Source organism: Fundulus heteroclitus, unplaced genomic scaffold, assembly GCF_011125445.2.
Source record: "Fundulus heteroclitus isolate FHET01 unplaced genomic scaffold, MU-UCD_Fhet_4.1 scaffold_28, whole genome shotgun sequence".
Taxonomy (NCBI): domain Eukaryota; kingdom Metazoa; phylum Chordata; class Actinopteri; order Cyprinodontiformes; family Fundulidae; genus Fundulus; species Fundulus heteroclitus.
Window position 1 is genome coordinate 1,543,742 of NW_023396689.1, and position 72,089 is coordinate 1,615,830.

The 72,089-nt window shown below is 41.9% G+C and overlaps 2 protein-coding genes and 2 long non-coding RNA genes across 5 annotated transcripts; 3 read left to right on the forward strand and 1 right to left on the reverse strand.

Moving 5' to 3' along the window:
* Positions 1-13,442: 13,442 nt before the first annotated feature.
* LOC110368377 lies at positions 13,443-19,896 on the forward strand. The gene is made up of 10 exons (XM_036130060.1): positions 13,443-13,576; positions 15,519-15,529; positions 15,639-15,698; positions 15,776-15,811; positions 16,049-16,152; positions 16,598-16,870; positions 16,965-17,058; positions 17,310-17,377; positions 17,464-18,270; positions 18,467-19,896. The coding sequence occupies exons 1-10, from the start codon at positions 13,443-13,445 to the stop codon at positions 19,358-19,360; spliced, it is 2,481 nt and encodes an 826-aa protein (XP_035985953.1). The 3' UTR covers positions 19,361-19,896.
* Positions 19,897-24,600: 4,704 nt separating this feature from the next.
* On the forward strand, positions 24,601-27,247 carry LOC118559383. Of its 2 annotated transcripts, none has more exons than XR_004928813.1 (4): positions 24,601-26,129; positions 26,232-26,295; positions 26,383-26,490; positions 26,580-27,247. It is a non-coding gene; the product is annotated as an uncharacterized LOC118559383 (long non-coding RNA). The 2 variants fall into 2 exon arrangements; XR_004928814.1 differs by having other exon boundaries at positions 26,232-26,291.
* Positions 27,248-60,628: 33,381 nt separating this feature from the next.
* Positions 60,629-64,516, reverse strand: LOC118559372. Its single transcript, XM_036130061.1, has 6 exons — positions 64,497-64,516; positions 63,895-64,022; positions 63,628-63,755; positions 63,189-63,255; positions 61,030-61,175; positions 60,629-60,769 (listed from the first exon to the last, which is right to left on the reverse strand). Exons 1-6 carry the CDS (start codon positions 64,508-64,510, stop codon positions 60,629-60,631), a joined length of 624 nt encoding a protein of 207 aa, XP_035985954.1. The 5' UTR covers positions 64,511-64,516.
* Positions 64,517-66,866: 2,350 nt separating this feature from the next.
* LOC105939595 lies at positions 66,867-67,862 on the forward strand. The gene is made up of 3 exons (XR_004928850.1): positions 66,867-67,029; positions 67,107-67,169; positions 67,428-67,862. It is a non-coding gene; the product is annotated as an uncharacterized LOC105939595 (long non-coding RNA).
* Positions 67,863-72,089: the final 4,227 nt, after the last annotated feature.

Below are 72,089 nucleotides of genomic sequence, written 5' to 3' on the forward strand. Positions count from 1 at the left end.
GCTTCTCCCGGCACCGTCTAGCGATCACCACCTCCCCTCCGCCGCTATTTAAGTAGAACAATGACCAGTGCAAAATTAGGTTCTATTTACCGAAGATGAAGTGTAGACTGCACATTCTGTTGTAGTATGATGGCTCCCACAGTCCATTGAGATTGTCTGCCTGCATCCTTTTCATGGATATTATTAATTTCTTTCTTCTTTCCTCGTCCTTTGGTAAATGACAGAAACGTACATCCGACGATTTGGAATGCCTCTGTGTGCAACCGGGAGCACAACAAGTCGTAGACATTGTTTAGATTCCAAAAATAAACTAACTAAAAGTACGCTCTAAACACCGGTTTTAGTAGACGGGAACAGTTCTGCTTTTGCCTACCCGCGGGACCCGGATGTAGCGCGGACGTCACGCATGACGTCACACGTGAACTGGTCTATAGTGCATCGTGACAAACAGAGCGTTGGGACTTGCTCAACAGCGGGTCCGCTGAGTGACATCACAAAATGGGAGGTGACGTTCCAGAATAGTACTAAGATGGGTTCCTCCACATAAACATGATTAAAAGAAAATTATTCTTAACTAAAAAAAACATATAATTTATTGCACAGTATGTAGTAGTTTTATATTTAAAGTACTTTCAGCAGTTTGATTTCTGATTTTGACCGGACTTCTCCTTTAAGCAGAAACGTGCCTCTACTCAGCGCTGGTTCTCAGACCAGTGTGATGCGTTCGCGAGCGTCAGAAAGCTATGGTGCATTCAGGAGAATAAGACATTTCTAATTTACAAGGAAAGGCACATAAAACCAAACACAGCCCGAACCGTAGGGTCTACCCCCACAAACTATATATCAAAACGTGCGTCTCGATGCCGTGAAGTGTGCTATTTGTACTTCACTCCATTTCCAGTTACCATGGCAACGAAATTAGCGAAAAACCACTATTGCCTGTTTAAAGTTTGTTCTGTTTTTTTCAGTTAATAAATATGTTTATGTCAATGTCAGAAGTGCCTTTTTGGGGCTAAAGACAAAATAACCAAAGCTGTTGATCTGTGATCGACAGTACTCCATTGCAAAAAGTTATATATTACAATATACATGCTAAATTATGGGAAAACCACAAGGAAAGCAACTTAAAAAATCCAAATAAACAACAAATGTAACAAAACAGAAAAAGCAGTGCAAGCCTCTAAGTAAACTAGGAGTTTATTTCACAAGTGCACAATGATAGAAAAAGGCTTCTTTTAAAAATGTTGCCAACTTTGGAACAGTGCTTGTAATGGTTTCATTCTAGGGCCCCACAATTCCTAGCAATGCAAGGGAGAACCACCCATGCAGATAAAGACAGCAAACATTGAAAATGGAAACATAAGCTTGTTGTTGCTAAGTATCTGGTTGCTACAACTTCCAGAAGGTGTAGGTTTTGTTTGTGTCACATTAACATATTTAAATATTATGTTGAGCACACCTTTTTGTTATATGTTACCCATAAACACATTGAATCTGGTACAGAAATGTCCAGTGCTGAAATGGCTGCAGACTTTCCGGGCTGGGCTCTGTAGTCACCACAGGTGCTGTCCAGTGCCTAATCCAATGAGACTCTGAGTGCTAATGGAGGTAAGGCCCTGTCTTAAGTTTTGACCCGTGGCAAAAGGTTAAATACTAAAATATTGGAAAATCTTGGGGTATTTGTCTTACCTTCCACAGTGTCAGCACACTGATTCAATTGGTTTTAGTGTCTTCCCTGTGTTGTTTTCTGATGTTTCTTTAATGACAACAGTTTACATAGAAGACAGACATTTTGCCTTTCTGCACACAAATCTTTTTTCAAACACTTGTATCAAACCTCTGCTTAAGAAGAACCTCTAAAAACATTTGATTTAAAATCCCCAAGCAATAAAAGCCTACAACCAAGGATAATTTTTAAACAACCAAAGATATTTGAAATAAGCAGCATCCGATCTGAACAGCTTACAATTTCCTTTCCACCACATACAGAGAGAGGCACATTTATAATTCTTACAAGCTCTTAACAGATATACCTTACACCCTACAAAAGCTCAGCCTAACCAACACTCAGAAGCTTTGCCTTTAACGGTTACGCACACCACCAGGCGGGCGCCTTCTTCAACTTCTTCAGAAGTTGAACGTTTCTAGTTATTATTATTATTATTATTATTATAGTACCGTTAATACAGCCCGAACCGTAGGGTCTACCCCCACATACTATATATCGAAACGTTGGTCTCGACGCCGCGATCAGGGCTTTTTGTACTTGACGCCGTTTCGACTTACATTTGGAACAAAATTCGCAAAAAAACACTTCTTAACACAATTGACCTCTCAATAAAGCTTGGCTGAGCACGACACTGGTGTTTTGGTCGAGTGGGTTAGGTGTCGGGCTGCAAAGCAGAAGATCGAAAGTTCGAATCCAAGCTGTGCCAATTTTAGAGAATTACATTTTCACCCAATATTTCATTTCCCTTTGGCTTTAAAAAACGATTTTTCAATTTAAATCAATACAGTTCACCTCATGCCTTTAACTTTTTTATTCACATATTTTATTTTTTCATGCTACATTGAAGTATTTAATCATGTTTTAATAACACCAATTTTCCATGCTGCTTCGATGCAGACCTTCTCCTGTTGGCTGTTGGCTCATTAGCAGCCTCATTTGTTGTGGTCTCTTGTCATTCACACAGAACAATAAACCGTGCCAGCCGACATGAGTTTTACAAACGGCAAAGCTTTGTCTTAAGCAGTAACGTGCCTCTACTCCGCGCTGCGTTCTCAGACCAGTGTGATGCGTTCCCGAGCGTCAGAAAGCTGCATTTAGGAGCATGGGACATTTCTAATTTACAATAATATATATTTTTTTACAAGTAACAATTAAATAACTTGAACAGCTGGTATAAATGAATGATGATAAAGGAATTTATTTAACATGTTTTGGGACAGTTTGTATTCAGACGTTTTAAGAAAACATTAAAGTATTTTATGTATTGTTTATTAATTTATTTTATATTATACTTAATCTCCTCCTTTTCCTGTATAATCCTGCCTCAAGCATTTCGCTGGCTCTCCTTATTATTGTAAACTTTGTAATGTAACGAGAGTTCAGGGACATCCTACAATCAGGCTTAGGCTACTGGAGGACATCAGGGCCAGTTTTTCTCACTCTACTGATTTCTACTGTTCTCCAGTTTTGCATTGCATTGCATTGAAATGAAAGTCACATTTCCTGCCACAGTTGTTTGCTGCTTCTCCACCGAAGCCAGGCCTGCAAGCTCTCCACCATCAGCCATCACTTATCAGTTACCCTCCTTCACTGCCTTGAATTTTAGTCATACTCAAAAACTGCTAGTTGAAAGAATAATTAATTTCATTATTATTTTCTGTTTAAATATCCAGTCATATTCACTGAATTAGAACATCTTTTTAGAATGTTTTTTAGTCTGAAAATGACAAGTACCTTTTGAAATTAACCTTAATGCAGGTACCAAACTTGTCCTTAAACCACAATAATTGTATTTATTTTACTACTATAATGTACTATTTTAATCTTAAATCTTATTTTTATTAGTTGGGATGGCTGCCAGCACAACACTGTATTATGTCCTCGTGACAGAAATCATCGCTAGAAAAATGCATTATCATCATTCAACAATGATTACTGAAAAAGACGTACTTCGTTCCTGCAGTTCCTATACTGTCCACAAGTGGCGCTGTGTGAGCAGACAACAAGCAGTACTCTTTGAGTTCCGGGTCAGAGGTGAACTCCTCCGTCTTGTGGCTGCTATTGCTTGCTGTGCTGTGCTGTGCTGCCGTTTTTCCTAAATTACTGAAGGATATTGTTGAATCAAGTCCAATTTACCCAGACGAAGGGTGTTCCATTGGGTGTTTTCCTTGCAACTACGTGACGGTGAGTCGTTTATTTAATGTCGGTTTTATATTATGGTAGAAATGCGGTGGCAAGGCTACACGGCACTGAGGGATGGAAGAGCTGCGTGAAGCTGACACCCCACCCACAGAAAAAACTCTGTTAAATAGACGGAATGGTTAGTGCTTCGTTTGTGCAGGTATATTTTCAGATTAAAGTCCCACTGATACCGTTTTAGTGACTGAGTGCTGCAAATTTGCCACCTTTAAGATGGCGGACGCTCTGACGCATCGCAGCATAGGCAGAATACGCCCATGTAGCCTCTCTCTGATTGGCTGACACGGAATTAAAACCGGATCTACGCCATCATTCTGCGTCTTTAAAAGCATCAACCATGTTGCAAACCGCCATAATACACCAGAAGAAGAAGAAGAACATTCTGCGTCTTTGGATTTAAGCCGCTTAGGTAAGTTCTTACGTCAGTGGTGTTCTCTATGAAATCTGTTGTTTCACTTGTTTTTATAGAAGTACGATATAACTAAAACCGCGTAGATAGAGAACGCACATAGCAACCAGCTGTTACACGCGCTACAGAACCAGCGAAATGACCGACTTTGCAGCCATTAAACTTTCCCAAGTCGATGTCCCAGGCGCACGTTTTACAGTCGCACAGTCGAAGAACACACCAACCTTCAGCTCAAACGATGGCTTGAGTGTCGAGGGCTTAAAAAGACCGGCCGAGTTGATCGAACGGTAAGCTTTGTTTGTTTTTTTTTCCTGCGCGGTAGCAGGCTAACATGGTAGCGCCTGCTACCATGAAAGCCTATATGCTATCATGGTAGCAGGCGCTTCATTTTTAACATGTCGGCCTCCAATCGTGCCTATCCGTGGCTAAAATACATGCTAGGCCTATTTTAGGCCTTTTATAGAGGGAACATGTAAAAGTAAAACCCACTGAGCTATATAATACACTGGAGTGCTGATTTTGCCGAAAAACTGAAGTCACTGGCCGCCATCTTGCTACTCCCTACTCTCACAGAATCCCATAGGATTTGGTTGCAACAACAAGCAGTTTTCTGGCTGAGTGAAAACTCAGGTAATTCTACAGTCAGTGGATGTACTAACACTATCAACTACTAGGAAATTAGGTGCTGAAATATTTTACATGTTATTCATATTAAATATATGTATGTGTATATATAAGTATGTGTATATATGTATATATATATATACACATATGTAAATATATGTTTTTGTATATTGTTATTTATATTTTCATAAATGTTAAACATATATTTAAATAAATAAAATGCAAAATATTTCAGCACATGACTTTCTCAGTACTTGATATTTTTAGAACATAACATAAAACTATATGGCATCTGACATTTTAAAAGTTTTAAGCTCCCCCTGAACATGAGAAAATCCTCGTTATTCGATGCTGTAGCGCACATATTCCCTAGTTACTGGGGGGAAATGGGGAGTACCAAGATGGCGGCTGGTGGCTTTAAAGCGACTCGTTCAAACAGACGGTGATTAGCACTCCAGTGTATAATATAGCTCAGTGGTAAAACCTAGGTGCTTGGTTTTAAATACTATTTGTATTCATATATTTTGAGTATATGACCCATTCTATGAGAATGGTGTTGTGCAATTATACACTGTTTAAAGTTATTTAATGTTTCATAAATAACTCTGTCAAGTATTGTCTGGTGATGAGCAGCTCTAAAGCTTACTTACTCGCAGCTTTAACATAGAACATAAACCACATTCATACAGTATAATTTTTTTTTTTTAATAAAATATAATAATAATCAATCTAAACAACTGGATAACTTAGCAACCATGGTAACTAAAATCTCAACCTCGCCACAATCTCACAACCCCGTTATAATCAAACCCATAACGGGGTTGAGATTTTTGCACAAAATGGCCGCTGCTCAATGTAGCGAATGCAAGAAGAAGAGCACATGGGATGCATGAAATTCAGAATACGCATATGTTGTTAAAATAACAAAGGTTTTCATGAGTAGTACTTTTCTATATTCTTTTTATGTAACGGTGTTGAGTCATTTAGTTTGGCAACCACAATATCACAAGATAAATTTTCAAATTTACGAAAAATATGGGAGCAACTTGCCTGTCTCTGTGGTCCAGTTGAAATTTTCTAATTTACGAAAAATATGGGAGCAACTTGCCTGTCTCTGTGGTCGAGTTGTCCAAAAGACTTCAGTGTTGTCACTTCCTGATGAATGTACAGTTGCGGATCATACCATTCTGTTTTTGAAGGCGAGATCATTTGTGACTCGGGGACAGAAGTGATGTGATCTTTAATTAATATTTAATGATTCATTTTGATTTAAAAAAACAATACCAGCAGAAGAGTATAAGTAGATATTGAGATTGATGTAAACATTTCTTGACTTTAAAAAAAAATGTGTTGGTATTTCCAAAGTAAACCTTCATCATGGCCATGAGGGACATCACAAAAGAGGGGGGTTGAATGAAAAAAAGTTAATAATTTCTCATAAAATAAATAATTTAAATCAGGTTTTTACACTGCATTGAAGAATGCATTCAATGTATATGTAAAGCTGTTTGAATATAACATTTACTGACCCAATAGATGAAATGCACCTTAAGAGATCAGAGGGACTCTAAATGACCCATTTCTATAGAATGACTCATACACTTTACTATGGTTTTGAGAAGTTGTTCAACTAGAATCAAGTCCTGCTTTGTCAGAATTGCACAGCAGTCAAACAAGCACATACAAATGACTTCATGCTCATTTTACAAATTTCTCTTAATAATGTATTTAGTATTCTGGCATTTCAAATGCAATATATTGATCCCAAAGGGATCTGAAATTCTGGAGTAACTCAATATGTTCAAATTATTTTAGATGATGATGGCTGTGGCCAGAAAACATTTTACGTAACAATCTGTTTAACAATTACTTTGAAGAAGCGGGTTGCTGCTTATACTGGTTGTCTCAGTTTGGAATCCTAACCTGCTCCCCTTTGCCTGGTGTGTCTTCCCTCTTTTAATTCTCTATTCCTGTCTAATAAAGTGTCAAATAACGGCTGCAAGTGCCCAGAGAAAATTGAAGTTTGAAGAAGTATCTCACTGAACTTAATCTGTTTTTGAAACACAATCTCCTACTCAGGGTTATCAATAAAGCAACAGGGCATGTTAAAAAATGCTGTGGGTCAAGTTCTAGAATTTTACACCAGTTTAGGTCCCTTTTCAGACCAATTGTTTCACATTTCAATTGTAATGGTCAAAGTCAGATTAAACTATATTCAAGCTCCCACTTTTTTAATAATATGTTTGCACTTTTCAATATTTCCATAGTTTACAATGTCATTTTTTGCTTTATTTTAGCTTATGCTTTAGAACATTGCCTTTTTATTTTAAATTACTTTAAACTGCTTCCACACTTTAGGCCTTTGTTCACTAAGTTAAATGTTTTTTTTTATTGCTTTAGATATGAAAAGCTCCTTTTTAATTTGTTTTTCTTAACCCTTCATTAAATTTGTTTTTACAAATTTCTAAGATATACTGAGGCTAGCACCAGGAACTTAGTCTTGTTTAAAGGCCGTCTGCAACCTTATCCGCATACTTAATATTTCTATTTTGAATTGATTTTTTTTTAAAAGCATCCTTAAACCAAACTCTGCTTTTCTTATTACAGCCTTTCACCTGTGCCAGACTGCGATTTGGACATTTTCCACTGCTACCTGCTGTGAAACTCACCTGCATCAAGAGCTCATAAATACACATACCTCTTAATTCTAAATTTATTTAGACAAAAACATAATCTACACATTTACACAACACAATTATTTTAACACAAAAACATACACACACACTGCTAAATTTGATTAACTTCTATCTTTCTATCAAGCAAAATATTTGTACTACATTTGACTTTATTTTTGCTTCTGATTTTAATAACAACTTTTTCCCCCCAGTTCTCTTTTGCTGTGATTTGACAGAATGCCACGAAGAGGGCGTCGGTCGGAGGCAGCCAAGATCAGATGGAGAAGGATGGACCCTGAGCCAGATTGTAGGAGCCATAAATGTATTATGTTTATTTGTCACATGGTGAATGGTTGCTATGGTGATGTGTAGCGTGCATGTCATGTGACACATTTGGTGAAGGGGGCTGGTTGCTTCAAAATAGGCGTGCTTACCTGTACCAGGGTTTTGACAGGAGAGAGGGGAGCGGGGTAGCCGTAATTTTTGTTGACCGTTTTGCCGTGCTAAGATGAACTACAGATCATGTAACACCATATAGACCTGTTTCTAACTGAGTGTAAACAACGTTAAAAGCCGCTGAATAATAAATTATTCACTATAATCCTGGATTCAGTGCGCTTCTCTTCTCAAGCGACGGCAGCGCGTCAGACAAACAGGACCCTACCTTTCCCTCTCAAGCGACTAGGCTGATTCTTTTTGGAGTCGCAACATTTTGTCAACAAAAAAAGGCACTATAATGAGAGCCATCGCTCGCAATCCAGGAATCCACAAATAAACCAAGACAACGCAAAGTAAGTGCGGCCGCGCCCGCAACGCCGGACAAAGCGCCACACCCAAAACGCCATATGATGAAGAACAGGTAAGCCATACCTGTTTCTTGCTTGTTATGGATAAAGAATCCGTGTGCATTAACACTGGAGGGTGTGTTCATGGCTTTCTGAATGAATGAATGCATGTCGGAAAAGGATGTCATGCGCTGATGGCTCTGCGCGCACTTTGATTGCTGTCTGTTTATAGTGGATTAAGCGACGATTTGGAGTTTCAAAGGAATATATTATGATGACGCCTTGTTGAAAGAAAATGCTGTGTTTTCACGTACTGGAAATTTATGTGAAAATATTTGATGCAAAGTTTTCACTGAAAAAGAAAAAAAACTGAATCAAAATAAGTCAAAATGAGTCACACTAATGGTGGTACCTTGCGTTTTGAAACGGAGTTTGAGGAAAAAAGAGAAATCAAACTTACTGAAAAGGCTTTGATGTATAAGGTTGAAAAACTCCAAAATGAACGCAAAAGGTTTGTCAATAAAATGAAAGGATTGACACCAGAAATGAAACAGTTGATGAAACAAAAGAAAAATGTGTCTCAAGTAAAAGAATTTCTGGAGAGATTGGATGAACTTTGTGGATGTGCGAAAGCTGCTCATGAAGAATTGTTGTCACTATTGCCAGAGGATGAAGTTAATAAACAAGTTGAATGGTTATCAAATATAATGAAGTACACTGAAACGTTTCAGAATAAAACAAAGCAATGGATAAAAGAAACGGAAAAACACTGCAGTAATTCACAGGAACAACAAGAATCATCTGAAAGGAATGAGTCTGTGTTTTTGGTGGAACAAACAGAAACAAATGAACGTTTAAGTGTTTGTGATGTCCATGAAGATGATGTAAAACCAAGTGACAGTATTTCCAACGTTGAATCACACAAAACTTCTCACATGAGCTCTACAACATCCTCTGCACGCTTAAGAGCTGAAGCTGATCTCGCTGCTTTAGCTACAAGACAGAAGTTATTGGAGGAAAAGCATGCCATAGAAGAGGAAGAACTTCGCAAAAGGAAAGCAAGACTACAGCTGGAAGAAGAGGAGGAACAGCTGCGCAAACGAAAAGAAAAACTGCAACTGGATACTGAAATTGCTGAAAAGATGGCAAGATTAAACATTCTGAAAACACAAAGCATAAGTGGAAAAAGGTCATCAAAGATTTCAGATGGAATGAATTCTTATTTGAAAGGGGGAAATTTTCAACAACTTAATGTGGATGCAGAAGAGTTTCATCCATTAGCAACTGCAAAACAAAAAATAACAAAGAAGGATGAAGAACCAGTTAACATTCAATCTGTTAATCGACAAGTAATCACAAATTTAAATAAAGATGCATTACAATTGGGAACCAATGAGGATGTTCTTGGCATTATGAGGAAACAAAACGAAATAACAACTTTGTTAATTCAACAACAGTGCCTCGCAGCTCTTCCAAAGAAAGAAATCCCAATATTTGATGGTGACCCATTAAAATATTTTACATTCATGAGGGCTTTTAAGAACGGAGTGGAAAGAAACACAACAAACAACTCTGATCGTTTGTACTTCCTGGAACAGCATACTAAAGGTCTTGCTAAAGAACTGGTGAGGAGCTGTCAATACATGAATCCAGACCATGGATATTTGAAAGCCAAAACTTTATTAAAGGAGCAGTTTGGTAATGAGCAAAAGGTTGTCTATTGCTATATGAACAAAGCCCTCTCATGGCCTACTATAAAGTCAGAGGATGTGAATGCCCTGCAGGATTACAGTCTGTTCCTCAGAGGCTGTTGTAATGCAATGGAGGATGTGCAGTATCTTAATGACTTGGACATGCCTTCTAATATGCTGAATATCATAAAGAAGTTGCCATATAAACTTAGAGACAGATGGAGGAGTCAAGCTTGTGATCTGCAGGAACAACAAAGAAGAAGACCACAGTTCAGTGATATTGTAGATTTCCTTGAAAAGCAAGTCAGGATTCTGACAGATCCTGTTTTTGGCAATATACAAGATTCTCCTACAATAACGAATAAAGGAACATACAAACCAAAGTTACAGTCACGATCCAAAGGAGACAGCTTTGCAACCACTGTCGGACCTGTGGAGAACAAACCTCAGCTTGTGAAGAGAGAGAAAGAAATTGGAACAACTGGAATGAACACATGCATTCTCTGTGGAGCAGGACATGCACTGATCATGTGTGGACAGTTGGGGAGGATGGCACATGAGAAGAAGATAAACTTCTTAAAGGAAAATGGTATATGCTTCAGCTGTTTGTGTATAGGACACATGAGTAAGCATTGCCGCAAGAGGATTTCCTGTTCAAAATGTAGCCTGAAACACCCCACTGTACTCCACAAAGAAAAGGATTCAGAGCAAGCTGAGAGGGATGCAGAGGTCTGTGGTAACACGCTGGTGTCAAGTGGCCTTACAGGGGCTGGAGACCATGATTGTAAGCTACCGATCGTCCCCGTCCAAATAAAATCTAAAAAAGGAAGCCATATTGTCACCACATATGCATTTTTGGACCAAGGTAGCACAGCAGTTTTTTGTACAGAGAGTCTGATGAATAAACTGCATCTGACTGGGAGGAAAGGACACATTCTTCTGCGCACTATGGGCCAACAGAGGGTTGTGAGCAGCAACACACTGTTAGGGCTGGAGGTGGCTGCACTGTACGGAGATACGTTTATTGAGTTGCCTAAAGTGTACACACAGGAGTCCATGCCAGTGAATAAAGGAAATATTCCTACTGAAAGGGATATTAAAAAATGGCCTCATTTGAAAAATATTCACTTACCTCAGATTGATGCAGGAATTGAGCTCCTGATTGGGACCAACGTGCCAAAGGCCCTGGAGCCTTTAGAGGTGGTGTGTAGTATAAATGGAGGACCGTTTGCTACGAGGACTATGCTGGGATGGACTGTAAATGGACCACTGGGAGGCAACAGTGATGAATCTGTAGACAGTAATCAGCCACAAATAACTGTCAACAGGGTCTCTGTTGTGAATCTAGATGAGCTTTGGCAGCTACAGTTCAAAAATGACTTCCCAGAGAGCAGGTTAGATGAAGAGCTAGCCATGTCAAGAGAAGATCAACGGTTTCTAGAATTGGTCACCAATTCAGTAAAACATCTAAATGGCCATTATGAGATCAGCCTACCACTGAAACAAAGTACCATCTGCATGCCAAATAACAGAAAACTTGTTGAGCAGCGTTTACAACATCTTAAACGGAGGATGCAGAGGGACTCAACATTCTATAATGAGTATAACATCTTCATAAACAATCTGCTGGACAAAGGCTATGCAGAGAAGGTACCTGAAGAGGAGATAAACCGTGCTGATGGAAAAGTTTGGTATATTCCACACCATGGAGTTTATCATCCTACAAAGGCCAAAATCAGAGTTGTGTTTGACTGTGGAGTAAGTTACCAGGGAACATCTCTGAATGCTCAACTCCTTCAAGGCCCTGATCTTACTAGCTCTCTAATTGGAGTGGTGACTCGCTACAGAAAGGAACCTGTGGTGATAATGGCTGACATTGAGTCCATGTTTTACCAGGTGCGAGTTACTCCTGATGACACTGATTTGCTCAGGTTCCTCTGGTGGCAAGATGGAGAACTTGATAAGCAACCGGCTGAGTACAGGATGAGGGTGCATGTATTTGGGGCTGCATCATCTCCCAGCTGTGCTAACTATGCCCTCAGAAGATGTGCAGAAGACTATGGGCATCACTACAGTGAGGAAGCAGTACACAAGCTACATCATTGTTTTTATGTTGATGATTGCCTTGTGTCTGTGGCCACTGAGAGAGAAGCAGTGTCACTGTACCAGGAACTGGTTTCTTTGTGCTCTAAAGGAGGATTTTCTCTCACTAAGTGGATGAGTAATCGACCAAGTGTGCTTGATATGATCCCTGTGAGTCTTAGGACAAAATGCATTGAACAATTGGACCTGGAGTTGGATTCTCTGCCTATGGAAAGAGTGCTAGGCTTTGAATGGTCTATTAAGTCTGACTCATTTAAGTTCAAAGTCAAGCTTAAGGACAGACCACTTACCAGAAGAGGAATACTTTCAACCATCGCTTCCATCTATGATCCTCTTGGAATGCTGAGCCCAGTGATTTTGACAGCCAAGAAAATCCTGAGAGATCTGGGCAGCAGAGAGATCGGCTGGGATGAGACTATACCCGACTCAGTCGCAAAGAAGTGGATAAAATTAATACAACAACTTTCTCAGTTGGACAAGTTTGAGGTTAGTAGATGTTTGAAACCATCTCATTTCGGAGAAGTCTGTACAGCCCAGCTGCACCATTTCTGTGACGCCAGTGATAGTGGATACGGAACAGTTACTTACCTGGTGTCAAAGAACAAGAATTGTGATCTACACTCTGCTTTTGTAATGGGAAAATCTCGAGTTGCTCCCTTGAAAACTGTAACCATTCCTAGGATGGAGCTTATAGCTGCGACTATGGCAAGCCGTATGGATGTAGTCTGGAGAACAGAACTGCAGATGGAGCTGCAGGAATCTGTATTTTGGACAGACAGTGAATCGGTCCTCAAGTACATCAGGAATGAGACCTCACGTTATAAAGTATTTGTGGCTAACCGGGTCTCCCAAATCCTAACGGTTTCATGTGCTGCACAATGGAGATATGTGGACACTGCCCATAATCCAGCAGACATAGCATCTAGAGGGGTGAAAGTTGAGCCATTCATTAAACATCCTACATGGTTGTCAGGACCTAATTTTTTGCTACGGCCTGAGAGTGAGTGGCCTGTCAGTCCACAAAATATCAGCCAGCTTTCCCCTGAAGATCCTGAGGTGAAGAGAACAGCAATAGTGAATGCTGTACAAGCAGAAGAGGAACCAGTATTTTGCTTGATCCAGTATTTTTCATCCTGGACACGTTTGAAAAGATCTGTGGGATGGATCCTAAGAATAAAAGACTGGCTTCTGTCCTGTGTGAAGAAGAGGGGACAGTTATGTCTGACCATGGCACACTCTGACCTCACAGGAGAGCAAAAGGAGTCCTATGTGAACAAGGAAATGAACAAGTTTAAAAGAACCACTGTACCCAAACTACTCACAGCGGAAGACATGGACCAGGCTGAAACGGCTATCATCAAGTACTGTCAGCATAAACAATTTCCTGAGGAGCTGGCCAGTCTGGAGAAAGGACAGCCCATTAAGATCTCCAGTCATCTTCGAAAGCTTTGCCCACAACTGCAAGATGGAATCCTGAGAGTTGGGGGTCGACTGAGTAGATTGTCTATGCCTGTGGAAGTGAAACATCCTGTGATACTGGCCAAAGATCTACATGTTTCAGAGCTTCTATTAAGACATATACATGAGCAAGTGGGACACGGAGGCCGTAACCATATGTTGTCTAAGTTAAGAGAGAGATACTGGATAACTGGGGTAACTACAGCCATAAGGAAGGTGCTGTCAAAGTGCGTTATCTGTCGCCGCCTGAATGCCATGCCAGTTCACCAGCAGATGGCAGATTTGCCCGGCGAAAGAATTATCCCTGATGAACCACCATTTACTCGTGTGGGAGTAGATTACTTTGGGCCCTTTGAGGTAAAGAGCAGAAGAAGCATTGTGAAGAGATATGGTGTGATTTTTACCTGTCTAGCTATCAGAGCTGTGCATATTGAAGTTGCAACCTCGCTGGACACTGACTCTTTCATCAATGCATTGAGACGCTTTATTGCAAGAAGAGGTCAAGTCCAAGAGCTTCGTTCTGACAATGGCACCAACTTTGTAGGAGCAGAGCGAGAACTAAGGACAGCTATTGAACAGTGGAACAGTGATCAGATTATGGATTTTATGCTGCAGAAAGGAATAAAATGGAACTTTAATCCACCTGCTGGCTCGCACCATGGAGGACCATGGGAACGGTTAATAAGATCCATCCGCAAGGTACTTAATTCAACCTTAAGAGTGCAAAATCTTGATGAGGAGGGCTTGCATACAGTGCTTTGTGAAGCTGAAGCCATCATCAACAGCCAACCAATCACAAAGGCTTCCATGGATGTTGATGATTTAGAAGCACTAACTCCTAATCACCTGTTATTGTTGAAAACCTCTCCATCCTTACCACCAGGAGTGTTCCAGCCAACAGACATATATGCGCGCAAGAGGTGGAAACAGGTGCAATATATGTCTGATCTCTTTTGGAAAAGATGGGTCAAAGAATATTTACCCCAGCTACAGGAGCGCCAAAAATGGACAGGAGCAAGGAGGAACCTCTGTGTAGGAGACCTCGTTCTCATCATGGACAGCACAGCGCCGCGGAACTCATGGCTGATGGGACGAGTTGTTCAAACCTTCCCGGACAGAAGAGGATTTGTTCGACAGGTTCAAATAAAAACTCGGACTAGCTGCCTGGACCGACCTATTACAAAGGTCTGTTTGTTGCAGGAGGCTGAGACTGGTTGAGAACTAGCCTCAGTAGAGATCGAGGATTCTTTCAACTTGGGTTTTGACTCATGACTTAAAAATGAAGAAACAAGAGTCCAGCATGGATTATATTATCTTTATTGATGGACATTAATTTGCAGGCTTTAAAATCGTGAGTTATTATTGCTAATGCATTTATGCCTCCTATTTGTGGAATTGTTGTTTGTTAATTATTGAGTAATAATTAAAGGGGCTGGTGTGTAGGAGCCATAAATGTATTATGTTTATTTGTCACATGGTGAATGGTTGCTATGGTGATGTGTAGCGTGCATGTCATGTGACACATTTGGTGAAGGGGGCTGGTTGCTTCAAAATAGGCGTGCTTACCTGTACCAGGGTTTTGACAGGAGAGAGGGGAGCGGGGTAGCCGTAATTTTTGTTGACCGTTTTGCCGTGCTAAGATGAACTACAGATCATGTAACACCATATAGACCTGTTTCTAACTGAGTGTAAACAACGTTAAAAGCCGCTGAATAATAAATTATTCACTATAATCCTGGATTCAGTGCGCTTCTCTTCTCAAGCGACGGCAGCGCGTCAGACAAACAGGACCCTACCTTTCCCTCTCAAGTGACTAGGCTGATTCTTTTTGGAGTCGCAACACAGATATTGCCAAGGTATATCAATTATACATTGCAGTATTATCTTTTTTTGTTCTCTTACTATTTCAGTAAATGTTGGTAGTTTTGGCCTTAGGCATGATTGCAAATCTTTCTCTGTCTATAGCCCACGACACCCCAACCCACCCCGCAGGCCTGGTCCCCCACTCAGTCTCCAGAGAAGAAGGTATAACTGTCATTTTTGTTTTCAATGTCTTATTGTTGAATTAATTCTTTACTTATGTTACTCATTTCTGTCTTTAGAAACCCCTACTGATGGCGTTCGGGCCCCCAGACCAGGTATGGCCATGAAAAATGTTTGGTAATTTATTTGCAGCAAACAAATCCAGTTTACTTTATAGTTGATCTAAACATTTATTTAAAAACATTTCTTTCATAGACATGTCCCATGGTGTGCCAGGAGGAACGTCGTGAGCCATCGACCCCCCTCCGGTCTCGTATGTAGAGAACATTGTAGAATTTCTTTAATTCTCAAAGACCTGAAGGTTTGATCTTAACATATGTGTCTCTAAACAGGTCAAGGGACAGGGTATCGGCATCGTGTCATGCAGTGGGGCTATTCACGCGTATCCAGGCGTAGGCGTAAGTTCGTGCTCCTAGCCGAGGCTCCAGAGAAAAAGGTATTATATATATATATATATATATATATATATATATATATATATATTTTTTTTTTTAATTTTGATTTGAGGTATTGTTCAGGATTTGGGGGGAAGATGAATGGGAGATTGACCTTTGCATTTGTGCTGACTGCTGTGAAATGGGTGCTTTATTGGTCCGTTGTGGTGAAAATAGAGCTGAGCCAAAATGCTAAGATCTTGATTTAACTGTTCTATGTTCCTGCCCTCATCTATTGTCATGAGCTTTGGGTTGTGACAGAAACCCCTGGGAACGTCTTGGGATTCCCCTGGAGCACATGACCCAAGTAGCTGGGGACAGGGCCATCTTGGCCTCCCTACTGAAGCTGCTTCCCCCATGACCTGTCCTCCGATAGCCATATCATAAACTAATCTTAATGTTGAATCAATATCCATTAAACCCTTTTTTTTTTCTTTTTTTTATTAGTTTGCTCTATTGGTTGGCGATTCCAATTTGCAAGCTATTGTGGATGGGTTTGTCACCATGCCAAAGAGTACTTTCTCCTTAGGGGTGCTGTCTTCTCCTGGAGCATCTGCAGACGAGTTGCGACGTGAGGTACTGGATACGGTTCTGCCTCGGACCCCAGACGTCATCTGTCTTCTGGCGCCCAGCAACAACTTGAGTTCTAGCACGACCTACCAGGAGGCGGGACGGGACTTCGACTCTTTGTTGCATACCATAAGCAACCTCTGTGCTAATGTAAGTTTATTACCCACTACATTTATTTCTAGTCAATTACATCTGAAAATATGACATGTTAATTTGCTTCTTCTGTTTTGTTTGAAATTAAAAGGTGGTTGTTTTGGACTTCCCACCACGGCTCATCGTCGAGGAGAGGGAGCAGGCACTCCTGCGACAGGAGTACAGCCGTGTAGCAACCAAGAGAAGTAAGTGTTGTAAACAATCTGTGTTTACACTAAAACTTTTGTCATATCCATTATATGTTACCAAGTATAGCATTGTTATCTGGGGGAAAAAAGAATAAACATTTTTTATTTCTTTTTTGGGAGGGACTGGGTACTTAAGTGGTTTTGTAAAACATAACTTTTATACTGAATTTACCCAAAAAACACTTTCAACAATACAATGTTAGCCTGGTTGACATTAGGAATAACAATGTTTTTCTTTTTCTGTCTAGGTGTTCGGTACCTACCGGTCACTGAGCACTTCCCTCTCAGCCATCTGGACATGTGGAGTAGGGATGGTGTAAGTTATATTTTTTATTTTTAAACAACAACATTGGACTTACACTTCCTGTCTGTAATAAAATATTTTATATAACTGCGTTTCAGGTTCATCTGAGTGACGCACCTGGGATGGAGGTTCTTGCTAAGTTGCTGTGGGCTGCTGTCTCCACACAACTTCAGTTAAGTGCGCCTGTGTCTGAGTCTCTAGCTCTGTCTGCTTTTCCACCTCTATCGGCTTGTCCCCCTGTGTCGTTGCCTGCTTGTCCGCCCGTGTCGTTGCCTGCTTGTCCGCCCGTGTCGTTGCCTGCTTGTCCCCCCGTGTCGTTGCCTGCTTGTCCCCCCGTGTCGTTGCCTGCTTGTCCGCCCGTGTCGTTGCCTGCTTGTCCCCCCGTGTCGTTGCCTGCTTGTCCGCCCGTGTCGTTGCCTGCTTGTCCCCCCGTGTCGTTGCCTGCTTGTCCGCCCGTGTCGTTGCCTGCTTGTCCGCCCGTGTCGTTGCCTGCTTGTCCCCCCGTGTCGTTGCCTGCTTGTCCGCCCGTGTCGTTGCCTGCTTGTCCGCCCGTGTCGTTGCCTGCTTGTCCGCCCGTGTCGTTGCCTGCTTGTCCCCCCGTGTCGTTGCCTGCTTGTCCCCCCGTGTCGTTGCCTGCTTGTCCGCCCGTGTCGTTGCCTGCTTGTCCCCCCGTGTCGTTGCCTGCTTGTCCCCCCGTCTCAGTGTCTGATTTTCCACCTCTGTCTGTCTCACCTTCATGCACCGTCCCTGCGTCACCCTCTTCTGTCTCTGTTATGCGCCCTGTGCCTGCTTCTCCCCATGTCTCGGCCAGACATCCCTTCCCCAGGCTTGTTGTGGACGGCAAGGGGCCTGGTCAGAGTGCTTCACACCCCTTCCACGGAACTGTCGTCGGTGGTGGCCAGAAGGTACTCCATACATACTTAATTTCTTTTTTCGTAAAGTCTCTTAAGTTGTGATTTCTTGTGAATTGGCCCTATATAGATGAACTGTATTAAATTACACACATTGCACAATCTTTTTATCTTTTGTATTCTTGGTGTGTTGTCATAACGGTGAATAATAACACAAGTACTGAATTTGTTAAATTTTCTTTTGTTACAGGCTTCTGTGTTGGAACCCTGTGTCAGAGGTCCACCTGTCCTGTCTGTGAGGGCTACACATTCCCAAGCCGACAAAAGATATGATAAGTTTTCACGCAATCACCAGTGCACATGCATGGCTCTAACATTTTTAGCTTACCACAATGAGGGGTTAGAGTTTAACACAATGTTACTAGACAGAGTGATCATGAAAGGTGATAAACTTTATGTTGCCACTAAACGACAGCTATTGATGAATAGAACTTTTGAAGATAACCACTTAACGTTTGAAGAGATGCCTAGGAATGTAATGACAGAGAGAAACCTTTATGAAGTACACACAACAGGTTTAAGGGTTGGTCGAGTCTTTGCTCCTTCTGAAAGCCCTCAAAGGTCTCGGCAAATGGCTTTGTCTCTTGGTGAAGAACTGCGGTCAGAAAATGTCACCCATGCATTTCTTCTGGTGACTCCAGAATGCATTGCAATTTTCAGGGACAGAGATGGCAGGTTTGGAGTTTTTGATTCCCACTCAAGAAACTTTGCAGGTCTGCCCCAACCCTATGGCACTGCAATAATGATGACTTTCAGCAACCGAACTACCATGCTGAAACATCTGCAACGGCTGTTTCAAAACCGTGGCCCGAATGCCACCTATGAGTTTGTACCAGTGGGTTTTGTCAGGAATAATGGTAATAATGACCTTCCTCAGGACTTGACATTTCAAAATGTTTCACTTCGCCCCACACATGCAAATCCAACTGTCAGAAAACCAGAGAGTGCTTTGAATGAAGACAAAATGCCTCCATGGTTGAAAGAAATGGACAACGTTTTTGAGGAAGTTAGTCCAACAGCCAAAGCAAGTCAACCTGTTGGAAAACCAAAGATTTTGATGAAGAGGAAATGTCTCCATGGTTGAGAGAAATGACAAATGTAGTAGAAGAAATTGCTCCAAAAGTCCCTCAGATGACAAAAGTTGAAAAAGCCAAGAGAAGAAAAATTAAGAACAGGCTCAAATCACAGCAGAAACAAAACACTACTACAAAAATTAGAGAAAGTGCATCTGAAAAATCATACATAAGAACTCGATACAGAGATGATCCAGTCTTCAGAAGCCAGCAAAAAGCATACATAAGAACTCGATACAGAGATGATCCAGTCTTCAGAAGCCAGCAAAAAGCATACATAAGAACTCGATACAAAGATGATCCAGTCTTCAGAAGCCAGCAAAAAGCATGCATTAGAACTCGATACAGAGATGATCCAGTCTTCAGAAGCCAGCAAACAGCATACATAAGAACTCGATACAGAGATGATCCAGTCTTCAGAAGCCAGCAAAAAGCATGCATAAGAACTCGATACAGAGATGATCCAGTCTTCAGAAGCCAGCAAACAGCATACATAAGAACTCGATACAGAGATGATCCAGTCTTCAGAAGCCAGCAAAAATCATACATAAGGGCTCGATTCAGAGATGATCCAGTCTTCAGAAGCCAGCAAAAATCATACATAAGGACTCGATTCAGAGATGATCCAGTCTTCAGAAACCAGCAAAAAATGAAAATGCGGGAATCAATGAAGGAAAAGTACCATAAACAGCCTGATTATCGTGTCCAAAAAATTAAAAATAGTGCTTCCAACAAGAAAATAAAGATGTCAAACAACATTCTTTCCAGAACCCAGATACTACATCATGCTCTGCGATTCAGAAGAAAGTACAAAAGAAATGTCATCTTATACCACAAAACTCCACAGCCCCTGATGACTCAAGAAATAAAAGCTGCAATACAAAAGTTTCACGATAAAATTCGCCATGGACCCACATATGTCTGCACGGTGTGTCACAGAGCTCTTTTCCCAGGTCAAGTAAAGCATTGTAACAGAGGTAAGTATACAAAGAACAGGGAAGTGGTGACTGAGTGCTTAACAGGAACATATGTTCACATCTGGGGATCTGCATGCTCTGCCCCATGTTCTGTACCTAAGGAGAGGATGCAAGAATGGATCTGCTTCACATGTGACAACCACCTATTCAGAGGAGGGATGCCACCAATTGCTGTTGCAAATGGCTTGCATCTGTCACCCATTCCCCCAGAGCTTGCTGAGCTGAATGTGCTAGAAAGGCAGATTATTGCAAAAATTATCCCATTTGCAAAGATCGTGTCATTGCCAAAAGGACAGCAAAAAGCAGTGCATGGAGCAGTTGTATGTGTTCCTTCTGATATGGAAACAACTGTAAACAGTCTCCCACGGCCCAACACAGAAGCCCAGCTCTTACAGGTCAAGCTGAAAAGAAAAATAACATTCAAAGGTCATCAGTACTTTTACACTGTTAACATGAAGAATGTTCTGGCTGGTCTGACAACACTTAAACAGACCCATCCCGATTACAGGGATGTTACAATAAATCAAAGTGCTGCCTGTGATTTTCAACAGGATGAGCCAACCCAGGAGTCGATCCCTGAATCTGACACTGATTCAAGTGCAGCAACAGACCAACAACCTGAGCACATAGGAGAAGAGCATCAAGCGCTTCGACCTGGTTTAATCTTAGACACCTGCATGCAACCCCCGGACCTGGGACAAGAAGTATTATCTTATGGAGACGGAATTTTCAGCATTGCTCCTGCCCAAGGAAACAAACCTGTATCCTTCTTCAGTGTTCCCAGACTTGAATCCATGGCTTACCCAGTCCAATTCCCCACTGGAAGAAACACCTTGGATGAAGTCAGACGAGTCAAGCTGTCTCCAAGTATGTATTTCAATGTACGTCTTTTCTCAGTAGACACTAGGTTTGCGGCAGACCAGAGTTATCTCTTCTTTGCTCAGTTTATCACTGAGACCCACATGGCCAACAGCAGCATGTCTATTCAAACACGAAAAGGAAAACCGACGACCAAAGATGGACGGCACATTTCCAATAAAATGCTCCAGAATAAAGAAGAGGTGGAAACGCTGATCCACAATAAAGAGGCCACTCGTTTCATGCAACCGTTAAGAGGCACTCCAGCTTATTGGGAAAAAGGCCTCCGTGATTTGCACGCCATGGTTCGGCAGCTTGGAAAACCTACCTTCTTTGTGACCTTCTCCGCTGCTGAAATGAGATGGCCACAGTTCATTGAGGCCATCAAAGCTCAGCATGGACAACAGGTAGAGTTTTCAGAACTTGACTGGAATGCAAAGTGCGATATTCTTAGAAGCAATCCGGTCACTGTCATGCGAATGTTTGATAAGAGAGTGGACGCACTCTTTACAGACCTCATTCTTTCCCCAGCGCAGCCCATTGGACCTGTTGAGGATTACTTTTATCGTGTGGAGTTTCAGGCTAGGGGTTCACCTCATATACATGCGGTGATATGGATTAAGGATGCACCCAAGATGGAAGATCCGTCATGTTGCGATCAGGTCATAAATTTCATCGACCGCTACATATGCTGTCAATTGCCCGATGAAACCGCAGACCCTGAGCTCCATAAAATTGTCAAGGAGGTTCAAATGCACAGCAGAAACCATTCTAAATCGTGCAAGAAACGAAACATTGAATGCCGATTTGGATTTCCCAAACTACCCATGGAAAAAACCACAATTACCGTTCCTCAGTTTGATGTGGATTTGGAAGATGACGAGAAAAACACAGAGCAAGTGTCAGAAAAGAAAGTTGAGAATAACTCCAAAAAATCCACATACAGACTTGTCTCTAAACTACAAACTGAAGCTAAAAAGAAGCTGAAGCCAGTAAGGGATTTACTGATGGACGAAAAATCATCTTTCAAGGATTTGTCGCAGCTACTCCAGGCTTGTAACATGACCAGCCAGGAATACAGATACTATGTTGATGCTCTCACTTCTGGCATGGTGGTAATGATGAAGCGTAGCCTTGAGAACATTTGGGTCAACGCTTACAACCCCATTCTCCTCCGTGCATGGAATGCCAACATGGACATTCAGTATGTGCTTGATGAGTACAGCTGCATCGAGTACATGATGTCCTACATAGCCAAGCCAGAGCATGAAATGTCACAGTTTCTAAAGGCTGTCATTGATGATCTGAAGAACTCAAATGTCAACCAACAGGATGAGATGAAGAAGATCATGCAGGCTTATTCAAAACAACGAGAGGTCAGTGCTCAGGAGTCTGTAGCCCGCACCTGCAGTCTACCTCTTAAGAAGTCGTCACGTAGTGTCATTTTCATTCAAACAGCTGAAGATGCTATGAAAATGAGTCTTCCAATGAGCAGACTCAAGAACATGGGCCCAGATGAGAAGGATATCTGGATGAAAGGATTGCCAGACAAATACATCAACAGACCTCAAACTGTGGAATTTGAAAACATGTGTCTGGCTGTATTTGTATCTGAATACAGGGTCCTGTACGGTAGGCAAATTAAAGGACCCAATGCAATTCCTCTCTTAAACGAAGCCGGCTACATCCAGAAAAGAACAGTGGGGAAGCCAGCCGTCATTAGATTCACTCGTTTCTCCGAAACAAAACAGCCAGAAAAGTTTTACAGGCGGCTCCTGAAGTTGTACTTCCCACACAGGAGTGACGAGGATCTCAACAGTCATGAACACCCTTCATATGAAGCATTTTACAACAATGGACATCACCGTAGGTGGCGTGTGAAACAATGGGTGGACTTTAATCAGAACAGGTATGAAGGACATGGGAAAAAAATTGACAAGATCATGGAAAAAATAGAAAGGCAAGGACCAGTCCGGAATGCTTGGAACACTTTTGCACCTGAGGTCGAAGTGGACCGTTTGGAATGTGTTGCACAGCGACCAGTGGTGGAAGAAGACGACGAGCAGGACCCTCTTCCAGATTACCAAATGAATGTATCCCTGCCAGCTGTTGAAGTACCAAGCCTAAGCCCTGACTTTGTGAGACAAATGTTCCGCAGTTTAAATCAGACTCAGTCATCCATATTCTATGCAATTCACCATTGGTGCCTGCAGCGTGTCTGGGGTCAGAACCCTGAACCCTTCTTTTATTTCTTGATAGGAGGAGCCGGTTGTGGTAAATCACATGTCATCAAATGTGTTTACCAGGAGGCAACTAAGCTTTTGCATCAGCTTCCTAGACTTCGTGATGTCGGTGACATGTCTCAACCCACTGTGCTCCTGACCGCTTTCACTGGGACTGCGGCATACAACATTTCAGGCAAAACTTTGCATTCCATCTTGAAGCTCCCCAAAAGCTTGAAGCCACCTTACAAGGGACTTGGAAATTCCATGGATGAGGTCAGAGCAGTTCTTTCCAATGTGGAAATCTTGATTATTGATGAAATCTCTATGGTCTCTAAAGAACTATTGGCGTATGTTTACTGGAGATTTCAGCAGATCAAAGGAAACACAAGGCCGTTTGGTGGGATTTGTGTTCTTGCGGTGGGAGACTTTTACCAACTGCCCCCCTTGGGAGCTTCAAAACCTCTTTGTGTCATGGAGGATGGTGTACTTGATCTCTGGAATGAGAATTTCTGCCTGGTAAGTCTTACAGAGATCATGCGACAGAAGGATGACAAACTCTTTGCTGAGCTACTTAATCGGCTTCGTGTCAAAAGGAAAGCTGATGATCTCAGCGAGGAGGACAGATCTTTGCTGAAGCAGTGTGTTGCAGATCCCAAGGATTGTCCGTTGGATGTGTTGCACATTTTTGCAACCAACAAACAGGTAGATGCACACAACGCTGCAGTGGTTGCCTCATTAGGTACAGCTATTGTTGATGTTCACGCAGAGGAATACAGGAGAGAAACAAAAACTGGAAACATGATTAGTTTGGGCAGTTGCATTAGAGGCAACAGTCGAGATTTGTGCGACCACATCCAAGCTGGATTGGGTATTAGAGTCATGATAACAAGGAACCTGGATGTAGAGGATGGCCTGGTGAATGGAACCTTTGGAACGATAGTCGACATTGTTACCCACACCAATGACGAAATGATAACTGTGAAACTGATCGGACTGAGACTGGACAATTCCATGGCTGGACGTACCAAAAGAATGCGTGGTAAACCAGACGACTTGGTCTACATTGAGAGATTTGAGGAACAAAGCAGCGTAAGAGGAGTCATACGACGGCAGTTTCCACTTGAATTGGCCTTTGGGTGTACAGCACACAAAGTACAGGGGATGACCATGCAGTCGGCAGTTGTTTCTTTAAAACGTATGTTTGCAGCTGGTATGGCATATGTGGGATTAAGTCGTACAACTTCTTTGGAAGGGCTTAAAATCATCGATTTTGATGAGAAAAAGATCTACGCTGATGAAAGAATCACAGCAGCCATGGATACGATGAGGCGAGCATCGTTCTCCAACACCAGCCCCCTCCTGCATTTCCCATCAAGTCCTCTGCGCACTACATTGAAAATCATCCACCACAACATTGAAGGTCTTGTATGTCACTATGACGACATGAAGCACCATCATGAACTGGGATTGGCCGATATTCTCTGTCTTACAGAAAGTCATTTGTTTGGATCTTCTTATCCAGCTTCTTTGCAAATGGAGGGTTATTGTTTGTTTGCACGCAACAGACACGTCTCCTACTCTAGCAGAGCCGACATTGCTACCAAGGAAGGGGGGGGAGTAGCAACTTACTGCAGGAGCATTCTCCAACCTGAGGAACGCAGATACTTTCACAATGTTACAGATCTTGAGTACAATGTCATTAGATTGGACGCTCCGATATCAGTCCTTGTTGCCACGGTTTACAGGCCACCCAGTTATGATCTTGCCAGCTTCTTGAAAAACATTCAGAGCTTCTTGGATGGTCTTTATTCTATTGATATTCAGCCCGTTGTTGTATTGGGAGACTTCAATGAGGATCTTCTCTCTCCAGGAAAAAAAGCAATCAAGGACTTGTTTGAAAGCAAAGGATTCACTCAGCTTATCTCATCTCCAACAACAAAAAAGCACACCCTGATTGATCACATTTACATATCTCGCCCAGAATATTGTGTCCAGTCAGGTGTGTTGCAGACATATTACAGTTACCACAACCCGGTATACTGTATTTTGTCTTCTTTCTCAGCTGCTGCCTCTCCTTCACTTTTTGACATGTAACATGCGATTGGGCAGGACTGTGTTGCTTTGTTCTTGATTTAATAGTCGCCAATCGCATAGCACAGCTGACTGTTACAACCCTCTTAATAATTTCTGAGTCTAACCATGAGCCTACACTTTCTGCAAAGAAATGACTGCTCTGAATATGTTTTATGGCACAATTTGTTTTTCTTTCTTACCAGTGCTCCCATTAGACTTTCCTTTGGTGGTGGTGGTTGTTATTGATCATGAGCCACTACTTGTACAGAATGTACAAGTAGTAGTCTGGAACCGTGTTCCAGAATGGCCATTTTTGGCTACATTTTAAATCTGGGAATGCGTAATTATTTTATTTTTACTTGCCACCCTGTGCATGCTTCATTCTCTTCCCCTGTCTCTGCTTTCCACGCTGTGCATGCTTCAGCCTCTTGTTGCTATCTCTGCTACCGCCCTGTGCCTGCTTGGAAATGATGTTGCACCTGAAGTTTACAGCTTTGTATGTCAGGTTTTGAGTGGCATTAACCCCTTTTTTCCCCAAGTTTTTCTCTGTTTTGCAGGTTATGCAATGTGACACACATAAGTTTGTGCTTGAAGAACGTCAAAATTAACCTGGTAGACCTGGAAGGCAACCCACCATTAGCAGCAAGGTATCCAATTTACACATGGCCAAACCTAACACATATTTTATTACAATTTTTTCATCACTCCATCATTCTGCCATTTCAACAGTATCATGATTGTGTTTTTAGGTGATATTAAGTACTGAGGTGTGTCAGGAGGACGTCTGTCTCAATATTCAATGCTTTGATGTAGGTATGTACTTAAAATGTATGTAGTTACAATCTGTACAATGCTTATGTTAAAATCTCAAACTTTCTTGTATATCATGGTTTCTGTTAGAATTTGCACTGAACTGAGTATTGCCGTGGACTGAAGGAGTAACCAGATAGCCCTGTGATTGGTCATAGTCTTCAGTTGGACTTGTCAACCCACGCTGTAGACAAGAAGGTACATTTGTATTCTGTTAAAATCACAAATGTCACTGATAACATAAAAAGCCTTATGTAAGCTTTTGTGGTTTGTTATTTCAATTTCAGCAGTTTGGAAGGAAGACGCCAGAGAACTGATTTTTTTTTTCTTTTCTTTTTCACTTTGCAACAAAGGAGCAGTTGCCACGTGCTCAAAATGTCCTGACAGCTTTTTGCCGTACTAACATACAGACTCTTTTTATTTCATGAAAGTTTTTGATTTTTCTCTTTTCCACTGACTTCCATTGTCATGTTGGATTTTATGTTATACTGTGATGTTGCATTAAGTTGATTGTTATAGTTTTATGATTAAGAATGGAAACTCTCTACTACAGACACACACCAAGATCTACAGTTCTCGCAATCTTTTTGCTTTATGTAGACAACCAGGTTCTGATGAGTATCACAGAACCATAAATTACTCAGTAACGCTAATTTTTAGATTCAATACAGGGTGTCTTCTCGCTCAGATTGGCCCACAGCGGGATTCCCCTTGACTTGGCTGCATTAGTTTTTTTTACCATTTCTTAGACGAGGTGGTGTTTTTCTGGTGGAGACCCAGCCTGAATTGGCATATCTTACAGACAATGCCCATTACACATGATATATGTATTTTAGTTCACTTTGTTTGATTTCTCATTGTCCTACAGCATGTTATAGTTGTAATTTTAACAATTATTGCCTGTTTAAAGTTGGTTCTGTTTTTTTAGTTAATAAATATGTTTATTGTCAGCATACTTATGTCTGTTTATTTGTATACATGACAATGGTAACTAACACAAGGTTTAACATGCAAATGGTATAAACATACAAACATGTTTAGAGAAAGTTGAGTAAAAGGAAAACATTTAGTCTTAAACAGTGCACCAGCAACAGCAAGAACTACATTCTTTGTGAGAATTGCCAAGAAAAATCTATTCAATAAATTGGGGAAAGCTTCCCAATAGAAGACTAAAGACATAGTTGGTGGATAAAGACCACCTACGTACCAGGTATGAACTTATAATGTGTAGTACTCTGTGTCAAGACCCTCCAAACCAGAGTCAATGTCAAAAGTGCCTTTTTGGGGCTAAAAACGAAATAACCAGAGCTGTTGACCTGTGATCGACAGTACTCCATTGCAAAAAATTAAATCTTATAATGTACGTGCTAAATTGTAGGGAAAGCACAAGGAAAGCAACCTTAAAAATCTAAATAAACAACAAATGTAACAAAACAGAAAAAGCAGTGCAAGCATCTAATTAAACTAGGAGTTTATTTCACAAATGCACAATGATAGAAAAAGGCTTCTTTTAAAAATGTTGCTAACTTTGGAACAGTGCTTGTAATGGGTTTCATTCTAGGGCTCCACAATTCCTAGCAATCCAAGGGAGAACCTCACATGCAGATAAAGTTAGCAAACATTGAAAATGGAAACATGAGCTTGTTGTTTGCTAAATATTTGGTTGCTACAACTTCCAGAAGGTGTAGGTTTTGTTTGTCACGTGAACATATTTAAATATGTTGAGCACACCTTTTTGTCATGTGTCACCCATAAACACATTCAATCTGGTGCGGAACTGTCCAGTGCTGAAATGGCTGCATACTTTCCTGTCTGGGCTCTGTAGTCACCACAGATACTGTCCAGTGCCTAATCCAATGAAACTCTGCTTTAGAGTTTCAAGTGCTAATGAAGGTAGGGCCCTGCCTTAAGTTTTGACCCGTGACAAAAGGTTAAATACTACAATATTGGAAAATCTTGGGGTATTTGTCTTACCTTCCACAGTGTCAGCACACTGATTCAATTGGTTTTATTGCCTTTCCTGTGTTGTTTTCTGATTTTTCTTTAATGACAACAGTTTACATAGAAGACAGACATTTTGCCTGCATGCACACAAATCTTTTTTCAAACACTTGTATCAAACCTCTGCTTAAGAACAACCTCTAAAAACATTTGATTTAAAATCCCCAAGCAATAAAAGCCTACAACCAAGGATAATTTTTAAACAACCAAACATATTTGAAACAAGCAGCATCCGATCTGAACAGCTTACATTTTCCTTTCCACCACATACAGAGAGACACATTTATAATTCTTACAAGCTCTTAACAGATATACCTTACACCCTACCAAAGCTCAGCCTAACCAACACTCAGAAGCTTTGCCTTTAACGGTTATGCACACCACCAGGCGGGCGCCTTCTTCAACTTCTTCAGAAGTTGAACGTTTCTAGTTATTATCATTATTATAGTTCCGTTAATACAGCCCGAACCGTAGGCTGTACCCCCACAAACTATATATCAAAACGTGCGTCTCGACTCCGCGATCATGGCTTTTTGTACTTGACGTCGTTTTGACTTACAGTTGGAACAGAATTTGCAAAAAACACTTCTTAACACAATTGACCTCTCAATAATGCTCGGCTGAGCACGACACTGGTGTTTTGGTCGAGTGGGTTAGGTGTCGGGCTGCAAAGCAGAAGATCGTAGGTTCGACTCCAAGCTGTGCCAATTTCAGAGAATTACATTTTCACCCAATATTTCATTTCCCTTTGGCTTTAAAAAACGATTTTTTCATTTAAATCATTAGCCAGATTAATTTATTCAGCATATATCTTAAATATACCAAATACAATATTTCATTTACCTTTGGCTTTAAAAAACGATTTTTTCATTTAAATCAATAGCCAGATTAATTTATCCAGCATATATCTTAAATATACCAAATACAATATTTCATTTCCCTTTGGCTTTAATAAACGATTTTTTTCATTTAAATTAATAGCCAGATTAATTTATCCAGCATATATCTTAAATATACCAAATAGTACAATAAAACAATCAAATTCATCACACTCTCTTTAATCTTACATATGAAAAGTTATCCCTCGAGCCCTGACGTCAATAGTCCGTCGATTTAAACAAAAATACGCCGCACAGTGCTGGGGTATCGTTAGTGTGTTCAGCTTGAATCAGCAGGTTAGGGTAGCAGGTCGACCGCCCCAAGATGGCGGCCGTATTCAAATTCATCACAATCTCTTTAATCTTACATATGAAAAGTTATCCCTCGAGCCCTGACATCAATAGTCCATCGATTTAAACAAAAATACGCCGCACAGTGCCGGGGTATGGTTAGTGTGTTCAGCTTGAATCAGCAGGTTAGGGTAGCAGGTGGACCGCCCCAAGATGGCGGCCGTAATTCGAGGGGCGCTGTGTATTATTCAGAGCAGACAAGCAGTACTCTTTGAGTTCCGGGTCAGAGGTGAACTCCTCCATCTTGTGGCTTGCTGTGCTGTGCTGTGCTGCCGTTTTTCCTAAATTACTGAAGGATATTGTTGAATGAAGTCCAATTTACCCAGACGAAGGGTGTTCCATTGGGTGTTTTCCTTGCAACTACGTGACGGTGAGTCGTTTATTTAATGTCGGTTTTATATTATGGTAGAAATGCGGTGGCTAGGCTACACGGCACTGAGGGATGGAAGAGCTGCGTGAAGCTGACACCCCACCCACAGAAAAAACTCTGTTAAATAGACGGAATGGTTAGTGCTTCGCTTTTGCAGGTTTGTGCCGTTAAAATTAGCGTTTGTGCTGTTTTGGTTTTGAAGATATTAAAGAATATTTGTTAAGGTCATCCAGAATTCACCATCTCCCCATTTTGCTTCGAATCCGATCAAACTGGGCTACTTTATTTAGTGCTTCGTTTGTGCAGGTTTGTGCCGTTAAAATTATCGTTTGTGCTGCTTTGGTTTCGGAGATATTATGAATTTTAATTTCAACCGATGACGTCATCCCAGCCCGCCGCTTCAAAATAAAGTGCTACGGTAAATCATATGTTATTGCCGTCACTGGAAAAAACGTAAGTCTTTTTAATATATTTCTACTGATAAATCAGTAACATTACTATGAAGTTGTGTCATCTACCGAGCCTCACCCCCCCCTACAGCATTCTTATAAAATGATTTATATATTCCTGCTTATTGGCAAAGATCTCTTGGGACACATGTTTTTGTTTGTTTTTTTAGTTTCCTGACTGAGGGGAGAGGCTGGAACAGTCTCTGTGCAGGATGGCTGGCGTCCTTAATGATGTTCCTCATTTGTGTAAAAAGATGTGGTCAGATCTACCGTTTGGTCTCAACACTTTTCTCAAGAAAGCAGTTATTAATTTTATATTTTTCTTTTATCATGCAAGTTGTTTTAGCTGCTATTGTAAAATGTGTGTTATATTGTTTTGTACTTTATTCCTGAATAAATATTGCGATTTATTTTGTCTCATTTAAAGAACTTTACTTTAGATAGCAATGTCAAGTGACATTGCCAAAAAAGGCATTTCATTTATTAGAATGTTCAACTGTTTTCATAAAGTCTATTTTTCCTAATCAGAAGGGTTTATTCTTCTTCGAGAGTATAATGTTTATAACATTTTCAAACAATAACTTGGTTATAGTTGATCTTAGTAGTCATAGTTCATTACTCCTCTGAATTAATTAGAATAGCAAACCTTTATTGCTCTACAATAGGGAGATTTGGGGGTGTCTGCACCTAACAAAAGGGCAATTAAAGTATACAGGCTTATATAACGCAGAAAACATACCCAAACTAAAATCAATAACAGAAAAACTGCAAAAAATAAATCACACTGGTCAGCCTATAAAGTATAACAACATTAAAATTCATAATATCTCCGAAACCATAGTAGCACAAACGTTAATTTTAACGGCACAAAGATGCACAAACACAGCACTAAAGAAGTTGACCACTCTGGTTTGCTTTGGCTCCAGCTCAGCACCAGCAAAGGAATAACAATGTAGCGCTTTATTTTGCAGCGGCGACCTGTGGGCGCTGACGAGATTTAGGGGCGCCATCTTGGGGCGGTCGACAACTCCGCTCAGTCTAATGTGTTAACCAGGTGCAGAATCAATTTTAATCAACTATAACTCGTTTAATGTTGAACTAATTTTCACATTTGTTTAGCTTAAAACTTTAAAACTATAGCTATTATAACAAATGGTCCAGTGCGTTTAAATAATCTTAGTGGGGTTAAAAGTCATAGAATATTCTGACATGATGTATGTATGTTTCAAAACACAGCCACACACACATTTTTTATAATTTTTTTATTGCTATATAAACAAACACATTTGTACATGTACATATGTACATATACTTCCCAAAAAGAACCCGTGATGGGCGAAATCTGTAAAGTAGTAACCTTTATTTTTTTTACAATTATTGTATACAATTAAATACACTCTAGTATATTGAAACCATAGAACAAAACCTTTTTACCGGCCCAAGCATTTGTTTAACAAATGAAAGTACTATATAAACGTTTTTTTTTTATTATTATTTACAAATAAGCTGTAAAATAATAATTTTAATCAATACGAACTGAAGGCTTCAAATTGCGGAGATCAGCGTGGCCCACCGCGACCCGAGTCATTGGATTAGAACGGGAGAAAATTTAAAATTATTATAAAAAAAATACAAAGTACAGTAGGACAAATAGTGACTCGTGTGTATTTCACTGCTCTTTTGACTGAGGCGCTGCATCCGTGACTCCGGTCTGTAGCGTTTTTTTCTTCTAAAGCCCGCGGTGCAGGTGAGTTTTTTTTTCGGGAGAAGAACACATTTTTATCGGTAGTTGTCACTCTTTTTTTCAAAAAAGATTCTTATAAACCGACACGCCACCTGATGAGAACTGTAATGAACGGCTCATCAATGCAAATCCGTGAAGCAGCGAGACCGTGAAAGGTGAACCGCAATATAGCGAGGGTTCACTATATAATATAATATATATATATATATATATATATATATATATATATATATATATATATATATATATATATATATATTATATATGCTGTTTATTCACTAATGTCTAACAACAACTTTGTATCTCCTAGTATTAGAAAACTTACATTCTGATCAAAAATATAAACAATGTCTTTTCATCTTGCTTGTGAAAAGTTATCCCTTGAGCCCTGACATAAATAATCCCTCGATTTAAACAAAAATGAGCCGCACAGTGCTGAGGCATCATTAGTGTGTCAGCTTGAATCAGCAGGATTAGGTATCAAGTCGACCGCCCCAAGGTGGCGCCCGTAATTCCTGCGCAGCGACAGTCAATGCGGGGTCTACTCTTATATTATGTCTATGGACACAACCATGTTAGCGGCTAACGCTTAGCATGTTACTAACCGGAAGTAGCTCTAGGAAGGTCTCACCAACTTCTGCTTCACAGAGTTTGTACTTCCTTTAGTAGTTTGTAATGCCTTTAACATTTTTATTCACATATTTCATTTTTTCATGTTACATTGAAGTATTTAATCATGTTTTAATAACCCCAATTTTCCATGCTGCTTGGATGCAGACCTTCTCCTTCGGCTGCTGTTTTTTTGGTGAGGCTTAGTTGCTAAAGGAGGCCGATATGACACATGGCCTTTGGTAAGCTTTGGTGACATTAAGTATTGGCACCCTTTTTGAGGAACTTCCCAGTACAGGATTTGGACCAAACTAACAGAGTACAATCACCCGGTGATACTGGACACAACCATGTTAGCGTCTAACGCTTAGCATGTTGCTAACAGGAAGTAGCTCTGGGAAGGTCTCACCAACTTCTGCTTCACAGAGTTTGTACTTCCTTTAGTAGTTTGTAATGCCTTTAACATTTTTATTCACATACTTCATTTTTTCATGCTACATTAAAGTATTTAATCATGTTTTAATAACACCAATTTTCCATGCTGCTTGGATGCAGACCTTCTCCTGTCGGCTGGTTTTGACGAAGACAAATCCTTTTCACACTCAGAAGATTTGATTTAAAATCCCCAAGCGATAAAAGCCTACGACCAAGGAACTCGGAAGCTTTGCCTTTGACGGTTACGCGCACCACCAGGCGGGCGCCTTCTTCAACTTCTTCAGAAGTTGAACGTTTCTAGTTTATATAGTTGTTCTATTTTATTTAACATTCACTTTATTGTACTGCTAAAACTGTGGGCCTGTTTCTATAACCCATCTGTTTAACCCTTCTAGAATCTTCCTCCAGCAGATACGGGCCTTTCTGACACTTCGCCCATTAAATCTATTTTATGGTCCAGGCTTGTGTTTTGGGAGTGAACTAAACCAACATTCAGAGAGTTCGTTTGGGTTTTCTTCAAACAACCGTTATCTAATTTACAACGCAGTCACATACCTCCCTTTGGGTCCTGCAAAAGAACCCTTCATTCAGGTCAATTGACGGTATACCCTTTTCCATTTTGTGTAGTTTTTGCATCTTATCCTTGTCAGGATCCCCAGAGTTGTGTTCTTGTTTGATTGGACTCACCTGTGTTTAATTATCCCCATTGTGTATTTAAGTTGCCTCAGTTTGTTTCCCCGTTGTCGGGTCATTCTGGTCCTCCTGTGTTTCCACGTTCTCCTGTGCTTCCGAGTTCTGCTGTAAGTCTCTTGTTTCATTAAATATTACCTGTTTAATCCCATTTGCTGTTTCTGCCTCGTTGCTGCCTAGGTCCTCTTCTGCTAAACATGACAGAAATGACCCGACTAAGAGAGGGTCAGGCAACGGGGCTGGTAAGAATCGGGGTGCCTAATCAGCTCTGGAGGGAGCCTCTGGTGCATCTGCCTCCTAGCCGCTCTGGGGCTCCTCCTTTCTGCCACCGCTCTGACCAGCCCGATCCTTGGTACTCAATCGGGAGGACGCTCTCCTCCCACCACGAGCAACTTTGGTCGCTTGAAGAAGCAGTTCAGACCACCCGAGATCTGCTGCGGGGGCTGTCGGGCCGGATTGGTCAGCTGACGGTTGCTGTCCTCGCCCGCCAGCAGAATCGCCCTTCTGCGCCGCTGCCCAGCACACCCGAACCGCCGCTGCCCAGCGCACCCGAACCGCCGCTGCCAAGCGTACCCGAAACGCCGCTGCCCAGCGCACCCGAGCCGTCCGAGGTCTCCTCCGCACCCGAGCCGTCCGAGGTCTCCTCCGCACCCGTGCCGTCCGAGGTCTCCTCCGCACCCGAGCCGTCCGAGGTCTCCTCCGCACCCGAGTCGCCATCCGAGGCCTCCACTGTACCTAAGCTTCCTGAATTTCCCAGCGTTTTCGAGTCTTGTGAGCTTTCCCGTGCTCACAGGTCCTGCCGCCGGTCTCTAGAGTTTCGCCGGCCGGCTGAGCTGCAGCTTTGTCACCGGGGTCTCCCGCAGTGGTGCCCGCCGCTGGCTCTGCTTTTCCGCCGCCGGGGTCGTCCACCGCGGCGCCCGCCAATGACTCTGTTGTTCCGCCGCCGGGGTCGCCCACCGCGATGCCCCCGCCTCTGGCTCTAAAGTCAACCAAATTCTTGGTGTGGATTTTTTTTTTTCTTTTTCCCTCCTTCCGAGACCCCCATCCGCCCACCCTGGCTGGGTTGTTTTCGTTTTTTTGGACTGGACATTGATGGGCGTCTGGAATCAGCCCTTAAGAGGGGGTAATGTCAGGGTCCCCAGAGTTGTGTTCTTGTTTGATTGGACTCACCTGTGTTTAATTATCCCCATTGTGGATTTAAGTTGCCTCAGTTTGTTTCCCCGTTGTCGGGTCATTCTGGTCCTCCTGTGTTTCCACGTTCTCCTGTGCTCCCGAGTTCTGCTGTAAGTCTCTTGTTTCATTAAATATTACCTGTTTAATCCCATTTGCTGTTTCTGCCTCGTTGCTGCCTAGGTCCTCTTCTGCTAAACATGACAATCCTATTTTCCCTCCATGGAAAAAAAATAATTTTGTTACAAAAACTTAACTGCAAGTGCTTATTTGTGTTGAAGTATGAAAAACACTGCCTTATATCCTGCATTCAAATTAAAACATTATTTGAGTTAACCATGCAATGTATATGCAAGAGGTCCTCCAAAAGTTGTGTAAGATCAGTGTACCCATTGAAATGATGACTGCAGACTGATGGCCTCAGTAGCACACAGCAAGTCGATTTTGTGAGAATGCTGGGTGTTCCAAGTTATTGACATACTGAGACAGAGTGGAACCTGAAAAAAACACCTGGTAACATAGCAACTTCTGGTGAAAAGCTGGTGTATCATAGTAGGCAACAGTTATTTGTACAATAGAAAAATTTCAATACTTGTGAGTTATTAAAAAATAACAGATCGGTTTAACCTAAAATGTGTCCCAGTATCTTGTGTAAACACAGGATGTAGAAACCAGGGCACCACTCTGCATTCCAGATAGAGGCCCACCATGTTAAACCTGTCTCCCCAGGACGTTCGCAACCCCCATTGTGTAAATTTATGACATGCAGCTGTTAACCAGAAAGACAACTCACAGAAACCTAAATGAGTGAGTCTAGCATATAAAAATATTCCCACTCCAGTGGATGTTCTGCTCATAGAAGATATGGTAAAATACACCTGCTGCTGTTTAATCATGAGCAATATGGTCCTCGACATAATAGAATTAAAACTCATGTTTAAAAGGAACACATCAGTGACATAGCAAAAAATTTAATACAAATTAGTATATTTTCAAAACCGCAAACCTGTGCACTGGGATACGCTCAATCAGTTGCCTGAAAAAAAATGTTTAACCATGTCCCTGATTCATTTGCCTGGGAGCTTAAAGATGCAGAGAAAGGAAGAATATGAGAACACAGGCCATCCAGATCACATTCCATTAAATTTGTTCAGTAGTATATGGCTAGAAATAACTGTCTGTGTTTTACCTTAAAGATGTTTGATACCAGGCTGTGGCTCCTGAGATGGACTCGGACTGCCATGCAACAGAACAGGCAAACATGAGATCGAAGTTAAGACGTCATATTCAAGGCATGGCAAGGCAAACTTATTTTTATAGCACATTTCAGTACAAAGACAATGCAAAGTGCTTTACATGATTAAAATATAGCAAAATAAAACAGAATAAAAAGTGGTGATTCAGTTAACTAGAACAGTTGAAGACAGTCCTAAACAAATGTGTTTTTAATCTCGATTTAAAGGAACTCAGGCTTTCCGCACCTTTACAATTTTCTGGAAGTTTGTTCCTGATAAGTGGAGCATAGGAACTAAATGCTGCTTCTCCTTGTTTAATTCTGGTTTTAGGTATGCAGAGTAGGCTGGAGCCATAAGACCTTAATGTACTGGATGGTTGATACACTGATAACAAGTCTGTGATGTATTTAGGTGCTAAGCCATTTAGGGATTTATAGACTAACAGAAGTATTTTAAAGTCTATTCTCTGAGATACAGGGAGCCAGTGTAAGGACTTTAGAACTGGGGTGATGTGCTCTACTTTCTTAGTCTTAGTGAGGACACTGGCAGCAGCGTTCTGGATCAGCTGTAGCTGTCTGATCCACTTTTTAGGCAGACCTGTGAAAACACCATTGCAGTAATCAATTTGACTAAAAATAAACGCATGGATTAGTTTTTCCAGATCCTGCTGAGAAATTAGTCCTTTAATCCTAGAAATGTTCTTCGAGTGATAGAAAGCCGACCTTGTAGTCCATCACTACACCCAGATTTCGGGCCTGATTAGTGGTTTCTAGCTGAAGCGACTGAAGCTGTGTGCTAACTTTTGATCTCTCCTCTATTGGTCCAAATATTATTACTTCTGTTTTGTTTTTATTCAACTGAAGAAAATTTTGGCACATCCATGTATTGACTTCTTCTAGGCATTTACTCAGTGCCTGAACTGGTTCATAGTCTCCTGGTGACATAGTGATGTAGAACTGTGTGTTATCTGCATAGTTATGGTAGCTGATGTTGTTGTTTCTTATGATCTGAGCTAGAGGGAGCATGTAGATATTGAATAGGAGGGGACCCAGGATGGACCCTTGGGGAACCCCACATGTGATTTTTGTCATCTCTGACATAAAGTTACCTACTGACACAAAAAATTCCCTCTCCTTTAAGTAGGATTTAAACCAGTGGAGAGCTGTACCACAGAGGCCGACCCAGTTCTCCAGGCGCTCTAACAGAATGGAGTGATCAACAGTATCAAATGCTGCACTGAGGTCCAATAGTATCAGCATGGTGGTTCTTCCACAATCTGTATTCATATGGTTGTCATTAAACACCTTGATAAGGGCAGTCTCTGTACTGTGGTGAGCACGGAAGCCAGACTGGAAAACGTCAAAGCGGCTGGTCGTTGTTAAGAAGGTGTTTAATTGTTGAAACACAGCTTTTTCAATAATCTTACTGATAAAGGGGAGGTTTGAGATGGGCCTGTAGTTATGGAGTAGTAGTTTGTCTAAATTGTTCTTTTTTAACAGTGGTTTGATAATTGCTGTTTTTAGGGACTGGGGGAAAACACCTGACAGAAGGGACGCGTTTATTATCTGAGTCAAATCAGACGCTATGACTGGCAAAACTTTCTTAAGGAATACTGTGGGTAGAGCATCAAGACAGCCGGAGGAGGAACTTAGCTGCTGAATGATCTCCTCTAAGCTTTTAGAGTTTATTTGGCTGAATTGGGACATTTTGTCAGGATAAGTTCCAGCTGAATACGGCTTTGGTTCTAGAGTTGGTGTGGATGTACAAACTGATCTTCTAATTTTTAGGATTGTCTCAGTAAAGAAGTTAGCAAATTTACTGCAGGCCCTGGTGGAGTGGAGTTTGGAAGCCACTGACACAGGAGGATTTGTTAATCTGTCGACTGTGGAAAATAAGACACAAGCATTATTAATGTTTTTCTTGATGATCTCTGAGTAGAAAGATTCCTTTACATTTTTCAGTTGTAAGTTATATCTGTAAAATCTCTCTTATGAGATGTCATAGTGAACCTGGAGTCTGTTCTTTCTCCACCTGCGTTCAGCTTTTCGACATTCCCTTTTTTCACCTCTAACTGCTGGAGCATTTCTCCAAGGAGATTTTTTCTTCCCGGAAAAAAAACTTCACTTTAACTGGAGCAATTCAATGATCAATGATACCTGAGACTTTAGACTGAAAGTTATCTACTAGTTCATCTACTGAGTTGCAGCCCAAGGTTGAGGTAGCAGAGTAAGCTTGAATAAAAGGTTCCGTGGCATTGTCCTTAAAGGTGCGTTTTCTTATGGTATCCCTTTGGCTAAATGAGTCACTGGAAATTATACATTCAAAGGTAACAGAGAAGTGATCGGATAGGGCAACATCAGTTACATTGACCTGTGAAATTTTTAGACCTTTAGTGATGATCAAGTCTAAAATATGTCCCTGTTTGTGTGTTGGCTGTTTAACATGTTGGGTTAAACCAAAGTTTCTAAAGTGTGTCACACAGTTCTTTTGCACTTCTGTCTTTAGGGTTGTCAACGTGAAAGTTGAAGTCTCCCACAATAATTAAACAGTCATAATCAACATATATCACAGACAGCAGGTCACTAAAATCATTAAAAAAGTTTGATGTGGACTTAGGAGGCCTGTAAACATTCAGGAACATAGTTCGTACTGGGCTCTTTACCTGGAGAGCCAAATGTTCAAAAGAGTCAAATTTTCCCAAAACACCTTTTTACACTTTAGTAAATCATTAAACAATGTTGCTACTCCTCCACATTTCCTTTGCTGTCTACTCTCAAAAATGAAATTGTAGTTTGGAGGTGTCGACTCCATCAGTATAACTTCTTCATTAGATTCATGTAACCATGTTTCTGTTAAAAACATTACATCAAGATTATTGTCAATAATGAAGTCATTAATTAAAAGGGATTTTCCTGACAGAGATCTAATGTTTAGTAAACCCAGTTTACATGACTTGGTGGTTGATGGTGTCTCTGTGGCAGGTTGCATCTGACAGTTTATGACTTTTAGGTACGATTGATTATTCCTGTTTGTTTTCCTTTTGCTTTTCTTATTTCTGCCACGTATCTTAACAGATATTCCATATTCTCTGTCAAGAGGCCCAGTCTGATGCTAGAAGCGGTCTTGTCTGATAAACGTGCGGCCAGGGCCCGGTGTACATCACAAGGAAGTTATCCAAAGGTCTTCAGGACAGGCATGTTCTGTGATATGTAGCGGAGGAGGAGGATTTGGACCTCTGTGTCCTTTGGAGGATGCTGATTTAGTTACAGAACTGCGGTTTTCAGAATTAATATGTGGAGAGGATGTCAACTGTAGACCAATCTTAAGGACTTTGTTCATGTTATGAGAAAAATCCAGAAAAGGAACCTCTGGGTTTTGTGGAGAGCAGGGGGAGGCGGGTGCAGTCTTGATCGGTGTTCGTGATCGTGACGATGGAGGTTCTTGGTCCTCTCTTTGTCCTGCTGAGATCTGGGATGAATCCTCCTGTAATTCTGACGTAGCCTCTTTCTGTGTCATCTTTCTGACCATCTTTATCTTGGCTTGTTCGGGCTGTACTGGGCTTATTTGTTTTGGCACTGGATGAACTTTGTTTTGGAACAAAGCTGATAGTGCATGGTTCACAGAATAGAAGATGTTTGAAATCAGCTGTTTTGCACCTGACCTATTTAGAGAGAAACCATCTCTGTTGAACAGATGTCTCCTCTCCCAAAATATGTTAAAATTGTCTATGAAGGTTACAGTTGTTTGTTTGCATGTTTTTTCCAACCAATTGTTTAGCATCAAAATTCTGGAAAAAATCTCATCTCCACAATTGACGGGCGCCGGAGGCCCGCTGAGAAACACCTTGACATTAAGGCCATTAACTAAGTTCAACAGATGAATGTAATCCTCTTTCAATACTTCTGATTTTCTTATCTGGGTGACGTCGCACAGGGCTTCAGCTTGTATTATGAGTTTTTCCAAGGTCGGGCATTCTTTCAAGATCCTTGGAAGGATGTCTGATATATCAGACACCAGGTCAAAGTTCAAAGGGTTATAAATCAACACCTCTGTGTTTTTCTTGTTACAGAAATGTTTAATCCCACTTACAGATCAATTGCATAAAATCAGGGTCCTTGGCCCTGTGGCATGTCTTTTTTCTGGTAGCTTAGTGTTGACATTCCTCTGAATGTTGTCATGATTCTCCTGGGTCACATTTTGGAGCGGAGCGAATCTGTTTCGTAAAGGAATTCCAGCATTTCCAGCAGGTTTACTCCTATCATTTGTTGTGGGAACAGCCCGCTGTTGTTTCACTTGTCCTGGGACATCTCTCTGTAGTCTCGGCCAGTTTTCTTAGTCTAGGTGTGGGGTTCGTTGATCCTTTGGTCTTGCACCCAGAGTGGTCCAGGGATTCTCATTTTCCTCAGGGATCTGTTTGTTCAGTGAGTTGCTGGGCTGTTGGTCGCCGTTTGGAGTCGCAGGCAGGGTTGCTTCATTTCCATACGCGCCGTTTACATCATAATTCAGTTCGATTCGGCATATCGTCTGTTCTATAACAGTGATCTTCTGTAGAATCATGTCAAGGTCCACTGTGGTGAAGGTAGGCATCTTTCCAAAATCAAAAATAAATAAAAATAAAATAAATAAAATAACTAAATCCAACTTTCCGTGGTTTTGGAGATAAAAAGGAGATAAAAAGTAAAAGGCAGGAAAATGCAAGCAACAGGGAGCAAAAAGGCTTGCATGTGTGACACTCCACATTTCTTCCCCAGTGTTGCAGGAGCTGATCGCTGTAATGTCTCTGCGAGCGCCTCAGTGACAAAGTCCCCTTTTCAAAACTCAGAGTCTGATGAAACAAGTGGCTCCAATGTGCACAGAAAATTCAGTCACTTCCCTTGACAGCTTGGGATCTGCGCTGTTCATGAGCGCTGGCCACTTTTCCAGGGTGCGGAAACATTGTTCATGGGAGCATTATCCCCCTGCTGGGGTACTGACCTTCTGGATGTGAGGTCGTATTGGGAGTTAATGCCAGGATTTGGTGACTCAATGCCAGGCTGACTTGCTGATGTGAAACAGTCACATGCCCAGTGTCCAGTGTCTGTAGGTGTTTGAAAAGTTCTGACATGTCCACCTCGTCTATTTGGTCCTCTGCTCCTTTCCCCATGTCTGCCGATTTGTCACAATGCGATCCGCGTCCATGCGCAGGAACAACAAAGCGGAGGAGGTGGCCCCCCCCTTTAATTAAATTAGAGACATTGCTTGGTGTAATCTGCCGCTTACTGTTACTCCCATCCTATGTTGTTTACCAATAACTGCAATTTTACTAACTTTTAGTAATTAACAAACTCAAATGTTGTGTTTCACCCCTCCTTTGAGTCACAGGCAAATGGTGTATCAGATATTGTCCCAGCGAGCATATCAGAAGTAAAGTTCATCAGCTGAGACACTCAAGAGGATACGCTGTCTAACATTATTTCTCCAAATAATCCACCCATAATGGACAGAGTTGTTTTAGGATCCACACCTGTGTGTTTGATCCATCCTACTGATTTTTTCTGGAATATGTTGTAAGTCCCAGTCAAACTTAGGAAGCTCTGCCAAAGTGAATAAAGAAAATGCTACATAACTACATCTATCAAGGAAGAAAGTACAAAAGAACATTAAAGTTACATTTTAAATGGCTCTAAAATCAGTTTTGTGCCTTTTAAGTCAAATTCTGCCAGCCACGATTGATCACCAGCAACTGATATTGAAAAGGTTATTCACCAGAATCTGCACATTACCAAATGAACAAAGTAAAAAGATGCCTCGGCCCCCAAATTACTTTGTAACAAAGGCAACTACATTTTGTGGGACTATGAAAATGTGGTCACATATAATGAATACTTTGGGGACCGTCCTGTCATTACCCCATAATATTTTCCATTTCTAATAATTCCTGCAGATGACATCATATTTTTCGTAAGTAATTTGAAGATCAGTATTCCCAATTTATTAAATCTAATAAAAGAATTCGGTGAATTTTCAGGATATAAAATTAATAATTCTAAATCAGAATTAATGTTTCTTAATGAAGACGAAAGAAGAAGCCCTATTGTGGTTACCCCATTCAAAACAACTAAAAAAGGTTTTACATATTTAGGCATTAAGATCACTCCATCCCTCAATGAAATAAGCGCAGCAAACTATAATCCCCTTGTGGAAAAAGTCACAGAAATGCTAAATCGATGGTCAAATTTGCCTATATCCATGATAGGTCGAATAAATTTATTAAAAATGACAATCCTGCCCAAATTTTTGTACTATTTTCAAACACTTCCATTGCCACTGTCAGATTCATTTTATGAAAGTATAGACAAACTATTTAATCAATTTATTTGGAGTAATAGAAAAGCAAGACTCTGTCTAAAGTTACTCTATTTGCCCTATGACAGAGGTGGACTTCAAGTCCCTAAAAAATGATGGAGGATTTAAACTATGGAAAATCAAAGGCATTCAGAAAATTAAAGATCTATATGCAGATGGCATGTTGCTTACATTTGATCAGTTATGCAAGAAGTATTCAATACCCCCTAAACATTTTTTTAAATACTTACAATTGAAAAATTATATGTCATCAAAACTGAAACGAATAGTTGACATTCCACCCCTAACAAAAATAGAAGTGTGCGTTGGGGACATAAAAGGGAAAGGTTTTCTTTCGGCTTTCTATAACTTGTTGATGCTTTCCTCCAAGGATTCAGCAATTGACAAGTTAGACGCTTGGAGAAGAGATACTCTTGAAGATATAGATGAGGAAGCCTGGAATTAGGCCTGTTTAAAAGCACAGACACAAACGATAAACACACGATTTAAACTTCTGCAATACAAATGGCTTATGAGAACCTATATAACTCCAGTTAGGCTTCATCATATGTCCAGTGACATTCCAGACACTTGCACTAAATGCTTAATTGAAAAAGGAACTCTTCTCCATTGTTTGTGGGAATGTCATAAAATCCAGAAGTTCTGGAGGGATGTTATTAGATGCCTATCTGAATTGTTTAAGGTTAAAGTCCCATTGGAGGTTAAAATCTGTGTTCTAGGAATATACCCAGTGGAATTTAAACAATCGCAGACTAAAACTAAATCGATAGATTATGGACTTCTTCAAGCCAAAAGGGCTATTGCATTAAGCTGGAGGAGCATGGACCCCCCTTCCCTGGGACTCTGGAAGAAAGAAATTGCAAATTCGCTCGGACTGGAAAAACTAACATACATCAGCAAAGGTAAACAGCGAGACTTTGAGAACCTCTGGGAGCCATATATGAGGATCATAGAGACTGAAAGCGGAGCTTATTAATGATTGTCTTGGAGGGATGTCTTGACTACAGTTTCTACTTTCATACTGTATTGTTATTTTTCTCTGTCTTAATCTAAAGAGTTTTGCATATTTTTTCTTTCTTAGAACAAATGCAGGTTTGAATGGTGAGTGCGTGAGTGAATGTAAGCACATGTCAACAAAGTTAAGTTAGTTAATTTGTTGTTTGTAAATTTGTTGTGTCCTAAAAGAGAAAATTCAATAAAACATATATTTAAAAAAAAAATTCTGAAAACTTAGCAGTGAACTATCCTTGTTAGTACAGCAAGGAGGAAGCAGGACCATCTGGTACAGAAAGTACTGTGCATCCAACCACTTCGGAGGCCTCCTCTTCAAGGTGAAAAGTATATTCTACATACCATTATGGTTAAAAAATATAAATGGCATTACATGATTAGCATTTTATTCCTACACTTGTTATAAATCAGCATCAGATGCAACTTTTGTTGTAGCCTGCCTTTTCAAAATATGTCTTTGTTTCCCCAGTGACAGTGCAGCAAAAAATGAGCATCAGCCACCTGCCCATTGGCCAGGATGGCTCTAAGCCCTGTGAAGTGCACAGTAGCCTGAACCAAGAGAAGGAAGAAAAAAGTCCAACCAGGCCAATCCCCAGGTAGGTTTATCAAGCTAACCCTCTGCCACATGTCATCAATTGTCACTCTCCAAGTGAGCCAGACACAGAGCCACATATACCTAAATTTTTTCTGTGAAAGCTTTTGCACATTTTTGCTGCACAAATGAGCTGACTGTTGACAGAAGGACAACATTTGGCTCATTTTATTGATATTGTGCTGTGCACAATGGTGCATTTTGATGGAACAAGGGATCAATCTTATGAACAAATACTTGTCATAAAAATGGAAATCAGCACTTTTATCAGACCATATTCCCTTTTAAGAGGTGTAAAACCCATTTGGCATAGTTTTGGCCCAACTGTGACCCAAAAAAAAAAAAAAAAAAAAACACACACACCACATCTGCTGGCACACTGCCCACTATACCGTTTGTGGAACAAATATGCTTCTACTGATTCAATCCAGGTTTGTTGCAGTTTATTTAAGATTTGGATATATAAAATCCAAAAAATTTCAAAGGGGTTATCATGATGTTTTGCAGTTTATTTTGGAAAATTTAGGCTAGGCCTAAATTGTTTGATTTTCTCTTTGTTTAATCACCTCTAAAAGATGACATTTATAACAGTGGTTCTGTCATGGTTTTAAGGTGTTTGGCCCACATGCAGAACACAGTCAGGAGGCAGAAAGCAATTTAAGATGTTTAATTATGAAACGGAGGGACAGAGATGAAGGAAGGCTCGATGAGCAAGCGTCTGACAGTGATGAAAAACCGGGACCAATAACTCTGGATGAAGGACAGCAGGTTAGATCGAGCTGTGGAGATCAACCTGCAAGTCTTCAGAGGTGCGCTTACCGCCGGGTTTGGGTAACCTAGCCGGGGGGAGTGAAGCAGTAAGACGGATTCAGCTGAACTCTCCTCTATGATGGAATCAGGTGACTGAGCAACAGTTGAGTGGGCAGATGGAGCTAAGGGAGTGTCCGAGCAGCATCAAGCATGGAGCAGTGGTCAGTGAGCAGCTGGAGGGACCAGGGGAATCCGGTTGAGTTCTTAGCCCGGCTTAGTAACACCAATGGAGTACAAGGAAGGTTCCGGAACGGGACCTAGAACAGTGTGAGTACGGAGGCTTGACTTGAAACGTCAGAACACGAAGGGACGCTTGTAGAGGGATCCAGATAGTGAGGCAACCTGAAAGACAGGAAACAGGAATTAGCGCTGGGAAAAAGGAAAGCTGTCATGAAACAGTGGCTACAGAGGTGTACCACACAAGGTTAACACTCTGGTGTCCTCCAGCTGTCTGAGCGCGGAGCCGCTGAGCGAGCCGCAGGTGGGCGCTCCGCCCACCTGTAAACTACAATCACCTGTGGAGAGAGGGAGATAAATAGAGTAGGCAGTGTTGGCAGAAATCTGCACAGCACTGCCTGCTGAATCCTGACAGGTTCCATCTGAAAAATGTTCTTTGATGCCTTTGTGTTAAAAATACTATTACATTTACACTTTATAACTTTGGAGCTGTACTTGATTTATTTCAGATATGTAATTTCAGTCAAAAATTGGTCCTAAAAATCCTCCAGGCTAATATTATGTCTCTCCCACCCAAGACTGTTAGTTGATTTCTGACAGATTAATTAATTTTGTCAACTCCTTTTAATTATTTAAATTTCCACATTCCAGAAACTATGGTACAAGGTGGAGTAGTAGCAACTATTTTTCAGTCAGATTTATTATTTAGTCCAGCAGTCCGGAGCAGCAGAGTCTGAAATGGGTGTCGCGGTGGGCGACCCCGACAAGGCAGAGTCAGATGTGGGTGTCGCGGTGGGCGACCCTGACGTGGCAGAGCTAGACGCGGGCCTCGCGGTGTGCGACCTCGGTGGCGGAGCAGCAGAGTCTGAAACGGGCGTCGCGGCGGGCGACCCCGACGGGGCAAAGTCAGACATGGGCGTCGCGGTGGGCGACCCAGACGAGGCAGAGCTAGATGCGGGCGTCGCGGTGGGCGACCCCGGCGGCGAAGTAGCAGAGTCTGATGTGGCCAGCGGTGGAAAAGTTCCCTGGAAGACAAGCAGCTATCATCTAAGGGCGAAGCAGGGCCACAGGACACAGGTGTCACAGGACTAGAGGCTACGGAGGTCGCAGGACTAGAGGCTACAGAGGTCACAAGACTAGAGGCTACAGAAGTCACAAGACTAGAGGCTACAGAGGTCACAAGACTAGAGGCTACAGAGGTCACAAGACTAGAGGCTACAGAGGTCACAGGACTAGAGGCTACAGAGGCCACGGGGCTACAGGCTACCGAGGCCACAGGGCTACAAGCTACAGCGACCACGGGTCTACAAGCTACAGAGACCACAAGGCTACAAGCTACTGGAGACGCCGGGCTACAGGCTTCAGGAGACGCCGGGCTACAAGGTTCAGGAGACGCCGGGCTACAAGGTTCAGGAGACGCCTGGCTACAAGGTTCATGAGACGCCAAGCTACAAGGTTCAGGAAACGCCTGGCTACAAGGTTCAGGAAACGCCTGGCTACAGGCTTCAGGAAACGCCTGGCCACAGGAAGCAGCGGATTCCCCAGGGTCCCAGCGTCTCTGATAAGCGGTGGACCCTCCTGGGTCCCCGCATCTTTGACGGGTGGTGGACCCGCCTGGGTCCCCGCATCTTTGACGGGCGGTGGACCCGCCTGGGTCCCCGCATCTTTGACGGGCGGTGGACCCGCCTGGGTCCCCGCATCTTTGACGAGCGGTGGACCCTCCTGGGTCCCCGCGTCAACGGTGGACTGTGATCCCTCCTGGGTCACCGCGTTGCAGGTAGAGGGCGGACCTGCGTCGGACGCCGGGCTGGCGTGCTCTGCACCCGCGTCGGACGGCAGTGCCAGAACCCCTGATGTAGTTGGCAAAGCGGGAGCAGAATCTTCTGTGGCCAGCTGGGCAGAAACTGGGTCCTGGGCTGCAGGCTGGGCAGGAACAGAGTCTTTTGCAGCGAGCTGAGCGGGATCTGGGTCTTTGGCAGCGAGCTGAGCGGGATCTGGGTCTTTGGCTGCGAGCTGAGCGGGATCTGGGTCTTTGGCTGCGAGCTGAGCAGGATCTGGGTCTTTGGCTGCGAGCTGAGCGGGATCTGGGTCTTTGGCTGTGAGCTGAGCATGAACTGGGTCCTTGGCTGCGGGCTGAGCATGAACTGGGTCCTTGGCTGTGGGCTGAGCAGGTTCAGAGTCTTTGGCTGTGGTCTGTCGATCGAGGAACAGGTCATCCCTGTCACCATAAAAAAAGTCCCACACCTGAGACTCGTGGACCCGAGGAGCTTCGGCCAGGCTCTCCTGATCGACCATCACCGCAACCACACCCGTTCAAACAACCAAGGAAACTGAGGTGGCTTCGGTCCCAGTCAGAGTGACTGCGGCGGCAGCCTCAGGCAGGATGTCAGGGAGCGCTGTGGTGGAAATCCTATGTCGGCGAGCTCGCCGTCTGCGCTGGGAGGAGCTGGGCGGCAAGGTTGAGATTTCCGCTGATGATGAGGCAATAGGAGCTGAGGCAGAGACTACGGCGGGCTTAGCAGCAGCAGCGGTTGGATCAGCAGACGCAGCAGGCGCAACTGACGTGGAGGAGACAGAGACAGCAGCGCTGGGAGCAGCAGCTAAAGACTTCACCCGAGGAGCCAGCTGAGTGTCGTGGAGGTGGTGACAGAGACGACGGGGAACAAGATGTTTTCTGCTCTGGTTAGCTGGGGCAGCCACAACGCCGTCGGACTGACTCACCAGGAATGTGGAGGTGACGTCAGCTCCAAACGGAGGGATAGCAGCAGTGTTGGTCAGCTGAGCCTCAGGTTGAGCAGTGGGTGTGTTCCAGCAGCGACAAGCTCAGCATCGGCGTCAAGAGGAGCCGGGCGGCGAGAGAGTGGGTTCGGCTGGTGATGAGGAAATGGGAGCAGGATCAGCAGGAGCTACAGCAGCGGCAGGAACCGTAGCAGCAGCTTGAGCGAGATGAGCTGAGTCTGGATCCATGGCGGTAGCTGAGGCGGACTCGACAGCAGCAACGGTGCAAGCGGCAGAAGAGGAGGAGGCAGCAGCGGCAGAGAACGAGGGTCTGGGAGGAGGCGTCCTGCCGAGGAGTTGAGCAACGGCAGCCTTGTTGTTCCACTCGAGCTCCTCCATCAGCCCCGTCTCTTCAAAAAGTGGTAGGAGCTCGGCTTGACTTGTCCACATCTTGCGTATCTGAGCGACCGCGCCTACCCGCCTCCAAGGTGGACTGAGCGAGGCAAGGATCTCCAAACAACCCCGGGACTGGGCTAAAAGTTGCTCTGCGGCGCTGTTGCTCGAGAGCAGAGCAACATTCCTCTCGCCAGCTCCTGCATGGAGGCTCTGTGTGGGGTTCGGGTTCACGTGGTCGGTTCGTTCTGTCATGTTTTGTTATTGAACCCGAACACAACCACAACAGAGTAAAGTTTTAACAGTTTATTGAAGTTTGTGGATAGTGGAGGAAGGAACCAAGAGTCTGTGCTGAGCTGAGCAGGAGGATGGTGAAGGCAGGAACTGGCAAGCGGGACGGAGCCAGGGCACGGAGGCAGCAGAACCAGAAGCACAGCAGAACGTAGACTTGTAACCGGGTTTGACCAGCAGCACGACAGAATGGAGACTTGGAATCAGGCCACAGCAGGCTAGCGGAGAATGGAGGAACTTCGGACTGGACGAGACTGGATGAGGTGAGCAGCAGAAACAAAGGTAAACAGGAAAACAGAACGAACCGACGAGGAATGACAGAATGCAGTGAGCTTAAACAGTGAGGCTGACAGGTGTGCTGAATACTGACTAATTAGTAGCTGACAGGTGTGGAGGATTACTGAACCGGAGACTGGAGCTGAATGTAAGGTGCAAAGTGTCCGAGTCTGTGCATGGTGCAGCAGACAGGCTGAATCATGACATTTTGAACATTTAACCCATAGTTTCCCTCATCCAAACAGAAGAGGTTTTATTGCTTTGTAGTTTTGGATCGTCCACCAGGCTCTTACTCTCAGTTTTTAGATCAATTTTCAGTATTATATGATTTTGTGCTAAATACTGAAACGCTTATTATAGTGGGGGATTTTACCATTCATGTTGACCCTGAATGTGATAACCTTAACGTAACCTTTAAAACTATCCTAGATTTAATTGTTTTTGCTCCAAATGTGCATAAACCAATGCATTACTGCTTTAATACCAACATATGGCATTGTGTAGAATTAACAGTATTTCCTCACAATCATGTCCTGACCATTTTTTAATAACCTTCAATTTCAATTTAACTGAATTCTGCACCCCAAAAGAAGGTTTCATTATAGTAGATCTTTATCGGTTAATGTTGTAGCAAACTTTAAAGAGTCTTCCCCCTCTTTTAATTTCCTCAGTATCACATAAATACACAGAGGGCAGCAATGTTATATCTTCCCCTTCACAAATTGAAGACTTTGTTGATGGTGTTACTTGCTCACTGCATTTTTATTAAACAACATAGCCCCCTTGAATAATGTCATTATTCAAAGGAAGCTGGTTCCCTGGTTGAATCCAGCTCCCTTTTTTCAAACACAACAGTAAGAAATTGGAGACACATTGGCATGCTACACATCTAGACGAATCTTAATTAAATCTGGAAAAAAAAGTAACAACCCTCTTCTGCTGTATAAAAAGACCCTTCGGAGTAAGAGCAGAATATTTCATTATATCATTAATAGAGGAAAATAAACATAATCCTAGGTTTCTCTTTAGTACAGTTGCCAAACTTATAAAGTCAAAGCTCTGTTGACCTATCCATTCCCATAACTCTCATCAGTAAGGAGTTTATGGGATTCTTCAAAAATAACATTTATTCCATTAAAAATAAAATCATTGGCATCCTCCCAAACATTACCTTGTCCTAAGTAAGTGAGACAGCACTGGAAGAATCCTTAGAACCTGCTTGGTGTTTGGACTGTTTAGCTACAGTAGAGTTTTCTGAGTGTAAAATTTAGGCTACATCTAAATTTTCAACTTATGTTATACCCAATTCCAACCAAGTTATTTAAGGAAGTATTCCCTTTGATTAATGCCCCCTATTAATACCAGTTAACCCATGTGAGGATGAATAATGGCAGGTGAGACAGGCAAGCAGAAACAGACTTGAACAGATGAGTTGTGGCAGATGGTGTAGGCAGGCAGGGACGAGCAGAAAAACAGAAGATGCAGGTAAGGACTTACCAGAACAGGCGATGTGGAACGGGGAACCACCAGAGTGGGCAGAGCAAGCAACTGGAACTCACGGGGAAAAAACAGGCAGAACTGCAGCATGCAGACACAGGCAACCCTCTTCAAAGAAGCGAACAGAACAGTCTAGCTGGCTGAGCACACTGGAACTGGTAGTCAAAGCACATCACACAAGATTAGATCATATCAGATGAGAAGAGACATTCTGGCAGGGATAAGATGGCTGAAGCAGGTATATACAGACAGGTGCACAGATGAGCCGAGTTGACTAATTACTGGCAGCACGTGGGGTTGATGTGAACTAATTGACTGTTGACTGAACTGATTGAATAGTTGCTGAGGTTACAGGCTGACAGGACAATTCCAAAGCAAAGCAAACAAAAACCTAAAACATGACACTATCCTTAGTAAATCGATACCACAAGCTCTTAAGGTAGCTGTTATTAAACCTTTACTTAAGAAACCTTCCCTTGATCAAGATGATTTAATAAATTACAGATCTATATTTTTTCTTCTTTTCTTATCTATAATTCTTGAAAAAGTAGTTGCTAATGAAGTATGTGAACGTTTATATAGTAATGACCTATTTGAAGGGTTTCAGTCAGGCTTCAGAACTTACCATAGCACCAAAACAGCTCTGGTGAAGGTCATGATATTCTCATAGCCTCAGATAATGGACTTGTCAGTACTTGTCCTGTTACATCTCAGTGCTGCATTTGTTGATTACAGTATTCTCCTAGAAAGACTTGAACATACTGTAGGGATTAACCCCTTAACTGCCACCCCAAAAATTCCAAAAACGCCTGAAAAAAACATTCCTAAATTAAATTAGATGCTGCTCTTGAACCCTTTGGAGTGGAGTTAGAAGCTGTGTGCACTTTAAACATTTTAACCAAGACGTCCAGAATGGTGTTCTGGTAATTACTATTCTAGACCTGTTTTTCTGTAGGTATGTCTAGATGCTTTCTAAAACCTTTCTAAGTAATCACAAGAAAAAAAAAACATTTTCACTCCTGTGACAAACTCCACCGCTTTTACACACAAGGATGCACCAAGAGTGCAGCAATCGCATAAGCTTTACACATGCTGCTGCTATGGAGTTTTAAATGTCCTGCCCCACAAGCGATACATCCATGTGACAGTATTTTCAATGGCTAAAATCTCAACATATTGCAACGAGCATATAAACTAACTGCTCCGAGCCATGTACCTCAAAAAAGGAGGAGGGAGAGTTTTGAGAAATGAGCTATGGTGAATAACATTAGCTCCTGAGAAACTGTGGATCAACATAGTTGGTCAAAAGGGATGTTAATCAAAGGAAGAGGGTCTGCATGACCATCTTGAAATAAGAGTTCTTAAAATAGAACTCTATGATAGGAACTACGCAGCTTTTAAGTAAAAAATATGTCCCGATGGGTCACCTGTGGCCAGTTGCCAGGTAGGAAAAGCATTAGGCTGGTTTAATTTTTATCTGTCTGTCTGATTCCAGTTCTTCTTCAAACTCTAGGGTCACTTGTGGAGTACCACAGGGTTCAGTCCTTGGGCCAATTCTCTTTACTAGATATATTCTTCCGATTGGTAAAATTATCAGACAGCATGGGACTAATTTCCACTGTTACACTGATGACACTCAGCTATATTTATTCATAAATCCCGACGAAGCCAATCATTTACTTCGACTACAGGTATGTCTTGATGACATCCAAATCTGGGTAACTTTAAATTTCCTGCTTTTAAATTCAGTGAAGACAGAAGTTGTAATCCTCTTCAAAAGCTAAACTTAATCAATTACCTAAACTGGTTGGCATTAAATTGGCCTCTGTGAATAAAGTAAAAAAAAACCTTGGTGTTACGCTCTTTCATGAGTGAATGGTGCTTGTCAAGACTCGATGCAATGTGCTGGGTTTCCTCAGATAGAAAATCTTTTGACCAATCTGTATCATTTGATTGAATTTGACTTTGTGAAATGCCTTGAGATGACATGTTGTGAACTGGTGCTATATAAATAAAATTGAATGTAATTAATCTGAGTGTTTCTGCAATCCCCATCCACAAGTTTGTATTGGAATTGAACAAATCACTGCTGTGATTTCATGAGATGGTCACAGGTGAGGACGAAAGGGAAGATGCAATAAGCGATGAGTGTCATGCACGAATCACGAGCAACATTGTAGAACACACTCTCAGAAACTTACCCATACTATGCGACCACCTCTGGTTCTTGGTGCACACGATCGAATCAGAGCCACATCTACTCAATTAAGTTTTCAACTTGTGAAAAACAGAACGGCTCTGGAGTCACTTTGGCACTGATTTTAGACACGAGTGAGGACGAGTTGTTCGAACGTCTGCACAAAGTCAATGCGTGCTTCCGTCTTCATGGTTCATCTTCAACCAAGTCAACCAAGTTTTTGTGCAACCATGACTGTGACTTGCTCTTTTATAATGCAACCATCTTTGTGTGAATGATAACACTGAGCACAGAAGCTGTCTCTAGAACAAGGGAAAATTCAAACTTGACTGAAAACATGGGCGACTCAGCCAGTGAGCTTCAATGGTCCTAGTCGAGATACGTGGATTACGACTGGGAGGGTTTATATGGCGAGATGGAGGACACAACCTCGAGGATGGCTGGGCCACTGAGACTGTTCCCCATGACATTCCTTCTCGCAAGCTATCTGTACACATGGCTGTACTATAACATGTGCAAGTCTCAGGTCTGGGCCCGGCGCGTTTGCAGCTTACAATGTGGAGGGGGAGATGTATCGACGCTGATACCTATGCTGGGATCGACGGTATTCAACTTCATGTGGATTAACTCGATCGGGTTTTTCGGAGCCCTGACAAGGCACTGAGCCCATATCTCCAAACCTCTAGGAAAGGACATGGTTTTCCTGAGTCTTGCTGGCCACTCCTCATTGGCTTCACTTATTTGACTGGCCGTCATTTCTGCATTGAAATTGGATTACCGGCTATGAGATAATGTTTCTGATAGTGGCCTCACGATCCCTGGTCACCTACTTTCTCTTTTAGAGCTCAATGCCCAGCTCCAGTGTGCTGGGCTGTTGCTTCTCATTTGAAAAGCCCTGTGATGAGTATTGCCAACTGGGCATGAGAGTACAAACTCAGATAAAAAGATCTGAGGCCTGCTACCTAAAGGGCAAGTGGCGGCTGGAACTGATCCATATGCAACCGCAAGAATGCACTTGGAGAGAGACGAGAGAACCTTGGATAAACATGAGACCAGGAGGGATCCCATCAAGCCCACTAGACATTTGGTATGCTGGTTGGTGGTGACACGAGATGGAGAACACAAGGTCTCTGATTAAGGGGCGAGCTGGCGTACATGTGAAAGCCTACAAAGCTCATACAACAGCAGGACTGAACAAGGCATGGCTCTCAAGCAACAGTGCTGAGTTGAGCCCACACATCAAAGAGGACGCCATGATAAGTGAGAGGATTGAGACTTTGTGCAGTGACAAGGTTAAAAGAAGGCACCGAGACTGTCTCTGTCTCTCTCTGAGGTCGGTCGTGTCTTTTCTCTCTCTGCAGCTTTTACCCCCCCCCCCCCTCTCCTGCTTTGCTATGTCTTGTCTTCTGAGCACTTTCTTCATATCAACCGAACTCTGAAAAACATGGATCTGGTAAGCTGGTCTCTCAGTACTATTGATAATTTTTTTTTCGACGGGTAGGCAACGGAAGGTGGACCCGTCCGGTCCTGATTTGACTTATTTTGTGAGATACACCCTAAATTCCTGGAGGAAAACGGTGTGTCTTTCGACCTTGTCATTCCTGGACGTTTGAAATTTTCACATTGGATTAAGGATACTGGGATCTCTACTTATTGGTTTTTGTGGATTTTTGAAGTATCTGCAAATACAGCGGATGTCGGAGCCATTTGGCCTTGATCAGGCTGCCGGCTGCATGACGCGCTCACTATGGCTGTGAACGGACAAACCTGGAAGGTAAATGGAGCGAAGCCGAAAAGCTGCCTTTGTTGGAACGCAGACTGACTTTGGTGGTTGAACTCAAGGGGAGATGGGATAAAATCTGGAAGTGAAGCACAAAAAAGCCCAATAATTTGGAAAATTGGATTTACTATGTTGAGCCAGCAAAAGACTTAAAAGCTGACAGGAAAGGCAGTGCAGCTTGTCTCATAACAAATAACATATTTGGATTACCTCCCTATCAACTCCTGGATTGTTATGGCGGAGAGTGCTCAGAAAAAGCCCCCGGCTACCCCCCTCCCCCGCTGACACCTGAGGATGCTTCTCTGAACTGTGGGCCGGCTGATAACATAAAGGACAATGGCCTCTGGAGAGTGTTCACGGAGATAAAACACTTTCGCCCGTACACACACTCATAACTGATACTCATAAAACTGATGAATTACGCACACGCGACAGGTCTCAAATGTTTACCTTCTGCATGCATGTTGTATTGTGTTATTTGTGCTTTTCGTGCTATGAGGGTTTTTTGTGTCGGTTGTTTGTCTCTTTATTGGTGAGAGCATAAATAGGCAAACATCTGTCTCTTTTTTTCTTTCCCCCATGTTGTTGCTCTCCTTCGACAGTTTCAAGGGCAGCGCCTCGTGAACTCCGTGTAGGCGGGGTTCGGGGCTGTTTGGAAGAATGTGGCCTTGACGGCTGCGCTATTTAGCAGCGGCTGACTGGCTGCGTTCCTTGGCAACGCAAGGCCTCAGTCAATCGTTCCCCCCAAAATGTTTGTTTGTTTAAGTGTATGTGATGGACGGTTGTACTGGAACTGATTTTTCGATTGCAATGCAAATTGTAATTGACAATACAATTTGATTGATTGATTGAGAAGATGCGAAGCACTGTAGCACCAAGAAAGTGACTTGTATGGGGCATGAAAGCGACGTGAATGTTCGTGTTGTGATAGGCATTGAGACGTGATACATGTTTGATACTGTATTTCATGCATGTAAGACAGAATAAAGAAAAAACTCACAAACATAATTTTTGTCACCGTATTTTTCATTTGTATTCCTTTCTTTCTTTTCTATATTTCTTTCGGGGTATAACTGGCACTGGTGGCGCAGGGTCCATAAAATGAGCTGTTGTTTTTGTAACACACATTTATAGGATGAGTTTGTTGAAGTTCATGCTATATTATCCCACTTATGTGAAGAGCATATGGGATAAAAAAATTACGAGCATGAATTTATTTGTGTAATGATTAGAAACCAGACATAAAAAAGCTTTAGCGGTTAATGATGTGTTTCCTCCTGTTTTTTTCGTCATTCGGATTTCAGGACCTTACATGGGTAGTATCAGGCATATTATTTTGTACCTTGTAGACCCCACTGTTCGCAAACATCAGCATCGAAAGTATGCACTGTGGAACATAGGGTGACAGGGGTTGGAACAGGTTAAAGTCCGAGTCTAGCCTGATGGCCTGGATGAGTTCTTCCACTGGGGCTCACCCAGGTAAGTCTCACAACTCACCTTCCTGGTGGCCAACACTCCACCCCAAAGCCCCTTGTTCATACAGAATCCGTACCATAGGTCTGTTTTGATCTCCCTTTGTTAAGCAATGTCCTGTCGAATCAGGAGCTGTACGGTAAACCTGTCCCCTTGCTGTAGTGCTTTGCATCTTGTGTTGATCAACTCCATGGTTACATACAGATGAGGAGTGTTGCTGAAAGGACGACTGGTGACAGTGCTTTCCCATACACAAACAATGACCTTCTTCAAACTCATGATGTACTTGACGCCCAGGCCATGAGCGTAAGCATGTAACAGTCTGAATCCTTCGTAAATCTTACAGTTTACCAGTTTTTAACTTAGAACTCTGTGATGAAGTTTGGACGGATCATAAGCCTGTTTCATTTAAGGTTTCACTTCCCTGTATCAAACCTAATCCTCCTGCTGCTATTCTGTGTTGTCATGTTTTTAAATCTTCCACTGCAGGGGTCCGTTCTTCGTACGTCGCTAACTCAGTTAGCTGGATTTCATTGTTGAGGATTTGGCATGATCTTGGATCGTTTGGTTCTTTGAAACTCATCCCGGACTTGCTGTCATAGCAACATGTGCGCAAAGTTGAGACTGCTCCCGAGCAGGTTTATTTCATGTAAACAGGATTAGATCGTAGCAGAGGAGATAGGGAAGTCTGTGTCTAGCCAGTGCACTTGGACCACCTAGTGGCAGAGGAAGGGACAGAATTGTGGAACACCATTTTTTTTATGTTCAATAAAAGACGAAACAAATAATGCTTTGTTCCTGTCGTTTTATTTAAACTATTATTTATAAAGAAATGTCAGCAAGTCATCTTTTGCCGGAAGTAAGAGATAGTTATGTAAAGTCAGTAATACTACTATGTGTAAAATGGTGTATTAGAATTTACTCTGAAGGTCCTTTTGAAGCAACTCGATCTCTAGTGCAACGTTTCTCTTTTTCACGTTGTGGAGTTCAATTTCTCCTCTTAATTTGTATTTTTTTTTTCAGGTCAAAATACTTTTTCTTTTGTTGAAGATGCCGTTAATATAGGGAACAGATGGCACCTTGAGTCATTTTGTGAAAAAAAGGAAAAAAGAAAAAGGGTTAAACATGTAAAAGTAAAAAGAACCCAATTTTTTTCAGCCTTCTTATTGGTGGCTGTTAAAAACAGACAAACACATAATTTAACAGTGGCTTTTAAAAAAATAGGAAGAAGTTGCTTTTTAAAATACAGTATAATAATTAAAGGCTATCATTTTGTAGAATATTCTTGTACTTCACTTTTTTCCCCATGTTCTAGTGGCTCCCATGGAGGCTCTGACATAAAAGAACAAAGTACTTATGAAATTATTAAAATGCAAAAATACATACTGTAGAAAGTGATAGAAACATCTATCATGGAGAGTATTTACAATTTAATTTGTCTGCTGCTGTTTGCCAGCCCTCTCTCCTGGCTTTAGCAGACTTTGAGATGTTCCCTGTCATTTTAATTGACTCAAATTTGGCATAACCTTCTTTTAAAAGCTCTTGTTCTGCTGGGGAGAAAAACTGTGGGCGTTCTTTGGCCATGCTGAACAGCCAATAGCAGCACTGCTGATCATTGTTTCTACTATCGATACATTTCCCCTATTAAACAAGCGCATGAACGCGCAGTTGTCTCAGATAACTCAATCCAGTGATACTAATCGTTAGGGCTGTGCATAAAAATCGATATAAAGATTAATATCGATATTTTTAAAAACGATTTAATATCGATATTCTGGCTTTCAATATCGATATACCTCCCAACCTCTAGGGGGCGTTATTACAGCGCAACCATTACAGTTCACAGTGAGACGAATTTGTGGAACGGCCGACAGGATTTTAGAAGCTCCTTTGTCCCTAAAATCAGATGTTTGGGCACATTTTTGGTTTCTGTGACACGTTAAATGCATTGAAGCAAATGCACTTTATTTTCCTGTTAATATGTCTGTGATCAATAAATAGAACATAAACATAATATTTGGCTGATTTTGGTGATTGAATCACTGAGCATTAATTCAAAGTAATAAATATCGATATTGGAATCAAAGCAAGCTGAGCTATGTATCGACAATCGTATCGTATCGTGAGCTGTGTATCGAGAATCGTATCGAATCGGCTCATCCTAGATGATACCCAGCCCTACTAATCGTAAACAACAGGTGTGTTGGAAGAACCCAATTAGCCGGATCATGATTAGCCGGATGAAATCATCTTGGATGTCTCATTTGATCTTGGATGTTTTAAGCGACGTACGAAGAACGGACCCCTGGTCAGTTTTCCAATGTTTTTAATCAGGACTGCAGCCTCATATGGGAGCTGTGAAAAAGTCAGCTCATGGTTTTCCTCAACCTGTCGAACAGTTTTAGATTTTGTGGCCCCCTTTAAGATCAGGAACGTAAAAACCAAATCTGAACCCTGGTTGAATCAAACAACCCGTGCTGTCAGAAAAGAGTGCAGGAGAGCTGAGTGTATGTAGAGGAAGGATAAACTTCTGGTCTCATATGAAATATTAAAATACAAATGGAGTACTTGTCGGGACACTGTTAGAGATGCTAGAAGAAAGCATTTTTCTGCTATTCAGGAAAATTGTCACAAGCCTCATTCAACTGTTGAGTTGCTTATTCATTCTCCACAGATTGTCTGTGTTGAGTCCTCTTAGAAAACGTGTGAAAACATTAACATTTCTTTGAAACATCTCTGAAAGCTTAGATCTCCCTTTCTGTTTCTGACTCCTCTACCCCTGCTCTCTGCTGTCTTCGTCAAGTCTGAGCCAGTTTCTCTGCCGTCTTTACAGGAGATTGTTGCTCACCTGAAGCCCACAGGTTCTCCATATGATGCCCCCCCCCCTCGATTTTTTTGGAGCAGTGTATGGGTGTCAGGGCTACTGCATTGCAGTGGTTCAGATCCTATTTGGCAGAGCAAACATTTCTAGTTAAAGTGGGTGACTTTGTGTCCTCTGCTGCTCCTCCCCACTGTGGGGTCCTACGGGGATCAGTGTTAGATCCCTTGCTTTTCTGTTTGTACCTACTTCCCCTTGGTTCCATTTTCAGCTCTTGCCATCTCATGGGAGCAGTCATTGCACTCATCCGTCGGTCCATTTTCTTCCGCTTATCCGCACCGGAGCTCCTCCCCTATCCCTTAGAGATAGGGTGAGGAGCTCAGTCAGAGTAGAGCCGCTGCTCCTCCACGTCGAGAGGAGCCAGTTGAGGTGGCTCGGGCATCTGGTTAGGATGCCTCCTGGACGCCTCCCTGGTGAGGTGTTCCTGGCACGTCCCACCGGGAGGAGGCCCAGGGGAGGACCCTGTACACGCTGGAGGGACTATGTCTCTTGGCGGGCCTGGAAACGCCTTGAGATTCCCCTGGAGGAGCTGGCCCAAGTGGACCGGGGAGAGGGACACAGCCCTAGAGGCGCTCAGGACTACAGAGCGGTGGCACTGACGTCAGATATCATGAAGACCTTTGAGAGGCTAGTCCTGGAGCAGCCAAGGTCTATGGTCAGGCCCTTCACTGATCCACTACAGTTTGCATACCTACCCCGCCTGGAAGTTCAGGACAGCATCATCTACCTGCTGAACAGAGTCTACACTCATCTGGACAAGCCGGCGAGCACTGTCAGAATCATGTTTTTTGATTTCTCCAGTGCTTTCAACACCATCCGTCTGGCTCTACTGGGTGAGAAGATGAATGCGATGCAGGTGGAGGCCCCCATCGTGTCCTGGATTGTTGATTACCTGACGGGCAGACCACAGTATGTATGCCTACAGAACTGTGTGTCTGACAGGGTGGTCAGCAACACTGGGGCCCCTTAGGGGACTGTCCTATCTCCCTTCCTCTTCACCCCCTTCACCTCAGACTTCAGCTATTGCACTGAGTCCTGCCACCTTCGGAAGTTTTCTGATGACTCAGCAATAGTTGGCTGCATTGAAAAGGGTGATGAGAGTGAATATAGGACTGTGGTGGGCAACTTTGTCACTTGGAGTGAGCTGAACCATCTGCAGCTCAATGTGACAAAGACTAAGGACCTAATAGTGAATCTGAGGAGGGCAAAAACACCTGTGACCCCTGTTTCCATCCAGGGGTCCCTGTAGATACTGTGGAGGAATATAAGTACCTGGGAGTGTACATTCATAATAAGCTGGACTGGACTAGAAACACCGAGGCGGTCTACAAAAAGGGCCAAAGCCGACTCTTTTTCCTGAGGAAGCTGAGGTCTTTTAACATCTGTTGGACGATGCTGAGGATGTTGTATGAGTCTGTTGTGGCCAACAACAGACACTATGATCTTCTTTGCTGTCACATGCTGGAGCAGTGGGTTGAAGGTTGTGGACAACAACAGACTAAACAAACTGATCAGGATGACCGGTGACGTCGTGGGGGAGGAGCTGGACACTGACAACTGTGGCAGAGAGGAGGATGCTGTCTAGACCCTCAAAATTATTGACATTTATTCATTTATTCATTCTTCTGCACTCTTTTGCACAGTATCATTATCACTATATATATGTGCCAGGGAGGCGTCCAGGAGGCATCCTAACCACATGCCCGAGCCACCTCAACTGGCTCCTCTCGACGTGGAGGAGCAGTGGCTCTACTCTGACTGAGGTCCTCACCCTATCTATAAGGGATATACATCCAGCGTTCCTGCTCAACAAGGCCATCTTTATTGCTGTGCCCCTGGACATGAGCAAAGGAACCACATCTCTGACCCACCGCTCTTGACAATACCTTGTGGAACCTTCCCTCGAGGCCTTTCCGAGCCCTCGGCCACGCTTACTTCAGTGGGATCCATTGCAGACAAGAATGACTCAAAGGCCTGCGAGATAGCAGAACCGCAGCAGGTTGGGCACTACCCGCGTCTGGAGCGGAGCCTTGTTGGTGTGAGCTCCTACTCCTGCAGCCACAGCTAAGTGAGGAGCATTTGCACTTGATTTGCAGCTCGTCAGATCCTTTGGAGCACACGAAACTCAAGAGTGAACTGGTTATGTCCAAGGGGTACAGATGCTGTGCCTCCTCGGTTGACCCCTCCACAGGAAGATCACCATGGGTGTGCAGAGGAACATCAAGGCCTGACCGTAGCACAATGTTCCAGATCGCATTCGAACCACCTTCAGACTCGTCCCCAGCTATCCCTAGGCCTGTGTTGACAGGCACGTGAACAACACCTTTGCGTGTACACTTCATGCACCCTGGAGGCCCTGGCACATACGTGGAGGAACTCTTCATATGCTTGAACAGTAGTGTCCTTGGACAAGGTGATGTATGAGCCGTATATGCTCTTACAGGTACACAGGGTTACGTTGGTGACCCAACATTTCCCCATGCTGTTGTACAAGCTCAGCAGACCCACAAGGACTTCGACGAGAGGGGCGTGCGCTCTATATTCAAATCACAGCCAATCAAACTCCTTGGTCTCTATCCGGTGAAAGGCTTTGCACAAGGGTGCTTTCCCACACAAGTTGTGGAACGCAAAATACCTTCCGTATCACTCAGGCTCATGTCTGGATATCATGATGTTGATGTTTTCCAGCAGTATGCTGAAACCCCTGGAGATATGTATGCATTTCAAACAATTTTTGTTTAGAGACTTGTTGATTTTTCTTCTTTTTTCTTCCATTTGACAATAGACCAAGCAGCTATACACTATACAGATTTCAGGTGTTTATATTTTAATTATATATATATATCCATCCATCCATTTTCCGTCACGCTTTATCCCTGTTGAGGTCACGAGGGGTGCTGGTGCCTATCTCCAGCTAACAATGGGCGAGAGGTGGGGTACACCCTGGACAAACAACCATTCACGCACACACTCACACCTAAGAAGAATTTAGAGAGGCCAATAAACCTAACAGTCATGTTTTTCAATCTATATATATATATATATATATATATATATATATATATATATATATATATATATATATATGTGTGTGTGTGTTTGTGTGTGTGTGTAAAATGTTGCTGTTGTCTATGTAAACACCTTAACGCATGGGGTTTGTGGCATCAAGATTGAGAGTTGTTAGTGGGTGACACGTAGACTGAAAATAAAGATCTCAAAATATCAGTATTTAGGGGTCTTATTCTTTACTCAAAAAACAAGGTTCCATTATTGCATTTTGTAACAGCATCATACACATTGTATAGTACAACAATGCAATTGGGGAGAATGGTGTAACAAAAGATAACATAGGCTTTTGTACACTGACTAAAGTCTTGTCCATGTTGTGCAAGACAACCTGGGAACAACAGTCGTGATAATCTTACTCTTATTTCCTTGACAAGAAGGACTCTAACAACTCGTGGACAGTGAAAGTAAAGTATGGGCGTTGAACCCAAGGCTTGTGCTTAAAATGGCACTCATTCCCATGTTTCTTTGGTCTCGTTGTCCATCTCCCAGATGTCACTGCACAGTAAAATGAGTGGTGTTAATGCAACACTTAAATAGTCAATTTCAACACTGAGCCAGGTTACATATGGTCCTGCCCTGTACAGTGTAAAAGTTACACTGATCTCAGTGTCAGAATTTCTGAGTTAATTTTACTCTAGTTGGAGTTGATTTTGGTTATAGAGTAAAATAAGAATTTCTTAGTTTAACACTTGTAAAAAATCAACACGAAGTGGAGTAAAATTAACTGTAAATTTCTAACACTGAAATATGTATAAGTTTTACACTGTACAGCCCAGGACCATATGTAACCTGGCTCAGTGTTGAAATTGACTCAGTGATAAAGAAAGGACAATTTTATATTTATCTCAAGGTGTACAGCCAAAACTTCAATAAGAATTTAGAGGAAAAACAACCCTCAATATATCCATTTCTTATCAATTTATTAATTTCAGCACATCAACAAAATGCCAATAAAAACTTGGCATAGAATTAAACAAAAACTAAGACATGGTAAACTTACAATACCTTGCAATACCTTGCATGTTGGTACTGCCAAAATGTTTCTGACAAACAAAATAAATCTGCCCCATATTTTCTAAACTTATTAAGTGAACAAGAAACATATCAAATTATAAAGAGAGTAAAATAGAAAAAATCTGACCATAAGAAAGTAATCACATTTATAGGCAAACTTGTTGCCCAGAGCAGCCTGATTCATTCACTGCTTAGTTTAGCAGCCTAGCCCATATCTATTTGAGACGTGGAGTCTCCTGAACTTTGCCAGCATCTATGTTGTAGATGACTGTTTGTATGAAGATGTACATGTTGTGGATTGTATGATGATAAACTGTACCAAATACAAAGTGATCATTGAAAAGTTCATCAAAAGCTCCAAGTGAACTTGCTGACTTGCATGGGATGACCTGCTTGTGCAGAACAATGAAGAACTTGTGGCTGTTGCTTTTCTTTGTCCCAACAGCAAGACGATAAGGGCTTTATTGTAGAGGTGATGGCATCGACATGTTGCTGAATACTTGTTCCACTCTGTGAATTAAAATAAAGAAAAAAAAAGTTAATTGCTATTTCCAAATTTTCAAAATGTTTTTAAATCTGTACTCAACATTTTGGAGCTTCCCCTTAACACACACATTCTTGCCTTGCTATATATAGTGAGGACCATGTGTTGTGATTTTCAGTAATTTTCCCTTTCTATGTCCTAACCCTGACAATAACCCTAAACCTAATCATTACAAGTGCATACCTCAACCCTAAACCCACTCTAAACTAAATTCACACCTTAGTCCTAGTGTTCAGGAACACTCATATTTATATATTAAATAATTATATATGGAAATATTTAGAAAAACTGGGTTTTAAGACTCATGATAATTCCTGTGAAAAACATTTAAAACAAACCTTCTGGAAGACCACAAGGTGCTTCTCAGCTTGGGATGCAGAAACCTTGCCAGGTCTTTTGCAGCCTTGACAGGAAGGAGGAATCAGGTGGAGCAGGAGAATGATGAAAGCAAGATCAGTATCCCAGCCTGTGGAAACAGAAATCAGACAGCACAAAAATAAAATATTATCAACTGAAAGAATGTTATTGATTTAAAGTACACAGTTCTATACTATGTTTGTATTTAAAAGATTAAAGTATACATTGTTTTGGGCAAATTAAAATACCAGATGCAAGGTTTTTCAATTCCTTCTCATTTGAAGCTCCTTCAGCACAGTAGATCAGTTCAAGGTCACTTGAGGTAGGGAGAGTCTTGCTCTGCTGGATTACTTTCTGTTTAAAAATAGTAGGCCACCTGGAGAAAAGCATGCATTAATTAAGCACATAATGTTAAAGAGAAAAAATAAAGAAGCTGGCACATACCCCTCCAAAAACTTTGAGGATATATCTTCTCCAAATTCCAGAATAAAGTCTTGATCAATCTAGGTAAATTAAACAAAATATTTAAAACATAGCCCAAAACAATCTTTGTTTCAGAAGGAAAACGATATCAAAACCATGGTTTACAGTAATATAATTAATGTTTAATGCGTTGTGTGATCAAGTTAGGAGCACATTAACAAACACAAATCCTTGATTTAGGTTTTTTTAACATTAGATTGGAACTGTGACCAGATATTTGTTATAAACACCAGATGTAAAAAAGACAAAAGTATAGAAGAGTTGTATACCAATATTGATAGTTTCTCACTGTTGAAAACATGTTAATGTCACCTATATTAACTCACTTGTAGATTTTAAGTGTTATTTGTGTAAGATGCTTAATTACCAAGCCTTCGACATCCTTGAAGCGAGGAAATTCAGTCAAGACACCAGAGGATCCCTTTTCATCGAGGACCATCTTTTAAGCATCTCTTCTGGCTGTAGGTCCACCTCCAGTCACCTCACCAGATGATATTCTCCCCTCTGATGAGATGCTCTTACTCTGGATGGTTTTAAGTCTCCATGCTAAATAACCACTGCCACTTTCCCCATCATAGAAATGTTACTTTGAAAATATAAAGGATTAAATAAGAATGAGAACAGCAGCTTTAGGGCCAAATGTTTAAGATAGTTTAAAAGAACCTAGAAGGTCTATATTATTTTGATAAGTGTTTTATAACACTAGAAATACTTTAGAAATACCAATACAATAAATGTATTGTTATCTTTTCCACTCTTTTCAAATTAAGTTCTGCAACCCAGTGGTTTCTGGTCCTCAGTGTTCACAGGCTTGATCCAAATCCTTTAAATATGTACCGATAATTAAGTCACGGCAGAAGTGAATCTACAGTTGCCATAATAACTGCTATCTGATTATGCTGGTGAAGATTCTCAGTCATCCAGGTCATGGTCATTCCAGGAAGCTTTTGTGGGAGATTTTTAACTATTAAACTATATAAAAGAATGATGACACGGAAAACGAGGTCCCTCTGCTTGCCAACTGGGAACCCATTTATTTCAGGCTTTAACTCTCAGCGCGTACGAACGGGTGTGAGCTAGGGTTCTGATTACAACATAGTGTACATGCATTTTATATCCCACAGATGGGTGTGTGTTACAAATAAGATTCTACGTGCATCCATTGGTCCACGTGCTTCCAGCCTCCTTTGGCAGACATTGGTCTTATTTCTGGGAACAGCTCCACAAACGTTGAAAAACAGACAACCTTATCTTGTCAGTTGACCTCTGTTTGGGTCACACAGGATGTCATGTCCTGGTCGTATTCTGGAATTGTGCTCCCTTCGCCTCGCTTTCAGGACAAACAGACTTCAGATGTTTTCCAACCCCCTGCACTTTCTCAATTCAAAATGTATGTTAATCAATTCAACTCAATTCAATTTTATTTATATAGCGCCAAATCATGAAACATGTCATCTCAAAGCACTTTACAAAGTCAAGTTCAATCATATTATACAGATTGGGTCAGATTATACAGATTGGTCAAAAATGTCCTATATAAGGAAACCAGTTGATTGCATCAAAGTCCCGACAAGCAGCATTCACTCCTGGGGAAGCGTAGACCCACAGGGAAAGTCGTCTGCATTGTACATGGCTTTGCTGCAATCCCTCAAACTGAGCAAGCATGAAGTGACAGTGGGAAGAAAAACTCCCCATTAACGGGAAGGAAAACCTCCGGCAGAACCGGGCTCAGTATGAACGGTCATCTGCCTCGACCGACTGGGGTTACAGAAGACAGAGCAGAGACACAACAAGAGAGACAAAAAAGCACAGAAGCACACATTGATCCAGTAATCTGTTCTACATTAGATGGTAGTAGCGGGTGAGCCGTCTTCTCTGGATGATGTCACAGATAACAGAACGCCAGACCAGGTGTACCTACTATGAAGATAAAAGAGAGAGAACAGAAATTTAAAGCAGAAATGACAACACGTAATGCATAATTGAAGAACAGTAGAACTCTATAGAGTCAGAAAATTAGATCCTGATGTCCTCCAGTAGCCTAAGCCTATAACAGCAAAACTATAAAGGTAGCTCAGAGTAACATGAGCCACTCTAGTTATAAGCTTTGTCAAAAAGGAAGGTTTTAAGATTAGTCTTAAAAGTAGACACGGTGTCTGCCTCACAGACCAAAACTGGGAGTTGGTTCCACAGGAGAGGAGCCTGATTGCAAAAGGATCTGCCTCCCATTCTACTTTTAGAGACTCTAGGAACCACCAGCAGACCTGCAGTCTGAGAGTGAAGTGCTCTGTTAGGAACATACGGGGTAATCAGAGCTCTGATATATGATGGAGCTTGATTATTAAGGGCTTTATATGTTAGAAGAAGAATTTTAAATTCTATTCTTGATTTAACAGGAAGCCAATGAAGGGAAGCTAAAATTGGAGAAATATGATCCCGCTTGTTGATTTTCATCAGAACTCTTGCTGCAGCATTTTGGATCAACTGAAGACTTTGAACTGCATTTTGTGGACTTCCTGATAGTAAAGAATTACAATAGTCCAGCCTTGAAGTAACAAATGCATGGACCAGTTTTTCAGCATCACTCCTGGACAGAATGTTTCTAATTTTGGCTATATTCCGGAGGTGGATATTTATGGATAAATATAGCTGAGTATCATCAGCATAACAGTGGAAATTAATCCCATGCTGTCTGATAATTTTGCCGATCGGAAGCATATATATATATGTAACCTAGGGTATAAACTGCCTTTAATCCCGCCTTGCTGCTCCATTGGCTAGAATGACAATTGGTCACATGGTGCATTCAGCCAATCACTGCATCTGGAGTGGTTATTCAGGCCTGCTCCAGCTTTCCCAGTCAGGTGTGAGGGGGAGAGCTGGAGACAAAGGAGCTACAGGTTTGTGCTTTCAAACAATTAGTTTGACCCTTTATTATGCACTTTTAAAAACTCACAGTATTAATAAAATCATACAGATCTGCATACCCAGTGAGCTTGAAGCCAAGAAGTTGCCTTTCCCTGAACTATTTATGGAATTGGTGAGTAGTGAACAATGTTTGGTTGTTTAGCATGTTGGTGGTAGTAGCCCATGTTAATTGTTTGTTTTATCAATTGTCACAGTTTAACTTCTTAAACTCAAAATATGTGCTAAGAAGACATATGACATGATATAAATGCTGATATCTTTATTTTGTCTGAAAGATTAGATGTGGATGTAATGGCATTTATTTCTGTAAGTAAAAGTCTAGTTAACTAGCAGACTGGTATTTTACTGGTCCTGTTTTATTTTAATACAGTCCAGGTGATCCCTTTTTAGGGTTAAAAGGATGGCGAGCTTTTCACAACTGGCTGGGCCAGGAGAACCTGATATTCCCTCCATGCTGATCTGGTAGGAGGCTGATGGTCTGTAGCATTTTCCCCGTCCTTCTCATCATACCGACACACAATTCATGATTCATCTCTTCTCCGTTGGACACAATTTGCGCTTGGACATTTTTCACCTAAAATAACTGGACAACTCAGACATGGTGCTGACTGGTGGGGAAATGCAGGAGTTTTGTGCACATTCATGAAGATCTACTGCAGTGTTGTATATATTTATTGTATTTATATTGTTTGGGTTTATGTATGTTTTGTGGTGTTTATTTTTTCCCTTTGCTTTAAAAATACATAATATTGAAAGCAGTTGTTCCTTTGTATTGATTTTTCATTAATCACTGACAGCAGCTCCTGCAGACGAATTTAGACTTCTGATGTCATATGCGTTCTAGTCTTTAATATCTAAATTAGTGTTACATATAGTAAAGAGAATTGGTTCAAGGACTGAACCCTGTGGTACTCCACAGGTGACCCTAGAGTTTGAGGAAGATTTATTATTAACATGAACAAACTGGAATCTGTCCGACAGATAAGATTTAAACCAGCCTAATGCTTTCCCCTTAATCCCTACAGTATGTTCAAGTCTTTGTAGGAGAATATTGTGATCAACTGTATCAAATGCAGCACTGAGATCTAACAGGACAAGTACAGACACAAGTCCATTATCTGAGGCCATGAGAATATAATTAGTGACCTTCACCAGAGCTGTTTCAGTGCTATGATGAGCTCTGAAGCCTGACTAAAAATCCTCAAGTAGGTCATTGCTTTGTAAATGTTCACAAAGTTGATTAGCAACTACTTTCTCAAGAATTTTAGATAAGAAAAGATTAGATTTAGGTCTGTAGTTTACTAACTCATCTTGATCAAGAGAAGGTTTCTTAAGTAAAGGTTTAATAACAGCCACTTTAAAAACCTGTGGTACATATCCATTTACTAAGGATAGATTAATCATGTCTAAAATAGTGCCACTGATCAAAGGCAATATGTCCTTAAACAACTTGGTTGGGATTGGGTCTAACATACAGGTAGAAGGTTTAGATGAAGCTAAAATTTTAGATAGCTCAGAAAGCTCTACTGCTTCTAAACAGTTCAAACACTGTGCAAGTTCTAAAGATTCCTCCAATGCTGCCTCACTTACTGAGGACGAGGTAATCATGTTTGGGAGGATGCCAATTATTTTATTTTTAATGACATCAATTTTATTTATGAAGAATCCCATAAAATCGTTACTACTAAGAGCTAAGGGAATGGATGGATCAGCAGAGCTGTGGCTCTGGGTGAGTTTGGCAACTGTACTGAAGAGAAATCTAGGATTATTTTTATTCTCCTCAATTAATGATGAAAAATATGCTGCTCTAACTCTGCGAAGGGTCTTGTTATACAACAATAGACTGTCCCTCCAGATTAGGTAGGATTCCTCTTGGTGTGTAGAGCGCCATTTTCTCTCCAATTTCCTAACATTGTGCTTCAAGGAACGCAGCTCTGAATTAAACCAGGGAGCCAGCTTCCTGTGAATAATCACCTTCTTTTTCAGGGGAACTACATTGTCTAATGCAGAACGCAATGAGGAAGTCACATTGTTAGCAAAGGTATCGATTTGTGAATGGGAAGAAACAGCATTGCTGCCATCTACAGGGCATTTCTGCAATACTGAGGGTATTAAAAAGGGGACAGACTCTTTAAGTTTTGATACAGCATTATCCGATAAAGATCTACTATAATGGAACCCTCTTTTGGGGGTGGAGAACTCAGTTAGATTAAACTCAAATGTTATTAAAAAAACTGATCAGACAGGACAGGGTTGTGAGAGAATACTGTTAATTCTTCACAATCAATGCCATATGTCAGAACAAGGTCTAAAGTATGGAGCCGAGAGTGCGTCGGTTTATGCACATTTTAAGCAAAACCAATTGAATCTAGGATAGGATATTTTAAAGGCTACACTAAGGTTATCACATTCAATGTCAACATGGATGTTAAAATTACCCACTATAATAACCTTATCAGTATTTAACACCAAATCAGATAAGAAATCTGACAACTGATCCAAAAACTGAGTGCAAGGGCCTGGTGGACGATACAAAACAACAAACAGAAGAGGTTTTATTGCTTTGCAGTTTGGATGAGGGAAACTGAGGGTTAAATGTTCAAAAGAACTGTAATTATTAGTTGGCCTGGGACTAATTAATAAATCAGACTGAAAGATAGTTGCCACTCCTCCTCCTCTTTGTCTGTGGGAGGAAAGTTTTATAGTAGCAGAGAACCCCTACTGAGAGAAGGGCCGTCCCCGCTTAGAGGGACTGTTCATCATTAACCAGTGAAGAAAAACTTGAAATGCTTTCAGAAAAAAAAAAGAGAGAAAAAAAAAGGGGGAAAAAAAGAGAAAAAAAGGGAAAAAAAAGGAAGAAAAAAAAAAATGCTTTCAGGTTTTTTCCTCTGTAAACAAAAAACACTCCACGCCGATACTTTATAATTTCACTCTGTTGTGAAAGACATTAGTTTATTACCATTTTCCTTCCTTCATATAACAAAAGAAAGCATAAAACAACATTTTCTAAATTTTTAAAGTATAGCTAATGATAAATCAAAGGGCAAAAATGTCTGATTTAAATGTCTAATTTAAATAATGTTGTACTAGTGGTTCACTCAGAAATAAAAAAAATAATTTATGATCAACTTAAATTGAATTTAAAACTATTCTTAAACTATATTACACATCTGAGTCATCTATTAATTCCTAAGGGAATTTAAGGAAAGCATTTTAGGAAAAATAACTATTCCATTAAAATAGTCAAAAAAGTGAGGTTGAGTGTCATGATTTCGGCACTGTTGTCTGGTCTAATCTCCATGTCACACACCTGTTTAGCTCCGCCCATTCCTCATCACTTCAGATCTGTCCCACCTGCTCTCACTAGTATATAACCTGCTCTAAGACCAGACAACAGTGCCAGTTTATTTCAAGCATTTGTGAGACTTATTCCAGCATTATTTGTTCTGACTTCTGATCCTGACCTGTTTGCCTTTCGACGTCTGAGCCTGCCAGTTCCTGCCTGATTCTGATTTGCCTGATCTGTGTTCCAACTTCTGCCTGTCCTGACTACCCGCCTGATCTCTGCCCACTGTGTATCGAACCTGGAACTGTGACCCGACTCCGTCCTGGATTATCCTTCCTCTGATCTCCTGGCTCCGATCTTCGACCACGTCCCCGACTTCGTCTTTGGCTTCGCTCTACGGCTCATTCTGCTCACGTTCGCCCTCACGGTTCTGATCTTCTGCCTGTCTTCCGACTTCCGATACACCTGCCTCTTGGACTCTCTGAACGGCAACCGCCGCCCAGGATTGACGACCCGCCAGCTGGGATCTACCTCTGCTACAGGATCTGAACTGGACATTAAGAACAGGTTAGTGACTGACACGTTTGTGTGCAAACACTTTCAGATAAGCATGGTCACTAACCTGTAGTCTCCTCCTGCAGAGGCTCCCGCTGTAGACGCTGACGCCTCCCGCTCCGTTGCCGATCTTAATAAACTGTTAAACCTAAACTGTTTGTCTGGCTTAAATACTGGGTCCACCCGTTCTGAGCCTAACAGTTGAGCCTCTGCCAACCAAGCTGCATTTCCACCGCTAACATACTCTAAAGAGAACAGAGATATTTTGTCAGTCCCGGCTTTCTGCCTTCTCACACATCACATGTTTTCTGCAAGGGCTGTCTGAGAAAAGATGTCCCACTGGTCAGAATCTGTGTGGGCAATGCTAGGCGGGTGAGCGGAAATGATCCACGGGTCAGAGAGACGTCCCGGTGTTTGCAGTAACACTCCACAGCACACTGTGAGCATTTATGTTTCTGCAAGCTACCTGCCTGCTTCCAATAGTATGGCTCAGCACAGTATAGAACTATTTATCTCAGTTATATCACTCTGGTATGGGCAGGTCTGCAAATCAATATGCACCAGGAGAAAGACGTGTTCTGTTGGTGTGGTGAGCCACGGCTGTCCGCTGGGCTGGAAGCTGGCAACATGAGCCGGCTGCGGCACAAGCAATTTTTAAATCAAACGATATTTCAACAAACCGAGCATATATTTTGGTTTAACATAGCTAACCAGAGAAAGCAACTGCAGACACATGCCTCTTTACACGCTCAGCAAGCCCCCCTCTCCCACTCTCCAGTCAGAGACGCGGGGTTAACTTCTGCTGTAGTTTCTCCTGGAGTTCAACTTCACACAGCCGAAGAGAACATTTGTCTGATTCTTGCAACCCCGAATATTTTTGTTCTCTTGGAGTCTGTAGCAAGTTAAGAAGGAGCCACTGTTAAGTTTTATTTATTTTTAACTCCAAAAGAGTGAATTTGTAGATATTTAACAGATTACACTATAAACGTCCTTACCAAACCGATTTTAAATCTGAATATTTTCACCAACACTGCAATATATAAGGAGGCATTTTACACTCACTGTTGCTGAAATTACTCTTTAAGGGTTAACAGATTCTGACACTGCCATTTTTTTACTGTGTGGGTATGCACACAGTAAAATCTGATATGGTGGGAAATCTGACATGGCACATGGGACACCAAAGCCTCC

Coding starts and splice junctions, on each gene's coding strand:
- LOC110368377 (XM_036130060.1), top strand. CDS start 13,443: ATGGCACACTCTGACCTCACAGGAGAGCAAAAGGAGTCCTATGTGAAC. Junction 16,153..16,597: donor CCGAGGCTCCAGAGAAAAAG/GTATTATATATA, acceptor TTTTTTTATTAG/TTTGCTCTATTGGTTGGCGA. Junction 17,059..17,309: donor CCGTGTAGCAACCAAGAGAA/GTAAGTGTTGTA, acceptor TTTTCTGTCTAG/GTGTTCGGTACCTACCGGTC.
- LOC118559372 (XM_036130061.1), bottom strand. Junction 63,756..63,894: donor ATTGAAAAACCTTGCATCTG/GTATTTTAATTT, acceptor CTGTTTCCACAG/GCTGGGATACTGATCTTGCT. Junction 63,256..63,627: donor ACCTTGTGGTCTTCCAGAAG/GTTTGTTTTAAA, acceptor TTTAATTCACAG/AGTGGAACAAGTATTCAGCA.